Below are 72,089 nucleotides of genomic sequence, written 5' to 3' on the forward strand. Positions count from 1 at the left end.
CTCAGAAGAAACCCAAATGGGGACACAATTCAAAATGGAAAATATTTCTTTACAAGACTGAATCTTTTTTTTTTAATAACCCTTACCTTGCTTCTTAGAGTCAATACTGTGTATTGGCTCCAAGGAAGAAGAGTGGTAAGGGCTAGGCAATGGGGGTCAAGTGACTTGCCCAGGGTCACACAGCTGGAAAGTGTCTGAGGTCACATTTGAACCCAGAACCTACCATCTCTAGGCCTGGCTCTCAATCCACTGGGCTACCCAGCTGCCCCCAAGACTGAATCTTCTTAATTAAATCTGCATCCAGAGCTTAAGGTTTTGATGGGTCATGGCTATGATGCTAATCCCTCCTGGAAAAATGGTAAAGGAGTTTGAAGAATACCAGGTTATCTGACAGAATGAAGTATTATTTTTTAAAAAAAGAAATTTTTTTAAAAGAGAGAAATGATCTTAGGTGGTCATGACACTAGAATGTAGAAGAATGTGACAAGTCAGAGAATAGGGACTACTGAATAATTGTAATTATCAAATATAATGCTCCTTTAGTAAATGAGGGAAATTTCTTAAAGAAGTTTGCTTATGATCAAAGGGATAAGGATAGGGATCAATAGATGTCAGAGCAAGAAAAGACAAGTAGTAGTGGTGACTCAGCTGAAGGGAGCTTGTCAACCTGACACTAGCAATAGAGCTCATTTGTATTCCTAAGGCATGTATCCTAGATATGATGGCGAGCCTACTAAGAATTATCAAACTTAATGGCAACTACAAATTTCTATTGATTCACCTAGGGACAAATACTGCCAAAGACATCCAGAAAGACCAAGGCAAAATAATAAGGGCCTAGCCAGCACAGGTGTTTTAATCACTGTCTGAGAAGTAAAGAGATAGTTAAGAAGATGGTATCTAATAAAAAGTTTTGTATTTCTGGTATTTGTATTGACAGTCACTTCCAAGAATGGAATGCACCTAAAAAGGTCTGGTAAAAAAAAAATCCAAATAATTGATAAGCCACATAGAGCCAAGTACATATTCCTCAGACTATTTTCAGGTCTGGAGTCTTGCTGATCTAATTAAAAAAAAAAAAGATTTTGAAATGAAAAGGAGAAATGTGCCTATTTATAACTACCAAACTAGACAACACAGTTTTGCAACAAAATAGACAAAAGGGAAGCAAGGAGACAGTAACTGGCCAAATTTCAAGAAAATAATGTCAGATTTGTGTATATAAATGCATATGTACACATGTGATCTAAATTGAAGTAAGCAAATTTAATCTGACAGATATCATTGAGACTAGTTGGGATGATTCACATACATCTTATGTAAAAGACTAAAAAGGTGACTGAAAAAGAATAGCTAAGAAAATATATTTGCTTGAGAAAACCTAGGAGTCAGAAGGGGAAACATGGTAAAAAAGCACTTTCAACAAAAATCAGCTGAAAGAGAAAGATAATGTTGTTGTGGGAGTATACTATGGAGCACACATACAAAAGGAAATAGACATGGTCTTGGGAAATTGAACTTTTAAAAAACCTTAGCAAGGAGGAATGATATAGTAATGACAGCAAACTACAATTATCCAGCATCCACTATAGCTTTCTCTGTCAAAAACAGAGCAGCCAATAATTTTCTGGCTTGCCTTTTTAACTTTACCCTTCAAAAGGAAGCAGCAAAGGAAGTTAAGATTCTAAACCTGCTTCTCACCAACAAAGAGAAACTGACTACAGAAGTAGAAATGATAGCAACTTAAAAGTGACCATTTTACCCTAAAGTTCCTAAAAGATTAGCATTAACTCTGAGACGTGAAGAACAGATTTCAGAGTTCAGAGAGAGCTGTAAAATTGTGCAAATAAGTCAGCCCAGAAGGGTTAGAAGGCTCTCAAAAAGTAAATTGTGAAGATATGAAGAGAATCAATGCTGAGAAGAAGAAATTTGTCTAAAAAAGTCTCATATAGATGCACAAAGAACTCATTAACCAACTTAGATTTTTAAAAGTAGATCAAAGAAAGAACAGATAATTAAGGGCAAATTCAAAAGCATGATGTGGTACTTAAGAACAATGTAAAAAGCATTAAAATTCTGAATAAGCTCACTGTCCAGGAATGTAAAGGCAACAAAAAAGGTGTAGTTAGCTTATATTGGTGAAAAGAGGTAAAAGGGATGATGCTACTGCCTAGAATGTTTACAGCTATGATAACAAGTAAAAATAACAATAATAAAATATAGCACTTTAATGTTTACAAAGTGCTTTATATAAACTTATTTGATCCGTGGCAAAATTACTCAATTTTTTATTTCTCTTTCAAATGGGATAATTCTGGGGATAGAAAGGACAGAACAAAACTTATAAAAAACAAAAACATAAGGTAAGCAAGAATATATTGAGAACTCATGTCTGAATAATCTCAAGTGACTAAGCTCCCATGAACTTACTTCCAGGGTACTTCCCTTCACTTAAAGACTTGGAAGATAAGATTGGTAAACCACTATCAGTGATATTTGAAATCATAATAGTTGATAATTATATATTTCTTTTAAGGTTTACAAAGCACTTTACATGCATTATCTCATTTGAACCTCATAACAACTCTGTGAGGGAAATACAAATATATCTTAATGATGAGGAAACAAATTCAGAGATTACATGACTTTGCCCATGGTCACATAACTAGTGTCAGAGGTAGGACTTGAAACCAGGTTTCTTCAACATCTAGAACTCTTTCCAGAATTAGGAGAGTGTTTCACACTTGGAGAAGGGTGGCAATATACTGATTTTCAACAAACAGAACTATATAGGCCAGAGAGATTAACTTTTATACCTATCAAAATAGAATGTATTAACAAATAAATCAATCATGAATATCCAGAAAAGGCTGCATTGATCACAGAAAACCATCAATGACATCTTCAAGAACAGGTCATACCAAACTACCTCATTTCCTTGTTGATACATTTGCTATGCTGACAGATAAAAGGAATGCTGAGAATATAGTTTATCTAGATTTTATTTACTTGTTGATACCTAAAAATTAACTTTTTTATTAGTTGAGTGACCAGAAATTAAGATTATAGATTTTAGTGACACCAAGGCCTAGACTCTGAGGTTTTGCTCAGCCTCTCCCAGCCCTTAATAGGGTTTTATGGGAGAAGCATCATAAACAGAGACAAGGCTTGTGGTTAGCAGAATGGCTTCAGGTCATTACTTCCCAACCTTTGGACAAGCTGCTCACTTCTTGGCCAGGGTGGGAAAGAGCCAACACTTCAAAGGGAAAAAAAAAATCCAATAAATAATTCCAGATAACACCATCCTATCATTACAAGTTTGAAAGTTATCCTTCCAGGCTTATTTGCTTATGATCTAAGTTCTTTCCAATTTGTCCTTCACCTTCAATAAATAATCTAATTTCCTATGTATGAATATAATCAACCAAGCAATCTCTCTAATCATATAGTTCAAGAAATACTCTCAAACTCTAACAGCTTCATCTTGCTGCTGGAAGGGGAAATAAAATTATTCTGCTTCCCTCCTATAGAAGAGGTTAAACCCATCCAGATAGTAAAACATCTAAAATATAATTTATGACATTGAAATAAGCACAAAAGCAGCTGTTTTCCTTAACTGGCTCATTAAAAAAGTCACCCAAAGAAGGCAACTTTTTACCATTCAAACAGATTTCTTTGGAAATTTCCCCTTCCCCAAAATAATAAGTAGTCATTTTAAACGATCCATGATTGTGTCCAAAAGTCTATAAGGTCCAAATGATTGCTGCTTTACCATCTCATGAACCAGGCTCAAGGCTAGCATGGGAATTATTGGGATGAAGGGGTACAGTGGCTCCACGAGGTGTGACTTCGATAATCCCTGGTTTGTCGATGATGCGGGCTGTCTGGTTTCCTTTTTCCACGATGCCAATAATCCATGCTTGGTGACCCTCTCCATATTTGGGAGACTTAATTTCAGCACAAAAGCGAGCTGCATGTTCTCGGGGCAGACAAATCAGTAGACCCCCAGAGGTTTCCGCTGATGTTCCCTGGAGAAGACCAAAACGCCCACTGGCCTTACTAATAGCAGCCATCTTGGCAATGATTGGTAGATTATGAATGACAAAGGATACTTGACTTCTTTGTTGCTTTGCAAGATTCTGAGCATGTCCCAAGATTCCAAAGCCAGTGACATCAGTGGCAGCATGAGCATTAAAGGTGTGCATTAATCCAGCAGCAGTTCTATTCAGCATGGCCATACTAAACATAGCTTCCTGATAGGCCAACTCTACATCTTCTCTGGTTACCACTAATTTTATTTTATTCCACTTTTCTGGATTATCCAGCCACTGGTGGGCATTGACTGCCACTTGAGTTCCTAAGGGTTTGGTCAATACCAGCACGTCCCCAGGAACCGCACTGTCTGGCATGATGAATTCATTAGGTTGACAGACCACAGTAGCAACACCTCCAATTATGATCCAGGGATTTACCACGGTCTGTCCCCCGGTCACAGAGGTTCCTCCTTCCTCAGCAGCATCTCTAAAGCCTTTGATCATGAGAGGCATTACTTTTTCTCTCTCCTCCTCATTCATCTTTTGGCTGACACTAAGTAACATCAGCATGTTATCACATTCGGTAATGCCCATGGCATAAAGATCACTTAGCACATTGGCGCAGGCAATTCGTCCCATCATGTAGGGGTCTTCAACCAAAGGGTAAAAGAAGTCAGTGGTCTGCACAAGCGAAAGTCCTCCATGTCTCAAGGGGATCACGCAGGAGTCCATTCCTATGCCGAGGGTGGGGGAGGGGAGGCTGGGGCCCGCCGCGGAGGGCAGGAAGGGCCCGGCATCCGGTCCGGGTTCCAGGACCGCCGGCCCGGCAGCCTCTTCCGCAACAACGTCCCCGAAGCCAAGGTTTAGGCCGGGGGCCCGCGGGGGCCGCTCCTCCGGCCGCGTCAGTCCCGCCAGGAGAGTGAGCAGCGTCTCCTGGGGGACCTTGCAGCCTCATCCCTTCATGTCGGAGAAGCTCGTCAGGCGCCAGTTCGGACTCAACCCAAGCGCCTGGGGCTCAAAGGGGCGATAGGAGCCGGCCAGAGAGCCACCGGTAGCCGGGGTGCAGGCTCCATTCCCAACGGTCGCTGCCGCCGCCGCAGCCATAGCGCCTGCTCAGTCCTGGGCGCGCCCGGCTCTCGCGAGGGTATGGGTAACTAACTGCCTCCTCCCAAGAGTTCCTTCCGCCGAGCCTATGACGAGTAGAGTGAGCGAACGAGCGGCTCGTCTCAGGCTAACTGAGGCGCGAGTTGCCGGGCTGCCCCCTAGAGTGTCTCTTACCGCATTAGGGCGCGAGTTCCTGGGCTGCAGCTAAGTGGGTCTCGTGCTGCGCTGGGGCGGGAGCTCCCGGGCTGCTGCCGCTGAGCGTCTCGTGCCGTGGTAGGGCGCGAGCTTCTGGGCTGCTGCCGCAGAGCGCGCAACGAGTGGGAGGAGAGGCTGGGGAACGCAACGAATGGCCCCACGTAAAGATCCCGGTTTGGGGTGGCTCCGAGCCTCCTAGCGAAGAGATTGTCGGGCAAATGCGCTAGGGGGAGGGACTGTGTTCGTGCGCGGCGGGGGCGGGGGAAGGAAGGGGAGGAGAACCGCAATGGTTTTATCTACGGTAAAGGCAGGCCTGGTAGTTAATAATCAGCTTATGTATGTAGCTGCTGGATGTAGCGGCTAGGATGCTGCCCCTTGAGGCCAGAAGACCTTGGTTCCGATATCGCCTCGGAAACTTTTCGACTAGTCGTTTAATCCCTCTGTGCCCCACACAAAGTACTGCAGAATAGATTCCCTGCGGCTTGTAGGGAGGGTGCTTGTTAACTCTTTGAGAATTCCTTCTTGTGTCCTAAAATAAGATAGGGTTGCCATTTGATAGTTTCTATCGTCTGCCTCCTCTTGACCTTTTCTGAGGTTGTAAGGCAAAGATGCCTAGGATAGTGAGGAAACTGAAGTAAACGGTGTCACAAGGATGGTTTGGGAGGGAGAATTCAAACCCAAGACCCTCACTGCAGGTTGTCTGCAGATGAAACCAAGCTAAACAGTAAAGGTCCAAAAAGCTCTTGATAGACCATAGAAGATGAGTCTGTTTAAAAAGATGAAATTTAGTAGAGCTGCTTTGTGTTTAAAATGTCAAATTTACAGATAATGGCAGTTTCCTCCAAAAAGATCTGAGGCTTTACTAAGTAGACTACAAATTCTTTATGAATAGGCAGTGTGATTTGGAAGCCACATATGATCTTCACTTGTATTGAGGGTGAAAGTGTCCAGGACTAAAGCCTGAAGTCAGGAAGACCTAAATTCAAATCTGGCCCCAGATACTTACTAATTGTGTGATTTCTTTAGTAAGTCACTTACCCTGTTTGCCTTAGTTTCCCATCTGTAAAATGAGCTGGAGAAGGAAATGGCAAACACTCTAGTATTTTTGCCAAGAAAAACCCAAATAGGGTCAAAGACTTAGATACCACTGAAAGAATTGACCCCATATCTAGAGTATTGTGTTTAGTTCTAGACAGCATATTTTATTAAAGATATTGATAAACTAAAGAGGATTTAAAGGAAGGGAAACTTAAGTATTTGGAATTCACAACAGTATGAAGTCCAAAGGAACCAGGTGGCCCAGTAAAGAGAATACTGGGGGTCAAGAACTGAGTTCATAATCCAGCCATAGGCACTTCTAGCCATGCACCTTAGGTAAATCACTAAATAATCTATCTGCCTCAGTTTCCTAAATTATATAAAATTTGGGAAACTACCTCATAACCGGGAGGATCAAATGAGATATTTGTAAACCGCTTAGCACAGTGCTAGAAAGTATCAGGCACTTACAAAGTGCTTGTTTACTACAATTTACTTCCTTACCCAATTCCCCTAACTCCTAAAGGAATTATTAATAATTTGGCTAAAGAACAGAGAACTACAACAGAGAGGGCATGATATTGTCAGCAAGTATTTATAGTTTGTTCATCAAGAACAGACTCCATTTGTTTTGCTTGACATCAGAGTATAGAAAGGCTATATTTTATTATTTTCTTTATAGAAATTGCAATAGTAATTTCAAGTAGGATCACAGAAATGTAATTTAATTCCATTTAGATAGTACCAGTCTTAGGTTTGATTGAGCAGGTCACTGAGCTGCTATTCTGATTTCTTACCAACATCAGCTGTTTTCATTCATTTGGGACCTCTGATGACTTTGATGGATATGCCAGTCACCAGTTCCCTGGACACTCTTCTCTAATACTAGTTCTCTGATGATCAAGAAATAATAAACACCGAAGAAATAGAGGGACCAGGTATTCAGGGACACATGGCAGCCAGGGGAGAGACAGGGAAGCCACTACCCTTCACTACCCTGCAACACACAGCAGTTTTTTAGGGTTTTTTTTTTTATGATTCATTTTATTTTTTTTATCAATTACATGTAATAACAAATTTCCACACTAGTTTTCCTAAATTATATGATCGAACTTATCTTCATTCCCTTCTGCCTCCCAGTCCTGGCAGGCAATCTGATCTGAGTTATAGTATTATCATGCAGAACGTATTTCCACATTATTCATTTTTCAAGTGAGTAATCTTATAAACCCAAACCTCAAAACATAAACCCAAATAAACAATCACATAGCAGTTCCTGAACCAAAAGAGCTAGAGGAGAGCCACACAGACTCATTTTTGGCTTCATACCTCCTAGACCACTGGGCTATTCTAGCTCCTCAACCAATCAGAATACTCCTTAGCAATATACAACATCACTCTGATCACCAGTGACCAAAAATGGTCTCTCCAAATCTTCATATGTGGTTGAATTGGAAGCAGATCAGGAAATCCTTGTGTATGTTCTGTTTGACCCACCAGGAAAGGCAAAATTTGTGTGTTCTGAATACTGGATCCCATTAGTCATTACTCCTCTCCATTTCAGTAGATCATAGAGCTAGAATGGACCTCAAAACCAGCTGGCCCACAACCCCCTCAGTTCAGAAATAGGTCATTCCACAGATTTCACTTATAGGAAATTAAAGCCAAAAGAGCTTAAGTGGCTTGATCAAAGCCAAAACAAGTAGTAAGCACCAGGGATAAAATGTTAACCTAGTTCATCTATCTCTAGAGCTCATGCTCTTTCCATTGTACTGTCACACTGCTTAAAAATCTTCAGTCACTCCCTATGGCCTTCCAAAAATAGTTCAGATATTCTTCTTGGCATTCAGGGCCTTCTGCAACATGGAACCTCAACCATACCACCTTCTATACATATACTACTTCCCCTCCTGAGAAGTCATTGCTGTAACCAAACAATTGTATTCTGAGTTATGGACACACACACACACACACACACACACTTTGCTTTTTTAACTTGGAAGAATAACTTGGAGCAGGTAAGAAAATTATTTTATATAGGTTATAGTTTAAAATACGTGGTAGGGAAGGTTATGGCTAGTTTTAAGTATTCTTTGTGTAACTCTTTAACCTAAACCATCCTATGAAACACAAATGTCCACACTTCTAATAATACTTATTATTATTTTAAATTATTATTATTATTAATATAATACTTTTTATAAATGAATTATCATATAGTCAGAAAATGTGTCAAAAAGTACAAACAGAGGGCAGCTGGGTAGCTCAGTGGATTGAGAGCCAGGCCTAGAGACAGGAGGTCCTAGGTTCAAATCTGACCTCAGGCACTTCCCAGCTGTATGACCCTGGGCAAGTCTTTTAACCCCCATTGCCTAACCTTACCATACTTCTGCCTTGGAACCAATGCACAGTATTGATTCCAAGACAGAAGTTAAGGGTTTAAAAAAAAAGAAAAGAAAAAGTACAAACAGTTCCAGAGAAAGAACTGTTGGAATCAGAATGCAGATCAAAGCATACATTTTTTAGTTTGAGTTTTGATTTTATATGATTATTCCCTTATAAAAATGAAAAATATGGAAATATGTTTTGTATGATAATACATTTATAACCCATATCAAATTGTTTGCCAGCTCCAGGACAGAGGAGGGAAGGGAAGGAGCGAGACAATTTGAATCATATAACTTTGGAAAACCTATATGGAAATGTAATTGGTAAAATGTAATTTTACATGTAATTGGTAAAATTGGGGTGTATGGGGTGCTCAGGGAGGGGTAGTATCTCTGGTATGGAGGGCTTGTCGTACCCTCCTAGGGCAGCTCTCCAGCCTCTGATCCCCACCTGACACCCAGCTCTCACTTGTGGCTCCCAGTAGCTGCTAGCATGTGGCAGCGGCCACACCCCCAGCAACAGCTTCGACAGGCTGGCTAAACCTTGTGAGGGTAGCCATCGGGTCATCGATCCCTGGTGAGCCAGGGCTTTGCTCACCCAGCATGTGAAGACTGCTTTGGCTGAACAGGCCAAAGAAACCAATAAGGTTCAACGGCTGAGATGGCAACGCAGCAAAGCACTGTGGAGTGCTTAGGGCGTGTTGAAGCACAGAAGACAACACGGCCATCCAATGCAGCTGAGGAAGTCTCCAGGTGCAATGACTTTTCGTGCCACTAGACCCAGGCTTCCAACGCCGAGAGAGTGGGACTATCTCTGTGCATCGACTTTTCCACTTAAATCTCCTTTACGCACAAGTGTCTTTGTGCACACTCATCTATACACCATAGATGAAAATGCACAAAGACAATCGTCATCCTCTGTTTCTGAAAGACTACTACTATAATTGGTAAAATAAAATATCATAATAAAAAATAAATCTACCCATAACAACATTGAAGAATGTAAAAAAATAAAAGTACAAACATTGCCACCACTTGTCTTATTTAGTATCTAGCAAATTTTGCCTGGTAGGATTTTTTTTTATATTATATAAATAAATAGCCCCAATGGAAATTGTTTTGAACTTTTGACAGTGTAACAACTTTAACCACCACTCCTCCCTAGGGTAACTAGAATTGAATTTAGCAATTCCATGTACTAGAGACCTCTCTTTTATACCCTTCTTTAATACTTAGCTGTTTGACCCTGGGCAAGTCAGTTAACTGCAATGTAACTCAGTTTCCTCAAACTGTAAAATGAGCATCATAATAGCACCTACTTTCTAGTGTTATTGTAAGGATTAAATGAGATATTATTTGTAAACCACTTAGCACAATGCCAATGCGTAGCATCTAGTAGGCACTTAATAAATACTTATTTCTTCCTTTCCTATCTTAACTATTTAAATAACAAAGGCTATACAGATTGTAGTTCATATCTTTATTGTTTTGTTTAGTAAAAAAAGGCTTTAATTATTTAGCAACTTGATTTGGACATTTTAGTTAGCAGTCAGTATCTTTGTTTACTTAAGATGAACATTTTAAATCAATACAGATGATACGTTAGCAAGGAAGACAGAATAGAAAGGTTAACTCTTCCCCCTTCCCCAAGATTCATCAGGATACAGATGTGAGGGTTTTATTTCTCAGCATTTATAGTAGACAAAACATGACATTTCCATAACTCAAATCCTAAGAAATCTCACCTTCCTTTTCCCTACAAAGGATGCATAGTTAATATATACCTGTTCACAAAGGAGAGGATAAGCCTAATCTGGTTTATAATCACAAATGATTTTCAGCCTATGGTAAATATTAACCTAGGTACATTTGATTTATTTTCCTACTTTAAGGTTTGTGTGGACTTGAGCCTTATTTAAGTTCCTATGGTAGTTACTTAAATGTTTATTGAATGGAATTAGCACAGTGCCTGCCACAAAATAAATACTTGTGGATAAATTAGTTGATGATAGAGAGCAATCTTCCTTGCCACAGAAGAGGATGGAAGAAAGACAGTGCATTTTTCCTGCTGATATGCCCTGATGCCTTTCCCCCAGGACTCTTGTCTCCACTGCAGAGGCAGATATGACTTACAGAAAACACCCAGGCTTCAATTTTTTTTTCTTAGGTTGTTCACTAATGGAACCAGTCTCTTTTCTGAGTAATCTAGGGTTCTCATGATTCATTAGCAACAGAGAAAAACAAATAAATAAACATTTTTCTGAACTTTATTGATGTGGAAATCTAGGAGTCAGTGAAGACAAGTGGACCTGGGAGCTGGCAGAGGAATTGTCAGGAAAGAGAAAAATAGTATCAGCTAATTGATGTGTTGAGTAAGCCCCCAGGAGAGGAACAGGAAGTGGCACTGGGTGATAGCTGGGAGTTGGGGCTAGTGGGGATGGGTGACTAATAAGCTCTAATGCAGGCCATGTTATAACAAAGAGGCTATGGTACCATTTTCTTGCTGCTCCAAAAAATGGAGGGAAATAGATCCATTCTCAAGGAGAGCAGACTTTGCCATAGAAAAGGATGGTGTTTGTTTTGTTGTCTTTGATGAAAAACAGAAATGGGTGATTGGTATAAAATGGCACATAAGGTGATGCAGACTTTGTTGAAACCACAGCTCCAGTGGCAGCTGCTGCTTCGGTACCATCCTCACTAACTTCCACAAACGTCTTGTGGATAGCTTTTGACAAGTACAGGTTAGGGCTTGAAGATATTCCACTAAGATCAGCCTTGGCTTCATCAAAGATATCTACAATCCCCATTTTTTGGAGAATAAAATTCAGATCCAAGTTGCTTTCCATGGTGAATTGGGGGAAGGAGACATCCACCTTTTCTTCACACATAATAGTGGGACTGGTCCATTCTGTTATTTTTTCATGAGTCATATTTCTTTCAAGCTATCAGAATGAAAAAGGATAACCAGTGTTAGTAATGAGTGGGCTGTTTCCAAAAAACTAGAGTAACATCCATAGCTGCTGAGTGCTGCAAGAGTTTCTTCCAAACATATTTCATTTTAAAGCTCTCCCATGTTTGTCCCTTTTTGTTTTAAAAATCTGCTGTAATATTTCCACCCTCATTTGGAGTAGTGGCACACTACCTGATTCTTAGCTATCTCTTTGGAGTCTGATCCACTCTATTAGTAATCTCTTGTGAGATAGCTCCATTTCCACATTAAAAAAAAAAAACAATAAACAACCTCATGTACCCAAAACAGATGCCTCTTAAGAGTCTGATGCTGAAACTGAAGCACACTTTTTCTCTGAGACAAAGGTCTAGGCCAGAGAACTAGCCCTTTCCAAACTTGGTGTCCACCTTCCTTGATTTGTAATAGAAAGAGGTAAGATTTGAGAAGATATAAATTTTCCCTTTAGCTGTGGAGATGAAAAAAAGAGAAAACCAATTTAGTTTGAAAAGATTCTTGTTCATTCAAGAATGTGTTGGACAGATATTTAAGGATAAATATCTGTTTAGTTAATGGGTGATTTTCCAAGTATTTCAGATAGCTAAGGTGCATCAGGCCTTCAGAAACTGAAGTTATTAGATAGTCTCTTCTATCTATGTAATCCCACAAAATGAAAGAATTTCCATTAGAAGGAACCTCAGGGGCCAGCCCATTTGATGCCTACCCACTATAGTGTCCCAGATAAGTGACCATCTAGCCTCTGTTTAAAAACCTACAAGGAAGGAGATATTACTACCTCTTGAATCATTACATTCCACTTTTTCAGTTTCATTGTTAACAAGTTTTTCTTTACATTAAGCCTAAATTTGCTTTTTTGAAACTCCCACTCATCGTTACTGGATTTTCCCTCTAGTGCCAAGAAGAACAAATCTAATTTCTCTTCCACATGACAGTCCTTCACATTCTTGAATACAGTAGTTATCATGATGTCCCCGAGTCTTCTTTTCTTAAGGTTAAGCTCCCCCCTCCAGCATAAACTCAAGACTATTCACCATCCTAGTTACCCCATCTCTGAAACTCCTCTGTTTATCAGAACCTACATTTAGCTAATTTATTTTTATTTTCCAAGCCTAGAAGTTCATTGGAATAGAGAATACCAAATGGAGAGACAATAACATTTTACCTCTTCCAGTCCAGTGGAGTCCTCATCAGGGAAAGGGGGCAGCAACACAAACATGCTGAGTTTTCCTTTAGTATAGTTCATCTCAAGAATCTGTGTATTTAATTCTTCTATGTAACCAATTCTAAAAGTATTCTGCTGTCTCATCATCTTCACATTTTTCTGCTCATTCTGTCAACAAAGACAGGACAGGTTAAGAGAGAGTTAGTCTTTCTCATAGACATGCAATCTTACTCATAACTGCTTTAGGCAATAGGTTATATTTTCCAGGAATTCAGGAACTTGCTGAATTTAAGATGGTTAGCAGATCTAAATTACACCGAATCTTTTGATGCTTCATTCTCTGTGAGTTACTACCTCCATAGTAGATGGGAATAACCATATTATACTAAACATTAGTAAGGGATGCTAAGGATAATGACAAATTAAGACTCAAATATACATCCCATTCTCCCCACTTACACTGATATTTACAATAATAATCCATGGGAAATTAAACAAGTAAAACGAATACCCTCTATATTTCATTCTCCATTGAATTAGCAATATCAATATATTAAGAAACAAAAATACTTAATAGATCTTGTTTGCAAGTACATGGCATGGAAAAAAGTATGTTTAACCATAGTTTAATATATCAAAGATTCATTCATGCCAAAAATCTCTCCACTAACACAAAACACCTACAGCTTAGTAGGTAGGTTTTTTTGGTCATGGTCATGATTAAGCAGTGTCAGACACAAGACTTGAACCCAGATCTTCTTTGCTCCTAAGTTCAATACTCTATCCATTAGGCCATGGTGCCTGTGGCTAGCCATAGAGATGGAGGCAGAACCTGTGATTTCATTGACTTTGGGAACTCACAGGTGAAAAATTTCACTTTACCAATGTAGATCAGCAGTTACTCTACAATTTATATTCTTAGAAAGTTATCTCAAGCAAGGATGTCAAACTCAAATAGAAATGGATCTGTTAGCTGCATATTGACTTAGAAAACCACAAATATAGCGTTATCTATTTAGCATTGTATTTTTATTTATTTCATTGAGATTTCCCAATAACATTTAAATCTGCAAGGCTGTGAGTTTGTTAGTTTTGGACCAGAGGACTGTAAACCTTGAAATTTCTTAGACTTATGAATGTTGGAAATTTCACCATTGGGAAATTTCATACTTGGAAAAAATTTCCTACTGATAGTAAGAACTCTATTGGAATGTGAAAACCCTTGGCATGGGAGGGTCCTTCTCCTCCCTACTTAAGACTACTTTAGGACAGAAACCTTTTGCTAAACAATGGAAAGGGCTTTGACCTATGCTTAAGCATAGAACAGGAAGTTCTTTGAGTCATGATTGATTTTAGAATTGATACAATAGAGATACTTGGAATGACAGAACCAGGTCTTGGAACTTACAATCTCCACCCTACTCAGAGTAACAGGATTTAGGAAGGGCTGCAGCATAGATCAAGATTTAATTATTTGAGAATATGACCTACAACAGACATGTGCAAAGGAAACAGACCTCTGGGCGGTCCTGGGTTAAACTAGAACCACCATTGGCACAGGGGAGACATCGACAGTGATTGGTAGATGTGAGAACTGAGGGGAGGGGACTTAGATGGTTTCCTTAAAGATAGCGGGGTCTGAGGAGAGAGGGTTCCAGAGTTTTTTGCTCTGAGGTTTTCTGCTTGGAGGAGGTTTTACTCTGAGCGAGGTGGCTCCGAAGGAGGACTGAGGAGGTTGCTCGGTGGGAGAACCAGGAGAGAAGCCTGGCTCTGAAGGAGGAGAATTCTCTGGAAACATTTCTTGAAAGGAAGCTCTCTTGAAGGTGGAGCCTGAGGTTGGCATGAGAAGCCTTACCTAGAGAGATCTTGGGTGAGTGATAAAACCAACTGACTGATTTATTCATTCTTATTCCTTTCTTACTTTCTCTCTTTTTCTATTGATTAATCAGTGTATTATGAATTAAATTTCTCTATAAAACCCAGTTTGCTTGGGTATATTCATAAATTGGGAATATATTCCCTGGCGACCATCTTATATTTATATAAAACCAAGACACAGTAGAAAACATATTTCAGCGGTCATAATTGATATATATATTTCCCTTGCTCCCAAACATTTTAATTATCACAGTTTATGGCTCCCACTCTCTTATCTACAACTATTTAACACTCAAAACTATTTTAAATCTAACAGGACTGAGAAATTGTGACTTATCAGGGTCACACAACTAGTATGTACAAGAGATAGAACTCGATCCCAGTTCTTCTTTGTTTTAAGGTAGTCTCTTTATACAATACTCCATGCTGTGTCTATATAAGATTATTCTCAAAATAATGATTGGTATCCATAGAATAACATGTATATAGAGGTTGCTACCTTGTTTAGCCAGAAAGCTGAATCTTCTGTCTTTTCATGATCAAAACTTTTTTCCCATTTGGCCTTGAAGTAGACAGCATTCACCAGCACCAGCACTGTAGAATCAGTAATGCTGTCTCTGCCAAAGAGTTCCTTGATTTTACCTGAAGGAAACATCCCAGAGCACATTCTAAGTTTAAAATATTTTGTTATTGTTCATTTCAATCTTTGTGAGTTTGGAGTTTTCTTGGCAAAGGTACTGGAGTGGTTTGTCATTTCCTTCTCCAGCACATTTATATATGGGGAAATTGAGGCAAACAAGGGTAAGTGACTTGCCTAGGGTCACACAGCAAGTATCTAAGGCCAAATCTGAACTCAGGAAGATTGAGTTTTCCTGACTTGAAGCCTGGTGTTTTCTATCTACTACTCCACTTAGCTGCCAAAGTGTGAAATATAGCAGCCAAGATAAAAATTATGAAAACTTAGTTTTTTAACACCTAAAAGTAGTCATTTATTTATTCTTATTTCCATTTTAAAGATGAGGAAACTGGGACTCATAGAGGTTAAATGATTTGCCAAGGGTCACACAGATAATAAGTATCTGAGGAAGGATTCAAGCCTAAGTCCTTACTCTGAATCCAACTAAGTCATGTAGCTTCAACCAATCATGAGCCAGGGTTCCATGATGTTTCTTTCTTTTTTGTTTGTTTGTTTGTTTCTAAATTTTTAGGCTGTTTTAATTATTGACATGAAAATTATATACCTTGATACACTTTGTGGGTACTATCCTCTCTCCATAATGGACCTTAGGCTTGCTCTTAAAGATCTATTATGATAGCAATACTATAGAATCATGGGATCTAGGAGGGACATTAGAGGCTATTTCATCTATACTAAACCCAATAAAGAAGTCATCAATCCATCAAATGATGAAAAATCTACTTCCTCCCAAGCCAGCTAAAGACACTCTGCATTGGCTATAATGGTTGGGAAGATTTCCCTACATACGACTTGTACCTAATATTTGTTCAGCCTTCTAAGGACAAACAAAATAAATTTAATGCTTTTCCACTTGATATCCCTTTAAATCCTTAACAGACAACTAGCATATCCTTTCAAAGTCTTCTCTTCTCCAGCTAAAACACCCCCATTTTCTTCAGTCAATGCCCCTGTGGCATGTTTTCTAGTCCTTTCACAATTCTCTGGACATTTCTTCTCTTTTTTTTCTCAAAGGGTATAGTCCAGATCTGAACACAGTACTTAAGATGTGGTATAAGCAGGACAGTAGAGAGTGGTACTATTACCTTCCCTGTTCTAGACAATTTTGTTCAATCATTTTTCAGTTGTGTCTAACTCCTGGTGACAGAAATGTCTTTTCTTGACAGAAACACATGATTAGTTTGCCATTTCCTTCTCCAACTCATTTTATAGATGAGGAAACTGGGGCACATGGGTTTAAGTGACTTGCCAAGGGTCACACAGCTAGTGCCAGTGGCCATAAATCTTCCTGACCCCAGGCTTGGTGCTCTATCCATTGTATAACTTAGCTGCCCTTACTTTTCTAGATGCAATAACTTCCTTAATATGGCATAAGATATATTTCTAAATCACACTATTGCCTCATATTATTAAGATTGCAGCTCACAAAAACACTCCAATCCCTTTCACATAAGCTGATTTCTCATCATGCCTGCCTTAACCGATACATATTCTATATTTGACTTTAAGCATAGAACTTTGCATTTATTCCTATTAAATTTCATCTTATTAGACTGAGCTTAAAATTCTAGCTTGTTGAGGTCTTTGAGTCCTATCTCTTATATAACACACTACCTCCCCCTCCTAGCTTTGTGTCAGATTCCTCTACTAATGCTACAAATTTGACCAGCATGCTAATAACTATGCTATTATTTAGTCACTAATAAATATGTCAGACAGTATAGGTTCACTTCTTTTTCTAAATGTTCACTACTTTTAATATTAAGTAGGCTTTTTTTTTTGCCAAGCTTTGAAGTCAAAATCATAATTTGCAGACTCCACATTTGTCTGTTTCTGGTCTGATCCCTTACCATTCTCCATAATCTGTCAAAGGTTATTAACAGTAGTTTGGAATTCCCATCTTCAGATCTTTCAGCACTCTCTGGGCCAAATGACCAAACTCATAAAAATTTAATGTCTCCCCTGCAGCCATAATTAAATGTACTATTTAATTGGTTCTTCGTATACTCTGCCCTACATTGCCATTGACCTTTTTTATTTAAAATAGGCAACATAATCAAATTGAAAGAGCATTGACTTTGGAGTCAGAGGGCCTGTCTTCCTATTCCAGCTGTACTCTTTATTATTTGGGAGTCCTCTGTCAAGTCTTTTAACCTTTCTGAGTCTTGATTTTTTCATTTTCACATAAGCAGGTGGATTAGATTACCACTATAGTGTCCTCCAGCTTTAAATCCTGTCATGTTAGGTATACATACTATCTTCCCAAATGAATTCTAAAATCCCTGGATTCCATAAGCATCCTTGTATTCTACACAGAGTCTTAAGCAGTAATATGCTTATGTCAAGATCTCAGTAACTATTTGTGGATAAATAAGACAATATTCATAGCTCCATTATTAGAAATTCCATTAAGGTGGCTGATGTTCAGTAAGAGGGCTTGCTACCATATTGATTCTTCCATCCCTAGCACACAAATGTGGTTAACCTATCTAACCTGGCTTGTGGCATCAGCAAGGAGTAGACCTGTAAGGTAAATATACCTTTTTAATCATAAAATGCCATGGACTCTCATCCCTGTACCAAATAATTGGGCGTTAGGAGGTTAGGGGGGAGGTATAGAACTTACCAAATAACAAAGTCAATGGCCTTAGCACTGAGTCCAAATCCAACAAAGGCAATGCAAATTAAGCCAAACAGGTTGAGAAATACCACTCCACTACTGTTCCATCATATGGAAAGCCTAAACTGTAACGTAGTTATATGATGAAAACGCACAAAGACAATTGTCATCCTCCGTTACTGAGAGACTACTACTATAATCCTGAGGGAAATTAGAGCTTAACTGAGCATCAAAGTGACACATAAGGTAGAGCCCTGGTTCTGGAATCAGGAAAGCTACTCAGATACTTACTAGCTATGTGACCTTAGGCAAGTCACTTAATTCTGCCTCAGGTTTCTCATACATAAAATAAGCTGGAAAAGGAAATGGCAAACGATTCCAATAACTTCCAAGAAAACTCAAAATAGGGTCATGAAGAATTAGACATGACAAGCAAATGAAAAAGAACAAGGGAATTCATATAACTAGACAGTAGAGGAAAGTGGGCAGGAACTGAAGAACAACATTTATATCATAACAGCAATACCAGAAAGAGAGCTTCAAAAGGCTTAAAAACCCTGATCAAATGTCCAACCATTATTCCAAGGGACTGATGTTGAAGCATATTATCCACCTCCTGACAGAGAAGTGATGGACTTAGGGTACAGAACTGGAATTCTTCTAGTCTAGAAGAATAACCTTGTTCCTCACTGATCCAGAACCAATACTTTATTTCCTCAACCTCAAGCCTTGCCTCCTATTATACACATTCTTTCCCTTGTGTATACTCGTATTATACTTTTTACCTGGCTTCCTCTTCAGATGTATAGATACATAAAACACTACCACTTCTGGTCCATGAAATTCTATTATTGACAACCCCAGCTACTGACTGTAGCAGATATTATACTTTTGGATAGGAACAGTATGGAAATCTGTTTTGTTTGCTATTTGTTAAGAGTTTTGTCCTTTTTTTTCCCTTTCAATTTGTCGGGAATAAGAGAAATTAAATATTTGTTCATTAAAAAGTGAAGAAAATAAATAGATGCATTAATATATACACATTCACGCATAAGACCCAACAGCCTCCACAGAGTTAAGCTTCTTAATCTTGCAACTTAAATGCAAACACAATGTTAGTATATCACAAAGACAGCATCTTATCCCCAATTTGGATACTAGAGCTAGTGGAAAGAGTACTAGTCTTGAAACAGGAAGACCAGAATGGGTATGAAGACAAATCACTAGCACTCCAGGGCTCCTTTTGCTTATCTGTAAAATGAAAGGACTGGGCTCAATTACTTCAAATGTCCCTTCTAAGCATGACAATCTATAACCTGCTTATTAAGGATAATTATAAAAATATATAATTATGAGAGAGTGAATAAATTGGCAAGAGGATCATAGGGAGAGTCATAGCTCACAAAATCACAGTAATTAACCCTGAGGAAAATGGGGATGGTACTCTAGGCTGTATAGGTGAGCAACCTAGAACCTATATTTAAATGTGACATTTAACTGTGATTGGAGTTGAATAGCCACTTTTTGAGGTCTCATCCTTAAAAGGTCCTGTCCAGTGACTTCTTAATTTAGACATGTCAAAATTTAAAGTAGTTTGATCCTACCCACTAATAACCTAGTCAAAGTCAAATCTGTGCCAAGAAAGGGAGAGGTCCTATTTTTAATGAGCAGTCCTGCTGCCTCTTCAAAATCAAGGACTGGGTGTTCTTTAAAGGGTGATGTGTATTGATGTGACTTCCCTTTTTCAATAGACATGAAAATATATTCATATTGCATTCAAATGTCTACCTTTCCCCCATCTCTCCTGTACCCTCTTCACTCAGAACAAAAGAAAGGATGAGGAAAGGCATTAATTACTTCAGTTATTTTGGCAGACCTATCTCTACAGAACCTAAATTCTGTGTGGTAACTGCTTTATACTTGATAGAAATAAAAATTCTGAATTTTTTACTAGTGTGTTTCCTCACTATGCAAATAGCAATTTTAAAGAAAAAATCTAGGTTTTATTGCTAACCATATTGGCACAAGCAAAGCAATATTTAAGCACCACCAAACACCTGAAAGAACCACTCTCTTGGTGGTTGGCATTGTGATGTAGCAGACTGAGGACAGGTTCTGGAATCCCAGGAACTAGGCTGAAATCTTAGATAGGACATTGGCTACATGACCCTAGGCAAGACACTTAACCTTTCATCAGTATTCCTTTTCTCACATGTAAAATGAGACTGATAACATCTATCCTACTAACCTCAAAGGAAAAATCAGTAAGATAATTATGTAAAAGACTTTTCAAACCATAAAGTACCATTTAAATGTCAGTTTTTATTGTCATTATTATTATTATTTACTTCCTTGTGACTTAGCAGTCATTTATTCTCTCTAGACCTAAGCTATTTCATCTTTAAAATGAAGAAGTTGAATTAAATGGATACCAAGATTCTCTCCCACGGAAATCTGGAAATCTTTAGCTTTCCCACCCTTACTATTGAATCCCACTTTCTTACCTTGGGATTGACATTCAACCCAGAAATTAATTTGTTGTCTGGATTTTTCTGTGTCTTTTTGGAAATCCAAGCTTTCAATGGTCGTATGGTAAAATTCCATCACATTATCTGAATATTCCTGTGAGATTAGGGAAGTATAAGACATTACAATAAAGTCATATGCAGTTATTAAGTCAACAAAGTTATTCTGATAGTAGAAAGAATTCAATTTTAAAATATTCATCATCGTTGAATATGCTAGAAAGGGCTATTTCCATTTTTCCCTATACCCAGACTAAATCAAGCAGGACCATTTGAGCAATTGCATGGAATTAGTATGGTCATGAATTAGGTCAAAGTTAGAATGACATGACATGGGCACTGTACCCCAGAAATGCAGGTGGACTATTATCAGGGAAACTCCCTTGCTCCCTTCCATCCTCCTGACTCTGAACCTGGAAACACCCAATGACCCCCCCCCCCCAGGGTCTTGAAATGACTATCTACCCTTGAACATCCTTAAGATGTCTTAAGAGACTTAAGATGGACAAAGAGATGAATCTTTATGCCTCCAGGCAGACCCCAGTCAGATGACCACCTCACCCCACCAAATGCCTGAGGGCTTGCCACTCTAAGTCACGTCCCCACCAGGGCATAGGTTCTGTTGTAAAAAGGTATAAAAACCTCAGAACTGTTGTCGTTCTGAGGAACAGCCTTTCCTTTCATGCTGTCCTCCCAAGGAACTGCTCCCCATCTTGCTATTCCACCTTGCTATCCTCCTGGCCACTCTCAACATTACTTTCTAAATTAATAAATCTCTTTTTTGTTTTTAAGCTAAGTTTTGGAGTCTTGCATGCTTGCAAAAGGTATCCTTCCCGAACCCCAAAAAGGTATCCTTCCAGAGCCCATAACATATATTCCTTTCCAAACCAATATCCTCATAATTTCATGTTCCATTTATGACCTGTATATAAGTTAGATATTTTTCAAGTGACAGATTACATCATCATCATTATAATTATTACTATTGTTATTATTACTTCTGGAGAATCAAAACCCAATGCCTAAAATCTCATTTCATTTATTATATGGAAATCTGATTCTTCTCTAATCTGAGAAATTCTTAGAATGCTAGTCCTTTCCAATTCTATTTCATTTTAGTATCCTTCCACAAATTTAATTTTGATCTTTAAGAATTGTGACACTCCTGAATAGCAAAAGGCATATTTCTCTGTTCTAGGAGTTGTTAGAGCTGCATAAGACTTTATCTTAGTATCATTGATTTGAAGTTGAAAGAAATATTAGAGGCCATATAATCTAATCTCATTTTCCAGATGAAGAAATAAGGTCCAGGGAAGTTAAGTGACTTGACCAGCATCATAGAGCTAGTAAATATCTGAGTTGGAATTTGAGCCCAGGTCTTCCTAATTCTAATTATAGTATGAGATCTGCTCTATCAGATTATCTCTCTCTACTTGTTTAGAATGTGTCATCATCAATTGAAATGGAGCAAATAGAATCCTGGTGGAGTCCACTACTACAGTTGCTAGGGAAGATAGTTGCTAGGGTGAGACCAAAATTGGGTTTGGCAAATTGGAATTCTTCTGCTCTAGCCCAACATCTTTTCTCTCCTATCCTTTCAGTTCTAAGAACTGTATCTCTGGCCACTGACCTGCTTCCCATGCTGACCCCCATCTTCCCCCCACAGAAAAGATGTATGGTACCATTGATTGAAGCCTTTTCCCCACTCACAGTATAGGAACACATCAGGGTTGACCTTGCAGCCTATAGAACCACAACCCATGCTAGGTGGTTAGGTCATTGTAAACAGATCAATGAGCAGAAGGAATTCTTAGGGACTTTAACTAGAGTTTAACTAGAGTTTAAATTGGACCCATTTCAGTGAAACAGCAGGGCTAGTTGTGGACTTCTTCCAAACAAAGGTTCATCAAGAATGACCTAGTATGCAGTATGATACCCTTCTCAGAACTAGCAAGAACATGATTCCCAGTGACAAAGCTACAGACAGAAAACAGGATCCACAAAGAGTAACCCACTGTTTGGGAGAAACAATCCCAAAGTAATGTTCAGACACACAGGCACAAATGGTTTTCAGTCATCATCTCTACCATGCTCTTCTGTCCATCTGTTGCTTTGCCCTCAAGAGGGGCATTGTAAAAAAAAAAAAACTGGCCCAGAGGGAAAAGAACTTCAAAACTTACTTGCTAGCTGTATTTTACTTACAGCATAAATGGGAAATTCCTGATCTCCATACAATCTATTGGCCATACTCAGGGTACAATCAGATTTTATCCTGGCCACCTTCTGGAGAAGCTTCCCAAAGTAGAAGTTGAAATCTCTATTCCCATCACTCAATGATCTTGTAATCTTGATAGGAGACAATAAAAATGGATAAAGTATCATTAATCTGTCCTTCAGAGACACACTCTCCATCCGAAACCTAATTGTCATTATTCATCTAATTTCATCAAGTGTAGCAGTATTTCTATGTAGTTTTAAATTTTTCATCATATCATGGAATACTTAAGAAACAATCAATACTTTAGTGAGAGTTCTATCCATGGCATCTGAATTTCAAAACCTACTGTCCATCTCCCCTGAATTCTATAAAATGGCCCCAAAAGAATTTCTTAATTACTGTAGCAGACACATTTCTGAGAAAGGATAAAGAAAAACTCTTTGCATTTATTGGGTGAGAATCACTATGCATACCCCACCAAGCCTTCCCTGTCCTAAGTCACAGCATCATCTAGGGTCATGTCATCCTTACAGCTGTACAGCTCTGAGTGGAATAGAAATTCCCATCTTTCTAGCAACTAGTTGTCATTCAAGCAGTCTCAGAAAAAAAACAACTAAAGTTATTAACCAAGGCCTGGTTGGTGAGAATCTCTAGTCTCGGGAATCACAAAGATATGTTAGGTCTCATATTGGGTTTTTGTTGTTGCTTTCGATGCATGGGGCCTAATGCTATCCTGAATTTTTATCTTCAAAGAAAATCCAACCAGAAACAAATGACTGTCTTTATTGAGAAGGGAGGTCAATTTATTAAAATAAGATAGATACCTGTGAATTTGGAGGTTCTGTCTTCTCTTTCTGATCCACTAGATTGTGATGATCCCCTTGGACTTCTTGACTTGTTCCTTTTGAAGAAACTTCACACCCTGTGCTTTTACTTTGTGAAATTTCATTAAAGTGTAGCACCTGTAGAGATTAACATGGAGTGAGAGTGGGAATATAATGCAAAAAAGAGGAAAAGAAAGAAAGAAAAAACTAGGCCAAGAGCCAGAAACCTTCATTTCTAATCCTGGCTCACTGCTTAATAGTCCATGACTTTAAGAAAATCATTTAACCTCTTGAAGACTCAGTTTCCCTATCTAAAAAGTAAGAACTCTCTACATTCCCCTCCTCTATTTTCAGGGTTGTCATTAGAATCAAAGGAGTTTGATGTAAGTGAAGGAACTTTCACAGAATCTAAGAGTTGGAAGAAACATCAGAGGTAATGTAATCTCTTCCAATTCATACTTGAATATGATTGATCCTTTATTTAATATTCTAACATGGTCATCCAACTTTCCTGGGAAGACCTCTAGGGACATAAAACCCACTATAAGGCAATCTATCCACTCTTGGTTAGCTCTAATAATTAGAAGATAGTCCTTAAATAGAGACTCCAATCTGCCACTGTGTGACTTCCCACCTCTGTTCCCTATTCTGCCCTCTAGACCCAGGAACTAGTTTAATTTTACCTTCTATGTGTCATCCATTTACATACTTGATTACAAATCAATCAGATCCTTTCAGAGTCTTCTCCATGGCTAAACATAAATGCATCCTTATAAAGGACGGTTTCCAGCCCTCTCATCAGCTTTGCTACTGTCTTCTGGGAGCATTCCAATTTGTTTATGTCCTTGCACAGAACTCAACACAAGAGTCTGGATGTAGCCTGATTGTGGCAACAGATAGCAGGCCTATTATCCTCATGCTAGATCCTACTCCTTTGTTAATAAGACTTGCTAAGTGACTTCCCCAAGGTCACATCTATGGTAACTGATAAAGTTGTGACTTGAATCCAGTTTGCTTCTAATTTGAACTTTTTAAATGTTAGAATTATTAGTTAAATGGTCATTGCATTGGTTTTCTGCTTCTAAAGCCCTTTTAAAGTGTTAGGCTTATTAGATAAATGGCTATAATATTACAAATGTTATGGGAAGTGTAGTACTGTTCTTCAGAAAGGCTTTTGTAATCAATCAATTCACAAGCATGTATTAAGCTCTTAGTATGTGCCAAGTGCTGTGACAACACAAAGATGAAAACAGTCTCTAAGGGGCTTACAGTCTCTTGGGAATTGCTATAGATTTTGTAGTTTTCTTTAACCACAAATTCTTTCCTTTAATTAAATGACCGCATTTAGGGATAGCTAGGTTGTACAGTGAGTAGAGAGCCAGGTCTGGGGAAAGGTGGTCTAGGGTTCAAATCTAGCCCCAGATACTTCTTAGCTGTGTGATCCTGAGCAAGTCACTTAACCCCAGTTGCCTAGTCCTTACTGCTGTTCTGCCTTGGAACCAATACCTATTATTGACTTTAAGACAGAAGGTAAGGGATTTTTTTTTTAAAATAAGCAACCACTTTTTAAAAATTTCTTAGCAGAAAAAGCTTCTTTTATTTGTCATCTACTGAAGACACTATCACAAGAAAGAAAAACTAAAAGTTGTAGAAAAAAGCATAGAGAGAAGCCCAGAACAGAAGTGAGGAGACAGGAGTGTTTATCTCCACTCTGCCACTTTGATGGACTTACATTCCCTCAATGAGCCTTAGTATTCTTGACTATCAATGAAGGCATTGGACTAGAGGTTTGTTCTCTAAGGCCCATTTCAGCTCTTAACCTTTTGCAATTTAGACTTGTTTTGAAAGCTGCTCTGAAAGTAAATGAAAGTTTCCAATGGTGATGTTTTGCAGTAAGCAAACAGTATTATTTAGAACCTTATGAAAAGGCACTATTTTTTCTAAGATCAAGGTAGCAGCAAGGTGGTGCAGTAGATGGAGTATTAGCCCTAGAGTCAAGAAAGCCTGATCTCCCTTTTGCATATTGTAAGAATTAAAAATTAAGAGACTGGCTGTAGCTTAATATTTTTATTAAATCTAAGTAATAGTAGGAAGAAGAGGAGAAAAATAGGAGAGGTAAAGAGGTACTTAGCTTTTCCAATCTGTGACTGCCATTTGGGCCCTCTACTACCCCAACACTGAGGAGCAGTCACCAGCAAATATGAAGTCCAGAGTCCTGAGACTCTCAGGGCTATCTCAATTTATCCAATATAATCTCCACCCACTAACACGTGACATCCCAGGAGCCAATCATAGTTTTCTAATTTGCCTGGGCTACCCATGGGGCAACTGAAGGGGCAGTCTAGGAGGTTATTGCAGGGAAGATCATCCTGTCATACTGGTCTTGTGATATTCTTGACTCCATTGCTCCCTTTTCCAGTGGCTGGTCTATCCTCAATTTACTCAGTGGTATCTGGCCTCCAGGTGACAGGAGATGAAGTCACAAGAGCGACACAGGAAAGAGAGAAATTTACTTCAGACAATATGTTTTTGTTTATATCTATAGATATATATACTGTCTCTTCCATTCAAAAGTAAATTCCTTTAGGGTAGGAACTGTATCACTTCATCTTTGTATACCCAACATCTAACACAATGCCAGGCACATGGTAAATTCTTAATAAATGCTCTGATTGATTAATCAATTCCACAGTCAATGGGGCAAATAGGTGGAGCAGTAGATAGATAGAGCAACAGATCTGAAGTCAGGGAGACTCATCTTCCTGCTTTCAAATCTGGCCTCAGGAAAGTTCATCTTCCTGACTTTAGATCTGACCTCAGACATTATGTGACCCTGAACAAGTCACTTAACTCTGTTTGCCTCAGTTTCCTCATCTGTAAAACGAGCTAGAGAAGGAAATGGCAAACCACAACAAAATCTCTTCCAAGAAAACCTAAAAATGGGATCATGAAGAGATGGACATGACTGAAACGACTGAACAATAGTCAATACTAAATCACTAGAATAAGAAACTAAATAATTACAAAACCAATAATGGTAAAGACATCATGGAGTAATGGATGGAGATCCAGACTCAGAATCAGGAAGATCTGAAGGTCCACTTCTGCCACATATAAGCCATGAGAGCCTGAGAAAATCACTTAATAGTTCAAGTCTCATAAGACTGTAAGTTTCAGTATAGGTGCTGATTTGCATTAATAGAGGGAGATTAAACCAATGAAATCCCAAGTCTGGTTCACCAAAAGAAGGAGGGAGGGAAGGAAGGAATGGAGAGAAAGAAAGAAAAAGAGAGAGGAGAAAGGAGGAAGCATGAAAAGAAAAGAAAAAAAGGAGGGAAAATAGAAAAACTAGAAATAGTCACAGAAAATGAAACATTTTCTCTTTCTCACAGCAGAGAGATAGAATACTGCTACTCTGGCAGAATATTATATGTGTTGTCAGCAGAAGTCACTTCATCAAATGTTTTTCCTTAACGGATTTGTTTTAAATTGGGAATGGGAAGATGGGATATTTCCAGAAATGACTGTAATGTAAAAACAAAAGACATCAACAAAACTTATTTCAAAAAGGGCAAGAAGGAGCCTCAGCATATCACATGTAAGTAAAAAACATAGTACCTAGAACAGTTAGGGCTGAATAAATGCTCATCAACTGACCTCTTACAAATCACCTCCTTTGAGATATGTTCATATATAGACTTTCTCCTGGTCTAGTCATTTGATTCTTTATAAAGCATAGCACTATTTACTGGATGACAGCTCTGTATATAATCCTAATCTCTGAGGGTTCCAGTTGTTGCAAGGATCAAGTGACATCTTGTAAAGCACTTCCTAAACATTAACTATAAGTGTTTCCTTCTCCCTCCTCCCCTCTCTCACTCCTTCCCCCAATGAAAAATTACCCTGTGTTTGAATCCTTACTAATTCTGGCACTTACTAGTTGTGAGGCCTCTGGCAAATCTCTTAACATCCCTGTACCTAATTTTCTCATCTATAAAATGGAGATAATAATACTTGTCCACTTTCTCACAGGGTTATTTTGAGAATCAAATGAAATAATATATGTTAAACACTATCTAAATGAAAGCTGTTATTATTATTTGGCCCTGAAGAGCTGTCTTCAAGGAACTAACCATAGTTGAAGAGACAACATAAAGAACACGAAGAGGCAGTAAACCTGGGGTTTCAGTCTCAGCCCACCTATAAACCGTCTATATGACCTTGGATGTGATATGTTTGAGCCTCAGTTTTCTCATCTATAAACAATAGGGTTAGTCTGGCCCTTCCCAGTTCTAAAGGACTGAGTCTGAATCTACAAAATATGCAAACAGATAAATTGTGTGCAATAACAAACGGGGTCTCATTGGTGCCACATGAATGGTACAGGCCATCAGGGCTCCTCCTAGGAATTCAGAGAAGAAAGATCGCCATGGCTTTACAGGACTTTGTGGAAGAGGTAGGAGTACAAGTGGAACTTAGAGGAGAAGAATGAAAGGCATTGCAACATACAGAGACAATACGAGCAAGGTGCAGAAGGAAGCAGTAGGACATGGTGAGGTCAGTGCTTGGTGTCGAAGTCTAGGTGCAGCAGTGGATAGCCTGCTGTCCTCACTTGAAATCTGGCCTCAGACACTATGTGACCCTGGACAAGTCACTTTTTACCTCAGTTTCCTCATCTGTAAAATGAGCTGGAGAAGGAAATGGCAAACCACTCCAGCATCTTTTTTCAGGAAACCAGAAACAGGATCACGAAGTGCTGGACATGACTGAAATGACTGAACAACAATGTGAGTGAAGGATTCAAGTTCTCACACTAGGCTCTTAGAGTAAAAAAAGGAAAAACATTTATGAAGTACCTACTATGTATCAGGCATTGTGCTAAGAGCTTTGCAAATATTATCTCTTGATCTGCTAACAATCCTGGGAGATAGGTGCTATTATAACCTCCATTTTACAGTTGAGGAAACTGGTGCAGGCAGAAGTTAAGTGACTTGTCCAGGATCACACAGCTAGCAAAAGACCGAGACAGAATTTTAATTTAGGGCTTCCTGATTGCACCCAGTGTCCAAGCCACAGTACCACCTATCCACTCAGGGAATAACTCCATATGAATGCTTGCAGTTAGCACATAGGTTGGTCAAGCATGCTAACAAGCACTTACTTACTTGATTGATCTGACCTGCAGTAGAGCTTTTAGCCCCTAGACTAATCATGCCAAAGGCAGCTGAAATGCTCAGAGGACAAATGAAGATGTTTGCTCCATCATCTTTGCTTAGCTCTTTGAAAAGGTCCAAGCAAAACTTGGTATTGGCTGTCACGAGGGAGTCCATTGTGAAGTTCAAGGTAGGCTAAAAAAGAAAAGAAAGAGTTCTTGGATTAAAACATGTCATTCTAAATTCTACAGCATATTGTTAGGAACACTTGTTCATTAAGATTGGAAAATATGAAATATAACATTCATAGTCCTCCTGATTTCTGGCCTCCTCTGCTGCTGATGGAAGGGTCTCATTTGCTCTATGGGAACTGAAGTGAATTGTTGTTCTCCCCAGCTAACTGCCCACTCTGGTCAGCAGCCAAGCCAGCCTCTGTCACTCTTCTTTATGTTCCCCTTCCCAAAATGCAGTGCCTGGCTCTGCCTAAATGAACTGTCTATTTCAGTTCAATTTGCCAAATGACCATTAAGACCCTTCTGCCTCCCATGCTTTGCCTTAGGCTGTGGGGATGCAATTTTTCATTATCCAAGCCCATGAAGTTTTCAGCCTTAGGAGGGGAGATGAGAAATATTCATAAATGACAAAGGAATATTAGGATGTATGTACTATGTTGAATAGTGATCAGAAAGCCAAGAAAAGCTAGTTCAAGTCTCACATCTGGCACATACTATGTAACCATATTCAAGTCACTTGAGCTTTCAGTGTTCCAGACAAATCTTTAGGAGAATAAGTTGCAGAGAAGATACCCATCTTGCATTGCTACTAGGAAGCTCCTAACAGTAATGCAGTTACTATTTCAGTGGGAAAAATGGAAAATAGAAGAAAGAAAATAGGAAATGATTAAATATATGAAAGTCAAATGGAATGAATTGAATGACTGATAGTTGTAGGGATCATTTTTTTGCTAGGGAGATCAGGAAAAGTGACAACTGAGCTGGACTTCTTTGAAGAAGGAGAAATATGTCAATAGCTAAAGATTGGGGAGGTATGAAGAGAAGAGTCCGGTACAGGAAAATAAACACAGATGCATGGAAGTAGAACAGGATAAGTTTAGGGAATGACAATCCAGTCATACTAATATGTGAAAAGCTATGATGTGAAAAGAATTAAAAAAGGTTGATTAGAATGAGATTTAAAATTAAAGAGGTCCTAAAAATAGAGTAGTGTTGATGAGAGTTGTCCCAACCTAGGATGGGATACCTGGGGAGAGAGAGAGAAGACCTATCACTGAAGGTCTTCAAGTGAAAACTAAGATGACCATTTGCTAGAAACATTGCAAAGGGGATTTCTGGCCAGATAGGGATCAAATGACTACCAGGTCTATGATTCTATGGAACAGGAATTAAAAATACTGCAGAAATACAACAAAAAGGACTAGATGATTGATTTGATGCAGGCAATGAAAGCAGAATCAAGAATGACTCTATGTGACTATGCCCAAAGTCATTTCACTCTCTTCCATTTCTAATACTATGATCCTAAGATTCTGTGGGGGTTTTTTTTTTGTTTGTTTTGGGGGGTTTTTTTACAAGTAAGCTAGGGTTTTTTAAATGAGTCAGCAATATAGATTTTTTTGAAGCACAAACACAAAGCAGAGCTATAAAACAGCCTGAAAGTGGCAAAATCAGGATAAGATTTTAGCAGGGTATTTATTTTTTAAAAAGGGGGAGGGGCTTCTTAGTAATGTTGGAATGGAGGTTTGCTACTACATTTCCACTTTTACCTAGTAGCTGGTTATGGCACCCCACTAGCTTGAGCTAGTGTCTTATCCAGAGGTCTGATATCTTCAGCTGAGAGTCGACCTAGGCGAACTCCAGCTAGGCTCAGCAATGGTGAATGATGCTGAACCTTCCCCAGGATGTAGCATAACTGCTGTACAAGGAACCAGCCTTCCCAGGCGATGGTCACAAATGGATAAGCTGCCAGGAAAGCTCCGAAAAAAGCTTCCAACAGGAAGAGGGGGGATGGATGGAATATTCATCCTCTTCTCTTAGGCTGGAAACCAACTTCTCCAACTTCACTTTCAAGTAGGGAAGGAGGACCAGGAATAAAAGGGACTTCCAAAGTTGCTTCTTTGGGAGGCCAACACTGGCCAATCTTTGGACCCCTTGAGGGTCTCCCATCATGATTCTCTTTAAGCCATAAAAGTTTTCAGAGAAGGAGGCACTAGCTTTAGACAAGTAGTGCTGCTGTAGCAAAAGATCCAGAAAAGTGAAGATTTCGTCAAACCATCTCCAGAGGAAGCCATCATGGGCAGGGTTGGATTCTGCAAGAACTTTGGCCACATGCTGAAGGGCAGGCCTCACGGCTGTCATCAAACTGTCCTGAGCAACCACTTCGAAGGTGGAGGGCCGGTCATTGGCCAGAGGCGGCTGTGATGTGAGCTTCTTGCTCCTCCATGGCCTCTCTGTGCCAGCCCTACTGGGTCTCAGATGGCCAGAGGTGAGGTGCTCCAGGGCTGCCCATGAGAGCCTGGCTCTGCTGAACTTGGGGTGGGGGTGGGGAGTGGAAGTGCTGAAGAAAGGGCTCAAAGCGGCCGCTCAGTTGGAGGGTCACATAGCCATATCTGAGGTAAAGGAAGGAGGCCTACTTGGCCGCATCAAGGGGACCTGACGTGGGGAGGCTGTGCCCCAGAGCAAGAACTAGATTCTTTGGTTTTAAGCCTTGGTGACAGGGAAGAAATTGGTGCTACTGATAAAAATGTGGGGAGGAGGTTAAGAAGGAAGGGTATAGTTTAGAAGGAAGGTAATGTTAGTCCTCTGCTGGACACATTGAGTTTGAAGTGTCAGCTTGTCTTCTAGGTGTAGATGCCCAGCATGCAGGTAGAGATGAGGAAATGATGCTTATGGGAGAGGTTGGGGTTAACATTACAAAATTTAGGGTTTGGGGAGTCCTATTTACAGAGACGATAATGGAACCCGTGGGAACAGAAAACACTGCTGAGAGAGTGTGTAAAGAGAAAAGGGTAGGATAGATCTTTGACAGTCATTCATATTTAACAGATAGGAAGAGGAACCAAGATTGAATAAAGATCAGGAAAGAGCCGTCTGTTTATTCTTGTCACTCTTCATCTTCTGCAACTGGATTATATGATTTGAGTTTTTCCCAGGAAATTGTTTTAGCTTTTGTGTTGGCTTTATCTTATTCACTATATATGTAATCTGTAGGACCTGCCTGTAATACTTTAAACATTCCCATTTCAAAAAACTATAGAATATTAGAACTGAAGTGGACCTTAAAAATCATCTCAGTTTGCTTCTACATTTTTCAAGTTGGGAAGACACTGAGACCCTGATAGGTTAAGTGACTTTCCAGGAGAAGGATTGTGAAACTTTCCCCCCATAATCCATTTCCAATGTTCAATCCTTTAAAGACCCCTAAATACTTCCTTATGTAGTATTATTATAATTTTCTCATATTATTTCCTTTTGTTTTTTATAAACTTGAAAAATAATTGATCAACATCCTCTTTCTTTGTGATTAACAAATAATTTGTGTTTAATAAATATAAATGCCCCATTTTAAAGAACTCTGTGTGCATGTGTGTGTGTGTGTGTGTGAGAGAGAGAGAGAGAGAGAGAGACAGAGAGAGAGAGAGAGAGAGAGAGAGGAGAGAGAGAATGAGGGAGTGTGTTCTGAAAGTATAATCAATTAGCAATAAATCAACAAGGTATTGGAGATACAAAGACGAAAATGAAATTGTTCTCAGGAAGCTCTCATTCTATTAGAGGGGGCAATATGAACATGAATGCGTATATTTTTAAAAAAACACATGAAGTAAATTGGTGGGAGCAAGCTGGTGCTCAGAGCATAAGGGAAGGCTTCATTTAGAAGGTGGAGTCTTCTGATCAGAGTTCCAAAGCAAACAAGCATTTCTAAAAGATAAACATGAAGTCAGGGTGCATCCAGGTATGAAGAATAGTCAGTCTACAGGTTCAGAGATGGGAAACGACATGTCATGTATGAGGGAAGCTATTTGGGCCAAATTGTACAGTACAAAAAGAGAAGTAATATATAATATCATTGAAAACATAGGTTGGGAAAAGGTTATGAAAGGCTTTTAAAAGCCAGAGGAACTTATATTTTACGCTAAAGGCAATGAGAAATCAATGAAGTTTAGTCAATCAATCAACAAGCATTCCTTGAGTATATTTAGTAAGTGAATTACATGACCCAGTTTGGCACTTCAGGAAATATAAAGGACATTATCACCAAAATCAACAGTGTTGATTGATTAACAACAAATTATCTGAGTTTAGAAGGCTAGTGCTCTGGAAGATTGTGTGAAGCAGTCTCATTTAAAAATTGCATTGTTTCATGAGTCCTATCTTGTAGATGAAATGTTTGGTTTAGGCTCCTGACATTATTGCAGTGCTTAATCCTTTATAAAAAAAAACATTTAATTGCTTGGCAATTATAGTTTTTATTTTGTAACAACAATTACTTCCCAAAATGAGGGTTTTCCAATTTTTTATACATGTATATACACATGCAGCCTGAGTACATTTAGCAATTCAATGATGTTTCATAGTTCAACAATGCAATTTTATATACATTCTATAATGTCTGCATACCCACTATGTTTTCCTCCTCCCAGTTAACAATTTAGCATAATTCATTTCAAAGGTAAGCAGGAGCAAAAAGAGAAGAGGACCAAAATCACACACACAAAAAAACAACCTAGTGTTATTTTCTTTCTAAATAATTTAAATTCTATATAAGAGAAAACTAACCATGACTGCCAAATCCATTCATGAAACCACTGAACCATAGAATGTCAAAGCTGAGAAGAACTTTATGTGGCCCAATACTCTCATGTCCATTTCACCTAGATTGCTAAATTTATTGGCATATAATTGGGCAAAATAGATCCTAATGATTGCTTTAATTTCTTCTTCCTTGGTGGTAAGTTCAACCTTTTCATTTTTTATATTGATTTTCTTTCCTTTTTTAAATCAAATTAATCAAGTATATATTTTATCTGTGTGTGTTTTTCACAAAACCAATTCCTAGTCTTATTTGTTAGTTCAATGATTCTCTAACTTTCAATTTTATTAATTTCTCCCATTTTTTTTAGGATTTCCAATTTAGTCTTTCAATGAGGATTTTTAATTTGTTCTTTTTCTAGTTCTTTTTTTAGTTACATGCCAAATTCATAGATCTGCATTCTCTATTTTATCAATGTAAGCATGTAAAGATATAAGTTTTCTCCTAAGTACTGCTTTGACTGTATCCCATGAATTTTGATATGTCATCTCCTTGTTGTCATTATCATTAATGAAATTATTGATTGTTTCTAGAATTTGTTCTTTGACCCAGCCCTTTTTAGTACTTGATTATTTAGTTTCCAATTAATTTTATTTATATTTCCATAGAACCTTATTAATTATGATTTTTATTGCTTTATGATCTGAAAAACATACATTTATTATTTCTGCCTTTCTGCATTTGGCTGTGAAATTTTTATGCCCTGATACATGGTCAGTTTTTGTGTAGGAATAATATACTGATGAAAAGAAGGTATATTCCTTTCTATTTCCAATCAATTCTCTCCAGAAATCTATTAGTTATAACTTTTCTAAAATTTCATTCACTTCCTTTGTTTCTTCTTATTAATTTTTAAATTTCATTTATCTATATCTAAAAGGGGGAAGTTGAGGTTCCCCATTAGTATAGTTTTACTGTCTATTTCCTCTTGAAACATTTAATTTCTCCTTTAAAAAACTGGAAGCTATACCATTTGGTGCCTATATGTTTAGTATTGATATTACTTCATTTTTTATAGTACCTTTTAGCAAGATTTCATTTCCTTCCTAATCTTTTTTAATCAGATCTATTTTTACTTTAGCTTTGTCTGAGATCATGATTTCTACTCCTGTGTTTTCTTATTTCAGATGAAGCACAATAAATTCTGCTCTAGCCCCTCCTTACCTTTGTTTTGTAATACTATCATGTTTTAAAAATAGCATTATGCATTATTTAGTTTTGTAGTTCACTCAGACTACTGTCTTTTTCTACCATACTCTGCCTCATTCATATTTTTCCACTGTTGACATCATACTTTGTCAGATAAAAAGAAAGATTTGCTCCAGCATATTTATAATCAAACTAAGAGATGACAATTAGATGTGATTTCTTCAGACAAAAAAAAACAAGGAGGTTTTGAGGCATTTGTCTAGATAATTTAGGTTTTAAAAACAAACTATATTTGGGAAAAGATGATTGTCACAAATGACTGACCTGTATTGTATGACTCAAAGTTTTTCTTTGCCTTTTGGGGAGTAAGCAGTCTATCTAAAAGAAAGAATCTATAACTAGTATCTCATTTGGAAGGAAGTATTTTTAAATGTCATAAGCAAACAAAACAACCAATTAAGAAATCATAGAATTATATGCATTTTGAATTTAATCCTTACAACAGTCCTATGGGTAGGTGCTATTATTATGCCATTTTATGGTTATATGATTCATGTTATCTCCCTCCTCTCTTACCCTCTCCTTCCCCCAGAGCTGACAAGCTATTTCACTTGGTTATACATATATTATTACTCAAATCTTATTTCTATATGATTCATTTTTGTAATAGAGTAATCTTTAAAAACAAAACCCCAAATCCTATGCCCATATAAACAAGTGATAAATCATATTTTCTTCTGGATTTCTTCTCCTACAGTTATTTATCCAGATGCGGATATCATTATTTCTCATAAGTCCCTCAGAGTTGTCCTAGATAATTTTTTAATAGCAAAGTCAATTACATTTTATCGTCCCACAATTTTTTGGTACAATGTTCTCCTGGTTCTGCTTATTTCACTCTGCATCAGTTCATGTAAATCTTTCCAGTTCTTATAGAAATCAAGCAGTTCATCATTTCTCATAGCACAATAATATTCCATCACCATCATATTTACAATTTATGTGGTATATGTTGGTGATGGAATACTATTGTGTTCAAAGGAATAATGAACTGTAGGAATTCTGTGCAAACTGGAATGACCTCCAGGAAGTGATGCAGACTGAAAGGAGATGAGAGATAAGGCAAAGAGGATGAAAGATGACCTTCAAAGAAAATCAGACCAGAAGGAAAAGGATGGCCAAAAATCCAGGGATGAAATCCAGTCTTTAAGAACCAGAATACAACTAGAATTAAGTGACCTCACAAGGCAGCAGGCCACTATAAAACAAAATGAAAAGAATGAAAAAATTGAGGAAAATATGAAGCATCTTATTCACAAAACAGATGATTTAGAAAATCATTCGAGAAGAGACAATTTAAGAATAATTGGTCTACCAGAAGACCATGACAAAAGAAAAAGCCTGGACATAATAGTACAGGAAATTATTCAAGAAAACTGTCCTGATATCCTAGAACAAGAGGGGAAAGTGTAGATTGAAAGAATCCACAGATCACTTCCTGTACTTAATCCCCAACTGACAACATGCAGGAATGTTATAGCCAAATTCAAAAACTATCAGACCAAAGAAAAGATATTACAAGCTGCCAAGAAGAAGCCATTCAGATACCATGGAACCACAGTGAGGATAACACAGATCTGGCTGCATCCACACTGAAGGACCAAAAGGCATGGAATATGATATTCCGGAAAGCAAGGGAACTAGGTCTACAACCAAGAATAAAATACCCATCAAAACTGACTATATTCTTACAGGAGAAAGTATGGTCATTCAACACAATAGAAGAATTCCAAGCATTCGTAAAGAAAAGACCAGACCTGAACAGAAACAGAACTCAAGAGAATTATCAAAAGGTAATTTAAAAATGAGTAGTTATTAGAAAGGCAACTTTCCCAGCACGGTAAATTAAAATGAGGAGACATTATATCTTTCAATAGAGGTTGTATGTGACAATTGTTCCCTGGCCCTGAGGCTGGCAAGCTAAACTGCTAACAGGCATGGCTTCCATTTTTAATTGCTTGGGAAAGGTTAGGTCTTCAATCACAATTGGCTTTTTAATTAGAGTCTAAATCATGAATCATTTGTATAAAACAATTTACATTTAGAGCTTTTCTGGTTCAATTATAGTTGTAATTTTATCTTGCTTTAACTTTTTGTCCTTAGGAGCCAGTATTTCTTGTCTCTGTTAATGTGTTTGCATTTTCATTTAACATTTGATTTTCATATGTGAAGAACATTTATTCAGCACTATTTGGGAATGTCTGTAGAGATCAACTGGACCTTGAAGGAAGTGAAGAAATTTCATAGATTGAGATGTGGGCTAAACCAATGCTATAAAATTGAAATTGAAATAGAGCCCACTAAACTCTACATAAAGATCTTCATGGGTCATATGTTGACTTAGAAAACCACATATTAATACCATCTGTGTTTTTTTTAACTTATTTTGTTAAATATTTCCCAATTATATTTTAATCTGATTTGGGCCACCCTAGGGAGTGTTGGGGGTTGAATGGAGCCACATGATTTGATACCTTTGGGTTAGACCATCCTCAGCACATGGGTCTCACTTCTAGACTTCATCTTTACTTAGAAGCATAAGATTTCCAAAGCTAGAAGGAAACAAAGAGATCATCTAATCCAGCTCCACCCCCTTCCCATTTTACAGATAAATAAGTCAAGGCACAGGAAGATTGTGATTTGTCCAAATCCACAAAGATAGTAACCATCAGAGGAGAGATTTGAATCCTTGTTCATTCACTTTAGAACCAGGACCTTGTACTTTGCATCATTGTTCACAGTGGTTCATGCTGGTTCACATCTCAGATGTGCCTCTGAGACCATAGATTTAAAACTAAATGTTATTAGAAAGAGGTCATCTAACCCTAATCAAAGGGAACTATTTTTTCAGTTGTTTTCAGTCATTTCTGACTCTTTATTGACCCCATTCAGGGTTTTCTTAGCAAAAATACTGGAATGATTTGCCATTTCATTCTCCAGCTCATTTTACAGATGAGAAACCTGAGATAGGGTTTAGTGACTTGCTCCCCATGATCATGTAGTTAGTAAGTATCTGAGGCCAGATTTGAACTCAGGAAGATATCTTCCTGTATTTGTATTAATACCAGGCAATACCAACCAACTACCAACAGACTTCCAGAAATAGGACAGACAAGCCAGCACCCTGAGGGAGAGACAAAAGGCTGTATGTGTGAGAGAAAAGTGAAAAGCCTGTTTCCACATCCAGAGACCCCAGTGGAAATAGCCCAAAACACTGAATCAAGAGCTCCAAGATTAGCACTACCTCCCTGATCACTAGGGTCACTTCTAGACTGGCCGCCACAGCTAAGAAGAGAGCAGCACCCATGGAAAGATCATTCAGTAACTGCCTTCATAAGGGTTCCAGCCCCTAATTCCTTAGAAGTCACAACTACTCAAGACCCAGGAGAGAATGTTCTCATTCCAGAGCCCTTAGTGTTGTCAAATGACACCACATCAAGAACAAATGGGGTTTTTATCAATGGAATGGAAACTAAAGATGTCTTAACCATCAGATCTATTGATGCAATTTGTCCTTTCCATTTGACTTGCATTTGAAATCTCTCATATGTTGTCTTTCCCAATTAGAACGTGAGCTCTTTGAGAGCATGAGCTATCCATGATATAGATCCTACCATTTAGACATTTAAAGGACCACAGGCACAATGTAGTCCAACCCTCTCCTTTTACAGTTGAAGAAGCTACAGCCCAAGGAGGATGCCCCAGAAGCAGAATGTGAACACCATTCCTCTGATTCCAGACTGTTTTTACTTTGTTTAAAAAAAAAAAAGATATCCTTTGCTTGGGAAAGGAAAGCTGAGTCTGAGCTGCACAGAGTCAGTAATATTACCTTTCCTCGATGGTTTCCTCCCTGATATATGAGACTATAAAAGCCTCTTCTGGAATATAATTTTCCCACTAATTTTTGGTAGATGTTCACCTGTAAGTACTGGCAAATTGCTTTACCTCTCAGGACCCTACTTGTTATCTCTGTAAATGTAGAAACTGGGCTGGATGGCCTCTGAGGTACCTTCTAACTCTAAATCTGTGCACCTCCTTTGAGCAGGCTGAGGCTTTGGCAATTTTTTTTTTAAGACATCATTCAACCCTTAGCTGTGTGGCAAGTCATTTCACTTTTATGGACCTTGGTCTATTCTTGGGCAATATAGGAGGGATGAACTAAGTGATTTTTAAGATCTCTTCCAAGTCTACCATTCTTTGCCTAATTAACTCTTATACTCTTTGGACCTTTCTTATCTGAGAAAATTGTCCCTCCAGGTCAGCACTGGGGCTTTTTCACAAATCTCCTACCCAACCTAACACAAAACAATTCTTATTTCTCAATAGCAAAAGTGACAAGACAGCCCCCACCTCCCACTCCTTCCAGATGGCCTGTGCTAGATGGTATGCTTGCTGCACCAATTTAGAATGCTGTACTGCAGTTTCCTTGACAGCAATCTGGGGACCAGAACACTGTTCTGTGGGCACCTGCACCCTTGCCAAGGTGGCAGAGTGATCTGAAAGCCAGGAGAAAAGCCTTCATCATGGCTTTGACTACTAGTGGCATGGCACAAGTCAGTGCAAACCTTTATCCATCATCACAAGGAAAATATGTACTTGTCTTCCATGGAAATCTTACTCTTGGATGCAATTCAAGTCTGTAACTACTTGCCAGCAGCATCTTTTGGTATTTAGCTGGTGAGTTTTTTTTTAATTTTGTTCTCTTTTTTTTATTAGCAGCTAAAGAAATCTGATCTCAATGAGCTCTTAGATGAAAAAGAAATTAAAAAGAGACATATAAAAATATTGGTCCCACAGTAGTCTTTATCTGTATTCCAAAAGCAACTGCCATTTCTAGGAGAAACTTGTACAACAAATAAAAGACTTCCAATTGGCTTCATCAGAAGAAAATGGTTGTGTTCATAAATAGCTATGTGGACCCTGGGTAAGTCATTTTTACTGTCATAGTCTCAGTTTCCTTACGTGTAAATAGGTGAATTAGACTGTCCATGTGATCACTTTCAGCAGGAAAAGTCAGCAAGAATAATAACTTATAATCACATGGCAATTTAAAGATTTCAAAGTGCTTTATGTATATTATCATATATTTTGAATGTATATTATGTATATTTATGTATATATTGGGAGACTATAGGTCTCCCAATAATCTTATGGAGCAGTTAATAAAGTTATTAGTATGCCCATTATACATATGAGAAAACAGAGGCCCAAAGACTTTATGTGACTTGCTCACAATTAAAAAATCATTAAGTATCAAAGGCAGATTTAAATTCAGGTCTTTTGTCACTCCAGGGCTATATCACTCTATGCACTCACTCTCCCCTACCTTTCCTATAATAGCTTACATCCATAGGAACAAAATGCATTGTATAGCCTAGCTTATTTGACTCTTCAGACAACTCTAAGAAGTAAACAGTAATACTTCACATTTATATCACATATTACAATTTATTAATTCAATTTAGCTTAAGTAGTGCTACCGAGGTACCATGAGCCTTTATTTCATTGTAAATTAGTACAAAAGAGTTTTGAGCTCTTATTATGGGCCAGACATTGTGATAAGCAACAGGAATACAAATACAACCAAAAAAAGGCACAAGATAATACCTGCCTTCATGGAGCTTATATTCTAAAAGGGGAAGGCAGCACATAAAGGTGACAAAAGTGAGTATAATTGAGATAAGACAAAGACACAAATTACTTGAAGCTATAGTGTAATAGATGCATAGGAGAACAAATGAAATAGGGCAGTGAGGAAAGATTTGTCTTCTCAAGCTCAAATCTGGCCTCAAATACTTACTAGCTGTTTGACTCTGGGCAAATCACTTAACCCTGTTTGCCTCTGTTTCCTCAATGGTAAAACGAGTTGGAGAAGGAAATGGCAAACCACTCCAGTAACTTTGCCCCAAAAAGCTCCACATGGGATTAGGAAGAGTCAGACACAACTGAAAAACAACCCCAAAACAAAAATGAAATGTTATAAGAGAATCCAAAAGAAACAACTGCTGTCCAGGTAGGGAGAGGAAGGGGAAAGAAATCAGGGAAGACTTTGTGGAAAAGGTGGGACCCCAGGCTGGACCTTAAAGAACAAGAAGGATTTCGATGAGCAGGGATGTGTAGGGCAAACCCTTTCAAGCAAGAAGGTCAGCATATGCAAAGACACAAAAGCAAAAAAATATGGGAACAGTGAGTAGTCTGGTTGGGCTAGAACATGCAAGAATGAAGGAGAGAAGTTTGTGATGAGTTGAGAAGAAAGCTTCAAGCCAGATTATGAAGGGCCCTTACCTGCTAGACTAAGGACTGTACAGAGAATCATTAAAAGGTGAATAAGAACATGACCCTGTCAGACCTACGAATTGGGAAAATGACTCTCTGGCAATGGTATGATCTTTGAAATAAAAAGGGGGCAGAGAATTAAACTGAATTAAAAAGAAGTAGAAAGACCAGTTAGGAGGCCACTGCAATAGGTCAGGTGGGTGGTAATGAGGGCCTATATTTAGGGTGATAGCAGTGGGAGGAGAAATGAAAGGGTGGATACAAGAGGTGTTGTAAAGATGCAATCCACAGGAGTTAGCAACTGATGAAATGTGGAGACTGAGGAAGAGGCAGAGTCAAGGATAACACCAAGGTCTCAAGGTTAAGTGGGAAGAAAAGTGGTATCTTCAACAGAAATAGGGAAGTTGGGAGGAGGAACAGGTTTGAAAGGATAGTTCCGTTGGGGACATGTTTAATTCATGATGACAATAGGTCATTGGTTTGCAAATGTCACATCGGCAGTTGAAAATGCAAAACTGTAGTCCGGAGTAAGTCAACCCTAAAGATATTTAGATATAGTCCCTCACTAAAACCGGAGAGGATCAAGTTGGTCACTGAGACTGTGGAGAAAGGAGGTACCAAGAACAAAACCCTAAAGAACCCACATTCAAGGAACAGGAAGAATTAGAGAAATAAAAAGAGAATGAACTTTTAGAATGGTAGAGGGGGATCAAGAGGGCAGAAGACACAGGAGAAAAATAAAAGATTCTGGAGAATGAAGACTTTTTTTTTTAAGTTACTAGATTTGGTTATAAAGGTCTGAAGATGGGAGCCAAATTTCAAGAAGTCACAACAACTCTGTGAAATAAGAAATATCAATATTAGTCTCATTTTACAAACAAGAAAATTAAAACTCAGGGAGGTTGATGTACCCAAGTTCACAAGAGCTAGTAGTTATGCCAAGCATTGTTTACTCTGTTCTACAGAGTTGAGATTTAGAGATAATACATGACTTGCCTAAAGCCACATGGCTAGCAGGTTAGACACAAAGCTAAGATTCAAACAGAGGTCTTCTATCTCCAAATTTACCATGCTGCCAATGATAAACCAGATCAAATAAGATAAATTTAATAAGGATAAATGTCAAGTTCTTCATTTGGTTTCAAAAAGATCAACTTTACAAATCTAGCGTGGGGGAAGGTATTGCTAGACAAAAATCATTTGCAAAAGATCTGAGGGTTTTAGTTGACTACAAACTCCATGTGAGTTAACAGTGTGATATGACAGCCAGAAAAGTCAATACTTTCCCAGGATGTATTAAAAATAATATAGCATTGAGAACAAAGGAAATAATTATTCTGTACTTCTCTGTGAGGAAATTGAAGGGATTAGGACATCAAGTGGTTAATTATGTGAACTGAGTAAACCACACTGACTCCATTTTGTGATTCAAATCTAGAGGTAGCTTAGTTTCTCTTCACTTATGGATCTCATCCCAAGTCTGTCTTTTGAAGAAAAAAAAAGGCTATTCAATTGTATTAATTGGAAGAAAACCTTATTGCATTATTTAAACCTGACCCTGTGTGTCTGGGAAATTGTACCACTTGTACCTGCTTTACCAAAGATTTAGGTTTGTGTTGGCAAACCTAAAGTTCACCTGCCAGAGTGTTGGAGGGAGATGCTCCAGTCCTCCTCTCCTAGTGCCTGAGGACATTCCTCGATGGGGGCCATCAGGCTACTATCTGGTGACTCTGTCAAGGGGTGGTGGACTGATGGCCCCCAAAAATTCCTCACAGGATCTGCCCCCCTACCCAGCAGCCCAATGGGAGTGCTTCCTCCATCCCCTGTCTGGGGCAAGGGGGGAGGGGGGCCTCACATGTGGCAGAAAGATTGCAGATTGGGCACAAGTTCTCTAAAAGGTTCTCTATCACTGATCTAGGTTATATAGACCATAAATGCAGTCAGATCCTAAGATTGATGCAAGGAATGTCTCTTATCATTGTACATCTCAAATATCCTCTATGTCTTATCTGAAAACTGTCCCCATTGTTTTCATTTTCCTTTGATTGTTTACTGATATTTGGAGAGGAGTGGAATACCTCTTTTCCTGAATCTAGGCAATTGTGTCTGTTTCCAGTTTGGAAATTCCCTAATCTTCTGTCAATTAGAAATCGGATTACCTAATGATGTATTGTGCCCTTTTAATTAATTGACCTTATTTTATTAATTGTTTTTAATGTATAAAAGTCTTTCTCTGTGTTGGAAATCCAACCCTAAGCTGAGGCAAGGGCCTGGTTCTGATTTATTGGCCAGTTGCCACATATTGATTAATAAATTGATATGCTCAGAAGATTGAATCTTTGTTTCCTCAGTCATTTTATCTTCCACTCACCATATCTGTCCTGGTCCATTATGTCAGAAATATTGTGACTGTCCCATTATAGAAATGATGTAGACAAGTTAGAACATGTCTAGGAGATGATAACCACTATAGTATTTGTGCTGGCTATCTTGCCATGTGATGAGTGGTTCACAGAACTAGGAATATTACTTAGAAAAGAATAAACTTAGAGGGTGTATTATTGTTATCTCAGGATATCTGAAGGTGAATTTTTTTGGTATAATCCCCAGAGCTCAGATCTAGAAACAATGTGTCAAAGATTTTGAGGCACAAATTTGATTAAACATAAAGAAAATTTTCCTAAAATGGCTGTCCAAAAGCTGAGTAGGCTGTTTCTAAAGGTAGTTCCTCCTTTTCCCTACTCATGAAAATCTTTAAGCAATAGCTGAATAACCACTTGTTGGAGATCTTATGGATTCTTATTCAATTTGAGATTGAGTTATAATATATTCAAAGTCCCTACCAATGCTTATAATTCATGATTTATGAAAACTTCCAATAGATTTTATCAGCATTTCCCCCCAGTCTATGATATATTTATCTAACCAGTGATTTGTGAACTATATATTATTGCCATAGGGTAGGGTGTGTGTGTGTGTGTGTGTGTGTGTGTGTGTGTGTGTGTGTGAGTGTGTGTGTGTGTGTGTGTGTGTGTGTGTGTGTGTGTGTGTGTGTGTGTAGGGGGGGAAGATATCTAAGAAAAGCAATAACATTTGAAGTTATTAGTAGTTTGCCTTTCCATCTGAACTACTTATCAAATCACCAACTCCATGGTCACTTTGTTTACAACTAAGAACCACCATGGGAATAAATAAAAGAACCAGATATCAGAGCATAACAATACTAATAGGTTATTATATGGGAAACTCCTCAAGTATATTTAAAGTATATTTATTTAAATAACTTTTGTATTAAGAAAATAGAGTTGTTAGCATTATTACTGGGTGAACTGAATTTAATAAAAGAAATAATTATGGAAAATTGAAAATTACCCTTTTAATATATTTCAATTAAATGAGTGGTCACTTAACTCAGGTATAAATAGGCAATTTGAGAAAAATCCACCACACCAAGAAGTTATTATATAACTGGGTGTGATGCCGGCTGTCTCAATAAGGAACAACTTGAAAAACTTGTACAGTATTTTAATTTAGTCATCATTAAGTTAGCAAAGATTTGAAATAATTTTCTAAAATAATTAGGGCCTGAAAAGTATATCCATTCCTTGAAATTGTCACTGTCCCTTTGCACAATAACCTGATGTCTCTCCTTCCATATCCAAATGGTCATCATTTACTTCTCCCAAACCACATAGCACCAAGACAAAAGATTAGAAAACATACTTTAAAAAAATAAAAGGAATCTTAAAGAAGATGATACTAACAAGACAGTCATATCATGTCATATTAAGAACTTTCATGAACTGTAGACATACCATGATGTACTAGAAAATATGATGGATTTGGTGTCAGAGGGATTGGGGTAGATTTAAATTACTTAGCCTCTCTGGGCCTCAGTTTCCTCATCTGTAAAATATGAAGATTGGACTAAATGACCTCTGAATTTTTTTCCATTTCTAAAACTATGATCCTTTGTGCCTGCCCTATTTATAAACTTAAATACAGAATCATTTCCAAATATGACATACCCCTATGATTCATATTCAGAAGTAAACTTATATAGACGCTTTGTAAATTAGCATATAGAGTCAAAACAGAACTTATTTATGGATCACAGGATAGCAGCACTTTCTCTTAAAAACAACTTCTGATTTCTCTATTTCTGACAATAGGGCTATTCTTTACTTGGTCTCAAAATCTTCATTTTCTTTATCTTTAACACTTCTTTGTCTCTCACTACCCCCATCTAATCAATTACCAAACCCTGCCAATTCTACCACAATAATAGTTCTTGGGGCAACTTTCTATTCTCATTGCTACCATGTCAATACATTTTCACCATCTTGAAATGATGGAACTTTGTCCAATTCCAAAAGCTTCCTTCCTTCAAACCATCCATTGTATTACCATAAGACTAATCTTTCTTATTTGTGGATCTGATGTTCTCACTCCACTGCCCCAAACCTTTCAATGGCTTCTTGTTACATACCAAGAAAAAATAAACTGTATACTTAGCATGGGATTCAAGGTCCTTTACAACCTGACACCCTTTTTACCTTCCAAATATTATTTCACATTCTCCCCTCTATGTGTACTAAGCTTTAATTAAATTGGACCCCAAGCCCTGTTTCATGTACTTAGAATGTTCTCCCTTCATCTCCATTGAAATTCTATCTAATTCTTCAAGTCTCAGCTCAAATGCTATTTCCTCCATAAAGACATCCTTAATCTTTTTCACAGGAACTGTCTCAGACACATGGCATAGTTTTTTGGCCCTCCCCTGCTATTATATTCTATTCTGCATTTTGTTTTGTCATGTTACTATATAGTGATTGCAAATTTTTGTATTGCATCCCTCCCTTCCTACTAGATTACACATAAATTCTATAAGAGCAAGCTTAATTAGCCTTGTATTTTCCCTAGCACCTAATAATTATAATAATGATAATTGTAACTTACTTGGTACTTTAAGGATTACCATGTATCTATTTTGATTTGACATGTCATCATAGTACTTTGCACATAGTAGGCACCTCATTAATTTCTGATTAAGGGATGAGCGAGTGAATGAATGAATTTATCACAGCAAAACAAGACCCTAATACTTTTAAAGTTAAAAACTATCTATAGAATTAAATTAATTCATATATAAGCACCATCTTCCACATTTAGCCTCTTTTGGTACCCCAACTGCTCCCTCCCTAATTACCTTGTATTTTACCACTTCGTTTATATTTGTACTTGTTCTATACATACTTCCACACATCTTTATTGTTTCCCATGTTTGAATAAATATTTATTCATTGAATCACTGCTCCTTGCAAGTAGAGATTGTTTTTGGCCTTTGCTCTTGTATACCAAGCACCAAGGACTGTTGTTATTGTTATTCAATCATATCTGACTCTTCAAGACCCTATGGGGCACAGCTAGCCAAGCCCTTCTGTGCTGCACTATCTTTTGAAGTCTGTCCAAGAACACATTCATTGTTTCCATGCTATCTATTCCTATCATCCTCTGCAAACCCCTTCTCTTTTTCCCTTCAATCTTTCCCAATATCAGAGACTTTTCTAATGAGTCTTGTCCTTTCATTATGTAGCCATTATACAGATTTTAACTTCAGCTTCAGTATTTGCTTTCCCAGTGAATAGTCTGTAATAATTTCTTTGACTGATTTGAACCCCTTGTTGTCCAAGAGACTCTCAAAAAGTCTTCTCCAGCTCCACAATTTACCTGGTGCTTAATTAGTACATGATTGATTAATAAGAGGTATATTTTAGCCATTTGTGTAATATTTCTGAGTGGGGGAACAAGATTTAAATAATTTTTACTTAAAATTTCAACTCTTTCATCTACTTACAGAAATTCAATGAAGTTCCACAAGAATCTCATTTCTCTCAAGTAAAATAAGAATGATTGCCACAGTAGAGACCAACATGGTATGGTGAAAAGATCTCTGGGTTTTGAGGTTGAAATCCTAGGTTTGAATCCCATTGACAAGCCATGCTTATCATTTTCAGCTTTCTTCATTGGCAAAATGAGGAGGTTGGGCTTGATAATGTCTCAGGCCCTTTCTACTATTCTTGACAGTGAAATGGAAAAAGATTTAGCTCATATTGCTATTCACTTGTTTATTCAACAAAGAGTTATGGTTGAGGCAGCAGTGAAGCACTGAGGGCCAGTGGCCTCAAACACTGTGCTTTTTAACCCTTTATCACGAATCATATGATCAACACTTAAATTTTTTGTTCTCTTCACAGACTTAGAAACACAGAAAGTCTGAACTAAAAGGAACTTTAGCAGTTATCTAATCTAAATACTTGTGGGTTGTTCTGGTCTGGGGGTTCTTAACTCTGTGTGTGTGTGTGTGTGTGTGTGTGTGTGAGAGAGAGAGAGAGAGAGAGAGAGAGAGAGAGAGAGAGAGAGAAAGAGAGAGAGAGAGAGAGAGAGAGAGAGAGAGAGAGAGAGAGAGAGAAAGAGAGAGAGAGAGAGAGAGAGAGAGAGAGAGAGAGAGAGAGAGAGAGAGAGAGAGAGAGAGAGAGAGAGAGAGAGAGAGAGAGAGAGAGAGAGAGAGAGCCTTCCAACATTCTGGTGAAGCCTATGGACCCCTTCTCAGAATAATGTTTTTAAATTAAAAAAAAATAATAAAACACATAGAAGTGCAAAGGAGGTTCAAATCTGGCCTCAGACACTTCCAGCTGTGTGACCCTGGGCAAGTCACTTGCCCCCCATTGCCTAGCCCTTACCACTCTTCTGCCTTGGAGCCAATAGCACAATATTGACTGCAAGACAGAAGGTAAGGGTTTTTTAAAAAAAAAAAAGTGCAAAGGAGTATTTGATTAATAAGGGGCCAAATCAGTGATTTAAGCTGGCTCTCCTGACCCCTTGTTCAATGTGCTTTCCATTAGGCCACCTAGCCTCCTTTGTTAGAACCATTAAATGTTGTGTCTGTGTATGTGAACAAAGAGACAAGGGGAAGTAACATAGTACAGTGAAAAGTACATTGCTTCTAGAACCAGAGCACCTGGGCACAAACTGCACCCCCAATATTTATAATTTAAATTGAGAATGTCACTTAAAATTCTCTGGCCTCAGTTTCCTCTTCTGTAAAGGAGAGGAAGATGAGATGGCCTCTGAGTTTCCTTTTAGACATTTAGCCTAAGGTTATCCAATAAGCAATTCATCAAGCATCTACTATGTATCAGGCATTGTGATACATGCTAGATACAAAGACAAAAGAAACTGCCCCTGTCCTCCATGAGTTTACATTCTAGTGGGAGAGGAGGAGATAACATGTACACATGTATGTACTAAGGCAATGGAGTGGGGTGTCCCAGAGAGTTTAAAGAAATCAGGAAAGGTCTTATGGAGAAAATAGTGCTTGAGCTGTTTTAATAGTAGAGTTCATGAAGGGAAATGATTTAGAATGAAACTGGAAAGGTAGGTTGAAATCAGTTGTGAAGGACTCCAAATGCAAAAGAGTTTGTAGTTGATCCAGGAGTAAAAGAGAGCCTCTAGTGTTTATCAAATAGGAAAAAAGTTCAATGATCAGACCTATATTTTAGCATCTGATTGGAAGGAGGATTGAAGAATAGAAAGATTTGAACCAGGAGACCAATCGGGAAGTTATACTAGTCCAGGTAAAAAATGAGGATAGTCTAACCAGAGTAGCTGTAGCACAAGTGGAGAAGAATGGAATGGATTAAGAGCTTTTGTAGAGATAGAGCCCATATATTAAGGGAGATAAGGAACCAAATTTGAGGCTGAGGTTGCAAACCTAAGTCACTGGAAGGATGTAGATTTGAAAAATATAGGGAGTTAAAAAAGGGATGAACTTAGGAGAAAAGATCATGAGTTCAATTTTAGACCTGTGTTCAAAGTGTTTATGGTACATATATTTCAAAATCTCTAATTTTGAAATCAGAATGGAGATCAGTGAAATTAACCCTTCACCAGGGCCTCTAGCTAGTGTGTGGATGAGAGCACCAGACCTGGAGATGAGAGGTCCTGGGTTCAACTGTGACCTCAGACACTTCCTGACTGTGTGACCCTGGGCACTAACTAACACTAGTTGCCTAGCCCTTGCCACTGTTATGCCTTAGAAATGATACTTGGTTTTGATTCTAATACAGAAGGTAAGGTCTAACAGGTCTAAAAAAGAAAGAAAGAAATAATCCTATACTCACGCATATTCATTCAAAGAATAATAAAATAAAACTTTATGTTGATTGATTTATAACTGACATTGAATGATAATTGGCATATTTACAATGATTGGTCTTATCAAGCTTATACTGTTGAGTATAATTATAGTATAGTATAACTGTATAGTACAACTATAGTCTATAGTTATATAACAAGAGAAGTTCAGTATGCTATGATGGATCAATTTTAATAATGTCCTTCTAAAAACCTTTCTAAAGTACTCTCTGTCCTCTAGTTCATGTTTTCCTAAAAATCTGTATCACTTATTGTTACAATTCTCATATTTGAAAATAATTTTTGCTTTTGCAACTGTTTCCAAAAAAATAAGTAATTGGGGTCAGTATCCATTTTAGAATCAGCCTTCTACTATATTTCTGGTAGCATGCAAGTATTTAACTTATGAAGTACTTTCTTTGCCAATATGGGTCAGTTTAGAGAAATTTCCAGCAAACTCAACCCTACAAATATCTATTTTCCTTTCTTTGAAGTAAGAAGAGAAAATATGAAAATAACTATTTATATCCTCAATGTATTTTTTTTCCCAAACTGAATCATCCATATATTCTCCTGAAACTGTATTCAACAAGAATTCATTTGCATCTATGGTAACAGTAGTAGGGTTTCTCTGAGTACTGAGCAAAAGTAGTTGCTAAATAATTCTATATAACAGATGAATTTTTGTCACTATTACAGCCACAAAATTTTCCAAATCCCAGATTTTGTATTAATTGTCCAAATTATAGATGCTCTAGAAATGTAGTTGCTCATTTTCCTACTTCAGTTACATTGTACCAAAAGATAAAACATACTTTTTATTCCTTCTGTTAAGTTCCTAAATTAATCAGCCATCCCCCAAAATGGTCAAATGGTTATTACAGACTTCCTTTTCCCAGGTTGGAATGTGGGAGGCTAGAGTTTAGAGGACAAGCACTGAAAATGTCAAAATTCTTTCATTAAGTTGTCATTCTGTCCCCAAAGGAAAGCAACTTTCTTCTTTAAAATCCTATCTTTTACTGAATTCAAAGATCACACCCCTCAATTTAAGCTATAATTTCTTTAAAATCCTGTGATTTGAAATCACTTCATCAATTACAAACATTCATTGGAAAGAATAGAATTTAAACCATGCAGATAGTTACCTTCTTGCCTTCTGAGTTGAAGCTAACAGCTGGTCAGGTGAGTTTGAACCTGAGCTGTCAGCGATTAAATACATGAAGTCTGTGCCACTCCCACTTGGTAATGTTCCATTTTGAAGCACAAGCTAAAATTATCTTTGATTAACTTAAGAAGGGAAGTTTACAAAGGCGAAGCTGTTTTTGAGATGCCTTTCTTATAGATGCTTGTCTCTTTTAAAATTTTCTAAAACCTGATAGTTTTGATAAACTGTCATCCAGAAGAACTGCTGGTTAGCTTTTAATAGTTGTTATAATTACAACTAAGTCAGAATTAAACTTAATTTTCCTACTATCAAGTATGCTTAAACTTGAAATTCAAATGGAAAATTTCAGTTTTCACCAACTATTTCACCAAGGAAATTTCAGTGGCTAGCTCACCAACCTCTACTTTGTTTTCTTCCAATTTAGTTGGTCAAGAAATTAACTGGGATTTATCACATGTTGATTGTAGAGATTTCACAGTAATCAGTATGTATTAAGCACAGTTGCAAAGAAATAAAAGAGAAACAAACTATTACTCTTTTCCTCAAGGAGGAGAAGCACAACAAAAGTGAAGGCCACTGTCAACAAATGCATAGGAGAGTCACTGAATATTGGGACTAAGGGGTTCGATATCCTCTAACTGAGATGACATTGATGAGAAACTCAGGACCTAAAAGTTCTCTTTCCTAATCTCATGATATGTCCAGCACACCAAGCTGCCCTCCGTTTTAGTGCAGGACCCTCAAACTGAATCCTTGGGGGCTGAGAGAATCTATAAAACAAGTAAGCTATAACTTTGGAAAACAGCCAAGGAACCCGGAGAATAGCTACTAACCTTATACTTCACCATTATTTGAAACCAAGTTTTCTCTCTAATCTTCCCTTGACCAGATTCTGGCATCACTTTTTTTAAACATTTTTTTTAACTGTGTATTTATTGGTTCTAAGGCAAGAGAGTGGTCAGGGCTAAACAATGGGGGTTAAGTGACTTGCCCAGGGTCACACAGCTAGGAAGTGTCTGAGATGGCATCATTTTGATAATTACCCTAGAGATCTTCTGTGATGTGTAGAAGACTAGGGAACCAGGCTCTGTCTACCCGTGCTTTTGTGGCCGTCTGTTCCAGGGACATAGCCGTGGGATTGCTATCAAAACATTGTTGCTGCTGAAATGAGCCGTTATTCAAAGGAGAAAACCATACCAATTCTGTCTAGTTTTGTGGTTGACATTATTACTATGACTGGCTGTCTGAGCCCGATTCTTATTCAGCCTCTAGGTACATGTGGTGATTCAAAATAATATTTGCATATCTATAATCTAGGCTTGTGTTTGTTTATTTTTATAAATAAGCAGGCACAGATTTGACAATACAGATTGAGGTGCCAAGTCCCAGAACCTGGTATGCTAATTGTTAAATCAACTCTGATGAATTAATTCAATAAGTCATTCAATCCAGAGGCCCCTTGTGTAGCTTGGTGTGCTGGGAGCTTGGTAAAGGACCAAGAAAGAATGTCCCTTGTCTGGCAGTGATTTGAAGAGAGCCCATCATGCAACACACACAGTCTTACAAAGGCAAACTGTAAGATACTATACAGAGTTAAATATAAGAATAACATCTGTTCATATGGCAGCTAGATGACAGAATAGATAGAATTATGAATTTAAGAGTCAGGAATACTTGAGTTCGAATCCTATCTCAGACACTTATTAGCTGTGGGATCCTAGCTGAGTCACTAAACCTCTCTCTGTCTCAAATTTCTTTCTCTATAAAATAGGGATAAAAATTACAACTACCTCAAAGGGATGTTGTAAGGATCAAATGAGTAACACATGTAAAGTGCTTTGTAAAGCTAAAGCCCTTTAAAAATGTTACCTATTAAGGTTTATGTATAGCTATTATCATTACAGGGTTGTTGCAATGATCAAATGAGATAATGCATCTAACGTGTTTTACAAATCTTAAAGTGTTCTATAAAGATAAGTTAATCTTAGGATTTATTCTGTACGTGTATCTATAAGTTTGCTTTTGCAAAGTAGTTTCCTCAGAATTCTGTGAGGCAGGTAGTCCAGGTATTTCTTAGCCTCATTTATCAAAAAAGGTAACCAAGATCACACACCCAGTATGTATCCGGGGCAAGATTCAAACCTGTCTCCTGACTATAATTTTTCTCCTTCAGTTACCTTTCACTGGTCTGTTTGCTTCCAGAGGGAGTTTGATAGGACTGTGATGATAAGGTGTAGCTCAGAAATAGGATAAGTGCCTATTGCCTGGTTTCTTAATATTCATCAAGAATTATTTGGGGGAGGGGGGTTGCAGCTGGGTGGCTCAATGAGAGCCAAGTCTGGAGACAAGATCCTGGGTTCAAATGTAACCTCAGACACTTGCTAGCTGTGTGACCCTGGGCAAGTCACTTAACCCCCATTGTTTAGCCCTGACCACTCTTCTGTATTAGAACTGATACTAAGAGGGAAGGGAGGGAAGGTGATTGTGATTCTTGTAACCAAGGAATAATGTTCTAAACTGATTCAATAAATAAATTAATTAATTTTTAAAAAAGAACTGATATTAAGTCATAAAGTAAGGTTTGAGGTTTTTAAAATAAAATTGAAAGAACATTTTTTAAAAGTTACTATGGGCCAAACATTGTGCCAAGCACTAGATGTAGAAAATGGAGGAAATAGTCCTTGCTTCAAGGAGCTACCATTCTCATGGAGGGATGGACAATATATAAATATCTAAAATGCAACAAGACACATATAGACCATGTGAAGAGAACGGAGATGGCATTAACAGCCAAGGGGACTTGGGGGTCTCCTACAGATAGTTGGGTTTGAGGTGAGGCTTAATGGAAGCCAGGAAAACTAAGAGAGAGGGGCTGACTTGCCCAGACACAAGGCATTCTTAAATTAGGCCTATGGACAGGCCAAGTTAAAGGCAAAGGCTGGTCAGAGGATAAGTCTTCCCCTAGGTTTGTGCAGTCAGGAAGAAAGCACAGCTAAGTGATTTGCTCCCCTCCACCTCCATAGGTTTACCTACTTTATTTCAACCATCCTCAGGGTCCTGAAGGCAGAAGGAACCCACCATTATTAGAAACCAAACAATGAACTCAACACCATTTTCCCACCTCAGCTCTAGCTGGGGGGAAACCCTTCCTATATCCTTCAAGATCTCATTTCGGTGCTACCTTCTCCATGAAATCTTCTCCAATGACAGTAATTATTTCTTCCTCTGGTTTTCCTAGAACACTTTGTCCAAATCTCTCTTTAACCCAATTACATTCTACCTTTATTGCATATATATCTGGGTATATGACACCTCCTAGAAGACTGTATACTCCATAAGGACAAATCTCTTTGTATCATTTGCTCCTGGTATTGTGCCTTGCATCCAGGAGGTGCTTAATATTTCATTAAATTGAATCCAAAGTTATAAATTCTTCATACAAAAGGAATTGATTGAAGGAGCACAAAGCCATGTAGATCCGAATTGATGCTACACAGGTATAATATAGCTTCTGAAGAAAAGAGAGTAGTGTTTATATAAGCATTTTGACTTTATACTAAACATAGTATTATATACCTTAATTGGCAAACAGTAAATCATTGTTGGATGTCTGGATGAATAAATAGCCTAGATTCAACTGCACTTATTATTATTATTTTTAAATCCTTATTTCCCTAACGTATTGGTTCCAATGCAGAAGAGCAGTAAGGGCTAGGCAGTTGAAGTTAAAAGACTTGCCCAGAGTCACACAGCCATGAATGACCAAAGCAAAATTTTAAATCAGGACCTCCCATCTCCAGGTCTAGCTCTCTAATCCGCTGAGCCACCTAGCTGCCCTTAACCAGCACATGAACTTAAGAATGAGTCCCCCACTCCTTGAAGTATTCAAGTAAAGGCTGAATGACCACCTGTCTAGGCCTTCCAGCTCTAAATCTATGATCCTCTGATTCTCATACCCTGAGTCACCTATTTTCATAAAAAAAAAAAGAAAGAAAAATATTCTAACTCTTGTGAGTTACTGTGAAGTAGAATCCATAAATAAGCCTGAATTTTTCCATAGGCACAATAGAATTCTACCCTAAAGAGATGAAAAATTAAGGTTACCAGAAGGACCTCCCTAACCCTTGAAATACTCCCCTTTATTCTCATTAATAACTGAACCTAAAAAAATTTAAAAATAAAACAAAAAGACTGTGCTTTAGTAGGAAAAAAGCCTTCCTTTTATAGTTAGATAAATGTCTATATCAAGGATCTGTGATTACACAACACCTCATAAACAACACTTTCAGAACTTAGATTAGTCCTAGAGAGAAGCTTATCTGAGAGCCTAAGAGGTTAGGATGAATTTGCTATGGCCACGAAGGCTAGGACCATAAGAGATAAGATGATACCTGAGTTTTCTTACAATTAAAGATGTACTCAAATACATCTATGATCTGATCAGTTTGGAGTTCCTTCTCATAATAGAGATCACAAGGTTGTCACTCAACATGTTGGAGGCCTCCCTTGCTTTCTCTGGACATCATGTAGGCTTTCAGGGGAACACTCTGGCTCTCCACAACACCATCCCTTGTTCCTCACCATCTGGCCACCCTATTTTCTCTTGCTCCATATTCATTCATCAGTAACATCCCAGAATTCCTGACTGGTTACAACTTATGAACCCTTCCATTGCTTTTTTGATATAACACATCATGCTTTGTTCTCTGGAGGCACTGATATCTCTATCTCACTGCCATATGGTCACATAAGTAAAATGTGTGTATTGAAAAGTTGGGCTGGTATGGGAAGCTTGGAGTCAATAAAAGTAGAAATTAAAGATGATATTTAAGCAGTAAAAATTATATGTCCTAAAATCCCACATGTTTAAAAGATAACTTCGACCATTGGATATAACTGGATTTGCCCTGGTTAAATGGCAGGTACCAGTTCTTAAGAATGATTTTCATTGAATGGTATGGGGAGGAAGAAAGCAATACAACTGTACTGGGAAAAATAAAAAAGGGACACAAAGAAGTTAAATACCCACATGATCTCTAAGATTTCATTTAGCCTATGGTTTTCTTAGCCACAATTTCACTTGGACACTGTCACATCTGTATTTTAGGAACCTGAATTTGACCTTGAACAAGCAAGTCAATGAGAGCTTTCTGGACTTTAATACAAACTAATTTCTTTTATTCACTGAATGTCCATTAGGTCTCCATCTTAAGGAGCTGCCTTATCAGGAGTTGCAGTACAAAAGTTCTGATACTGTTTGGTGGAGTTGGGAACTGACCAAACATTTTAAGAGTGATTTGCATTGGAAAACGAGGGGATGCCCATCAATTGGGAATGGCTTGAAACAAATTGTGGTATATGTTGGTTGATGGAATACTATTGTGCTGAAGGAATAATAAAGTGGAGAAGTTCCATGGAGACTGGAACGACCTCCAGGAAGTGATGCAGAGTGAGAGGAGCAGAACCAGGAGAACATTGTACACAGACACTGACATATTGTGGTACAAGAGAACGTAATGGACTTCTCCATAATGGCTTTACAATGTCCCCTGAACAACCTGCAGCGATCTATGAGAAAAAAAAAAACCTATCCTTAAGCAGAGGACAAATTGAGGGAGTAAAAACACGGAGGAAAAGCAACTGGCTTGACTACAGAGGTTGAGGGGACATGATCAAGGAGAGATGCTAAAATGAGTTGCCCTAATGCAAATACCAACAACAAGGAAATGGGTTCAGAGCAAGGACACGTGTGATACCCACACGAATGGCACCTCAGCTAGGGAAGGGTGGCGGGGGGTTGGGGGGAAGAAAAGAAAATGATCTGTTTCCAATGAACAATGTATGAAATGACAAAATAAAATAATGTTTTAAAAACTAAAAAAAAAAAAAGAGTGATTTGGAACTAGGCCCAAAGGTCTATAAAACTGTACACTTTGACCAACAATACTCTTATTAGGGCTATATCCCAAAGAGATCAAAGATGGAGGAAAGGGATCTATTTGTACAAAAATATTTATAGCAGCTCTTTTTGTGATGACAAAGAATTTGAATTGAGGGGATACTCATCAATTGGGGAATTATTGGACATGTTGTTATATGTGATGGTGATGAAATACTTTTGTGCTATGAGAAATGAGGAGCAGGATGATTTCGGAAGAACCTAGTAAGCTACGTGATCTGATGCAGAGGTGAAGTGAGCAGACAGAACCAGGAGAATACTGTACACAGTAACAGCAATACTGTATGATGATCAACTGGGAATGACCTAGCTATTCTCAGCAATACAAAGATCAAAGGACAATTCTGAAGGCCATGAAAAAAAATGATATCTGCCTCCAGAGAAATAACTGGTGGAGTCTGAGAGCAGATTGAAGCATACTATTTTTACTTTTTTAGAATTTAAAAAAATTTTAAAAATCTGTTTTCTTTCCGACATGGCTAATATGGAAACATGCTTTGCATGACTAAATAAGTATAATATATCAAATTGTTTGTCTTCTCATTTAAGGGAAGGGAAAAGGGAGGGAGGAAGAGAAATTGCAACTCAAAATTTTTTTAAAAACATGTTAAATTGTTTTTACTTATAATTGGAAAAAATAAAAAAAATATTTTTAAAAGTTTTTTGTGGTGACAAAGAACTGACAATAAAAGGATACCCTATCAATTATACTATGTGATTGTAAAGGAATACTGTCATGCCATAAGAAATGGCAACCAAGATAATTACAAAAAAAACCTGGAAAGAAATGTGAAATGATGCAAAGTGAAGTGAGCGAGGGACAAGGAGAAAGTTGTACACAGTAACAACAATCATATATGATAATAAACTGTGAATGACTATTGTCAACAAGGCACAGATCCAAGACAGTTATGAGGAACTCATAACAAAAAGGCTATCCACTGTCATAGACGGAACAGATTGAATCTGAATGCAGATTGAAACATATCATACTTCACTTTCTTTCTTATGTGAATTTTCTCTTCTTTCCTTCCCTATTTCGTGAGACTGCACACTTTGAAAGGACACAATGACAATTTTTATTTAGGAGATGTAAGAGATAATTCCAACTAATTAAAAGGCCATTGAGTTAATTATATGCTGATTGATGATCATAAACCTTACTTAGCCTTTTGTTTTGTTCCTACACTTTGGAAAATAAATGTGATACTCATTCTGATTCATAACTAGAACAAAGATGTGGCAGTATTTGGCGAATTGCTCAACAATTCCATACTTATTGCCTTCATAGGCAAACTAAGGACAAAGGGTGTTTTCCACATGGAATACTTTAAGGGAAAAATGCATAACTTAATATTTTTTTCTCCTGCATAAGGCTGTTTTCTAGAGAAGCCAGATGCATAGGAAGCAGTGTGATACAGAGTACTAAATTTGGTTCAAATCCCACCACCTCTGCCTTATTACTCTTATGTTTTGGACACATTACTTAAAACCTTTCTGTAAAATAAGAGGATAACATTATATGGCCTCCAAACTTCTTTCTGTTTCTAAATCTATGATCCTATCTTAAGTGAAGATGAAATTAAATTAATTCTCACAATATCCTCTTGATTACAACAAAGTTGGATTGCTTCCACAGAGTCAGACAACAAACCAATGTCTAGGTTGCCAAACTAGGTAAAGTGACAGGTTGTTGCTACCTCTTCCCTTGGTCACAAAAAAGCAAGATGCCTCTTGTTCCTCCAGGCATGGTCCACTGACCCAGTTTGCCAATGGTTATCAAGCAGGCAGAGAGGTCACTTGCTAACAGATCTAACTTTATAAAAGTGAGACTTGGCTTGTCCTTTAGCTGTTTTGCTAATGTGGTCTTGTCATAAAATAGAAGGATTGAGAGGGGAACAGAGGTAATGGAAGGAGAAAGGGAAATGGGGAAAGAGAGGGCAAAGAGATTCTCCTTCCCCTCTCTTTTCTGGGAGAGAGGTAGCTAAGTCTTGTCTCCCTGACAGAGGGAACATGTCTCCTCAGAGAATAGTTTTGGGAAATGGAGGGCAAGAACTAGAAAGATTAGCTTTGGTAAGATGACCCACTGCCTCCCCTTTGGTACCAGCTATTATTGAGAGGCAAGAGGGATTCTTCTGCCTCTGGTCTCCTTAAGGACACCCACTGTCACTTCCCTTCAGAAACCTGGAGTCCACCCTACTATCGAGGAGAGATGTTGTTCCTTGGGTTAGGAAGTTTGGATCACTGGGATCCTGAGCTATCCTACCCCTTTTGGGGAGAGATGTGATCATCCCCAAATTTTCTGTCCCCTTTCCTAGTGTCAGAAACCAGCCAGACCTAATTCTAAAGAAGTAAACAATTTATTTGAGTTCACACAGGGAAGGAGAGGTAGGGGTATCAGGCAAGGAAAGTGGGGAGTAGGAAACCCTAATGCTTGTCCCCTCTGGCAGACTGGCCCCCCAAGTTCTGAGGGTTCAAGCCTGAGTGCTTTGAACCCTCTTCCAGCCAGCTACTGGTTGATCCCTATCCCTCAGCTAACTAGCTTTTAATTCAGGAGACCAGCAACAGGCCAGGGAGAGAGAGAAATCTCAGGGAAAGATCTGAATGGCTCTGGCCAGAGTGAAACCAAATCCAAAACCCCCTTGAGAATTCAGAGAGCTGACTTCCAGGTAATCATGGCTGCAATCTAGACACCACACACTTCCCCTCCCCGGCATCGAACGAAATAGACTACATCAAAGGAGCATAAAAATCACCTTTGGAGGAACAGAAGGACTCCCCAGTACTCCCCAGTACCCCACAGAGGTGAAGGTACATGGGGTTTGAACATTTCCACACTATAATAAGAAGGAGGAAAAGCTTGCACAGAAACGTGAACTGAGCCACCCTCCCCCCTCCCCAAACCAGAGTGAGCTACCAGAGCGCTCACTGGGAACAGCGAGTGAGTGGGGAATGTGTCTGGGGGGGCACTCCAGGGTCCTTGGGATCTGGGGACTGCCAGGAAAAAATGTCTCAGGGAGGTTTCATGGGAGAACCCGGCCCTGATCACAGGGGGTCTGCGGAGCTATACTCGGGGCAGTTGCACTGAGCATCTGGGCGGAGTTAAACACCAGGGGGGGACCACATGTTGATTATCTGGGCGGAGCTGAACACCTGGGCAGTTTGGCTGTGATCAGGGGCCCAGCGCTCTAAGAAACCTTGGAGGCTGGGAAGAACTAGTCTGAGGCAACCTAAATTCACAGAAAACCCGCCCATATTACCCAGACCCCAGACCAAAAAGGAAAGGGGAATAAAACTACCAAAGGGATGGCTCACATGGCCCAAAATCAAGCCTCCAGGAAGAAAGGGAAAAAGGTGACTATTGAAAACTTTTATGGTGGAAGTACCCAAGGAAAAAAAGAGAATGAGGATGAAATCCAAAAAAAATCAGAACATGCCTCCCAAAATGGAAACTATCAACAAGCTCTGGAAGATCTCAAACTGGAACTTATCCAAAAGATGGAAACCTGGAAAGAAAAATGGGAGAAAGAGATCAGCTGTCTGACAGATAAGAATGCTCAATTGGAAAAAGAGCTTGAAGCATCCAGTAGAAGGGCAGACAAAGCTGAAAAGCAAAACCAGTCCCTAATGACCAGAATTAAGCAACTCGAAGAAAGTAAGATCATAAAACAGCAAGAATCAATAAAGCAAACCCCAAAAATTAATGAATTAGAAGAAAACATAAAATATCTCACTGAGGTCACAGACTTGGAAAACAGAGGGAGAAGAGACAACCTCTGAATTATCGGTCTCCCAAAAGAAAGAAAGAAAGAAAGAAAGAGAGAGAGAGAGAGAGAGAGAGAGAGAGAGAGAGAGAGAGAGAGAGAGAGAGAGAGAGAGAGAGAGAGAGAGAAAGAAAGAAAGAAGAAAGAAAGAAAGAAAGAAAGAAAGAAAGAAAGAAAGAAAGAAAGAAAGAAAGAAAGAAAGAAAGAAAGAAAGAAAGAAAGAAAGAAAGAAAGAAAGAAAGAAAGAAAGAAAGAAAGAAAGAAAGAAAAAGAGAGAGAGAGAGAAAGATTCCTACCTGATATTTGCTAAGCTGGAAGGTCTTGAAAATTTGTGAAGAATGAAAGAATGAAATGATATTTATATCATTCCAAGAATAACTAATAACATCCCAGAAAATCTTTGCCCATTTAGTATCTGTTCAGAAATCTAAGAAGAGAGCCATTTGCAAAACCAAATGCATTGGAAGAACTTTTCCTAGAAGCAAGGTAGGTACCTGAGTTGAAACCTCCTACAAATGTGTATTTACTAACCCTGCAACCAGGGGCAAGTCACAACTTGACTTTCCTTGGCATCAGTTTCCATATCTATAAAATAAGTATATAAAAATATCTTTTTACAGGGATATTGTAAGAGTCAAATGAGATGAAACTTATAAAGCTCTTTGTGAAACTTAGTGTCATATTAAATTGATCTATTAGTGGTAACTGGTGGCAGAGTGGGTTTGGAGTCAAGAAGACATGAGTTCAAATATGGCCTCAGACATTTTACTGTGTGGCAAATTACAACTTTAGTTTGTCTCAATTTCCTCATCTAAATGGAAAGATAATAATATCTATTTACTTAATAATATTATAAATAAATTATAACATGGCTATAATAATAGCACCTGCTTCTCAAGTTCTTATAAGGATCATATTAATATAGTAATATTAGTATGATAATAATATTAGATAGAGATAATATTAATAAAAATAAATAAAGAGCACTAGCTACAGTGCCTGGAACATAGTAGATGCTCTATAAATACTTATTCTCTTCTACCAATATTAGTAGAAGTGTCAGTGGATCCAATATTTAAATGGATACTGCTTTTTATTACCGCCATTAAACCATTTACAAAGCATCTGGGGAATTGTGTGGAGTATTCAGTAATTATACTTCATCTATAATTCATGAAACACGTTACCAGATCCAAGAAGAATCATTCTATCACTTGAATGATGATCAAGTCATTGTTTACAGAGCAGAAAATTTTAGGCCAAGGAAAAGAAGATGAGGTCAATTCATAAATTATAAATTATTTTCAATTTGTATCTAGTACTATTTCAGAGGAACTAGAAGCCAACTAGTTTAATCCCCTCATTTTACAGATGAGGATGCCATGGCTCAGAGATGATGAGTGATTTGTTCACGGTTAGACAGCTAATAGGTATAAGAGCTCTAGAACTTCCTGACTCTAAGCCCAAGATTATATCCATTACACCATTTTGACATTAGCATATTTCACTGGATTAAATATATAGTATCATAAAATTTAAGAGAACTCATCATTTTCTTTTTCCTTAAGCTGACATGAGGCAATTCTCTCTTCTCCCCTCATGTCCCCAACTCTGTGTATGTGTGTGTGTGTGTCTTTCTCTCTCTCTCTCTCTCTCTCTCTCTCTCTCTCTCTCTCTCTCTCTCTCTCTCTCTCTCTCTCTCTTTCTCTCTCTCTCCTCTCTCTCTCTCTCTCTCTCTCTCCTCTCTCTCTCTCTCTCTCTCTCTCTCCTTTCCCTCTCCTACTCTCTCTTGCTCTCTCACTCTCTTTCTGTTCTCAACTCCTTCTTTGCTGAAGAGAACAAGGTACATCCATCCATGAGTACATCTCTTTCCTCTACATCTGAAACCTTTCAGATTTTTCTCCTTAACCTATCACCTAAAAAGATGACATGTCCCTCCCTATCAAAGCTAAGCCCTCTACTTAGGTCCCCTCCCTTATCTCCTTTCCTTCTGTATACCAAGATGATTTAGGCTCCCAGTACTCTAGTACTTACATGGGTCCATGATTTCAATACTGTTGCCTACAAATGGATTAGACTTTCTCTCTCTGACTTTCTCATCCTATCTTTGCCCCTGGCTTCCTCTATGTATTTTAGGAACAAAGGAAGGAAGAAAAGAGTGAAGGAAGGGAGGAAGGAAACCTGTGATGTAGGTGCTATTATTACAGATGTAGAAACTGAGACTGAGAGAGGTCAAGGGTTTTGCCTAGAGTCATATAGCTAGTAAGTGTATGAAGAAGAATTTGAACTTAGGTCTTCCTAACTCCAAATTCAACACTCCAGAAGGAAGGGAGGAAGGAAGGAACACATTTTTTTAAAAATATTTTAATTTTCAAATGTTTTCCATGGTTACATGATTCATGTTTTCTCCCTTCCCTCATTCCTCCCCTATCCCAGAGTTGACAAGCAATTCCACTGGAATATATATGATCACTCAAACCCATTTCCATATTATTCATTTTTGTATAAGAGCAATCCTTTACAAACAAAATCCCAAATCACATGCCCATATAAACAAGTAATAAATCACATATTTTCTTCTGGATTTCTACTCCCACAGTTCTTTCTCTAGATGTGGTAGCATTCTTTCAAGGAACACTTATTTAGCATCTGTTATGTTCCAGACATTTTGCTATGGGCTTTATAGATATTATCTCATTTGATTCTCACAAAAACCCTGGGAGATTGGTGTTATTACCATCTCCATTTTAAAGTTAAAGAAACTAAGGCAGAAGTTAAATGATTTGTCCAGGGTCATACAGCTAATAAGTGTCTGAATCCAGATTTGAACTCAAGTCTCCCCAACACTAAGCCCAGAACTCTATCAACTGTATGACCTAGCTGTGAATATATCACATTATCTTCAATAATATGAGTTTTAGGGCTTTTCCCAAACAATTTGTCATTATTAATGCTCTATAATCTTATGCATACTGAGTTCTTACATTGTTTTTTGAACAATTTATAATATTGATCCTCTCAATATTGTAGGATCTCAAGATTTATAATCATATAGCATCAGCAAGAAAATATTAGTGTTCAAGAAAAAGGAACTTTTAGCATCATATTGTTGAGGTCAATTAAGTAAAGTGCAAATACAATCCAGTTGCAACCAGGGGGAGTGGGGTGAATAGAATTTCAGTATTTGTCAGAAGGTGTCTGGTACTCCAACAATTCATGAAGATTTAATTTAATGTTCTCAGAATAGTAGAGTAAAAGAAGTCAGTATTCTTGACCACTTACCCCACACAAATTATTGCTGACCACACCTAAAGGAATGGCTACATTCAAGGCCTCCTTTCCTGCCTCATTGCAGGAAATATGCAATCAAAATGCTTCCAGATTCATTTGTCAGAACACCCAGAAAAATAATGGTCATTAAAACCATCATCCTCACCTCACAATAAATTGTAGTGAACAAGACTGATCACCACAATGTGTCCTGACGCATCAATTTTGGAGTAGAAGGGGGCAGCTGGGTAGCTCAGTGGATTGAGAGCCAGGCCTAGAGATAGGAGGTCCTGGGTTCAAATCTGGCCTCAGACACTTCCCAGCTGTGTGACCCTGGGCAAGTCACTTAACCCCCATTGCCTAGCCCTTACCACTCTTCTGCCTTGGAGCCAATACACAGTATTGACTCCAAGATGGAAGGTAAGGGTTTTATAAAAATAAAAAAAATTTTTTTTTTAAATTTGGAGTAGAAGCAAGAAATAACACCTTATCTCCCCAACAATTATTGGCCTTAAAATCCCTTGTAAGTGAAAAAATTAGTGATGTGTCAAACATCCACATCAAAGTTACTCTAAAAGAAGAAATCTGAGAAGGTATTTTAGTTCTCCTAGCATACACATAGTAAATGAATCTGGGATTGCTGACATTCAGTGGTCCACATCTCTGGCATGAGATTTGATCTACACACCTAAAGCTAGACACATTCTTACCAGAATAATAGTTAACATTTATATAGCACTTTAAGGTTTACAAAGAGCCTTACAAATCCTATCTTATTTTACCTTCCCAACAACTTTGTGATGTGGGTGCTATTTTTTCAAATGAGGGAAAGGAGACTGAGAGATGTTATTTGTACAAGGTCACATAGCTAGCAAGTGTTTAAGGAAGGATTTAAAATTAGATTTTCCTAACTACAACACTCTTCTCTGAGCCATTTCGCTACCCAGAAGAAAATCAAAAGTATTGATATCTTCAACCTTATATTCTTTACTGTAGACCTGAGTTGTCTATGAAATGTTCTTCAACAAATTTCATTAGGATATATCAATTTTGAATGGGGTCTGTCTTTCATTTTTCTGGTTGGCTAGGAAATTTATATAACTATCCATACAACCAGGCTACTAAATGATGGGAGACAGACAGGTGAGACTGATTAGCTCCCCATTGTCTAAAATTGAGCTTTCCAGGACTTCCACAAACACCTCTGTATACTCTTAATGTGATTAAGGAATGCAAATTCATTCATTTTAATATTTCCCTAAGTCAGGCAGCAGGAGGACACAGCAGGGCTATGAAAGGCAGTCCATGAGACAGTTTTCAGTAACTACAGGGCAACCGCTGCCAGAGTGGACCAGAGCAAAATCACCATGTAGGGGAAATTTGTCTTTGATAATCTCCCAAACTACCAGAGTCCTCTTTTCTTTTAAGATAAACTTAGACAAGTAGAGATTGTTTTGTTTTTCATATTTGTATCTCTAGTACCTAGAACAGTGCCTGGTGCATAGTAGGTGCCTAATAAATACTTCTTGACTGGTTGATTGGTAACTTCAAATGGATGTATATTTATTTTTTAAGAATTAGAGATAAAGCATTTTTATAGGCAGAAGGAATGAAACAGTAGTAAAGGAGAGATTAAAGAAGAGAAAGAAGAGATGAATGAAAGAGGAAGATTCTAGAGGAAAGGAGCAAGAACACAAGTGGAGAGATATTAGCCCTAGCCAAGAGGACAATTTTTGTCTCTCAAATATTAAAACAAGGAAGAAGAGGAAGAATAAAACTATAGAAGGTATTGAGTAGGTGAGATGAAGGAGCTCACAATAAATGACCAAAAATTTCTCAGTAAAGTAGGAGGTTGGGCCACCTACTAAGGAAGGGGATGAGGTTTGGAATAGCTTCTATGGGAATCAGACTAAGTGGTCAGTCAAGGAAGAAAAGAACACTTGCCATGAAGCAGTGTGACCTACATGAGATCAAATAATATGAATCTGTTTTAAACCTCAGGGCTGCAGAACTTGTTCCATCATCATTAATCATTAGCAGTAGAAGTTAGGGAAGCATAAAGTCAAGATGACCCATGGTTGAGGCCTGACAAGACAGGAATGATAATAGCACAGGGGTCAAGGGATTCAAGGGTGGAGATCAATGCATAGCTGAGCTTATTAACTATAGAATCACAACCATAAAGTGATCAAAGAGAAGTCAGAACAGGAGGAACATCTATTCTAGAAGAACAAGGAGGTGTAGAGGATTAGGGGTCAGGTGAAAATGAAGAATAGGATTAGAAGGAGTGAGGAGAAATTGAAGGACAAGAGAACATGATCAGAGAGGAAATTTTCAGAGTTCAAGACCATATATGTGGTACAATATTAGTTGACAGTAAGATCTAAAAGGTAAACACTTCCTGTGGTTGGTAGGTATGATGAGCTGAGATGTCCAACTGAGAGGCTATTTGATGGAATATACAAGTTAAAACTAAAGTCCAAAAGTATGGAGGCAGATTTTGAGATGGGCATTGCTATTCTCCAGTCTATTGATCTTGGAATAATTATAATTAAATAATTTCAAGGCAAAGTCAGAAAACTTAAAGATGTCTTCAATGTGACCTAAGTCTTCAAGTTCTCTCCTCTGTGACGAGCAATTTTCAAATGTAGTTCAAAAGATTGTGACCTATTTATTTATGTTAACCTTTTTTGGAAATGAAGTTAGTATCCTTTTTTTTTTAATCAAGATTTTAAAGTCTTTAATCACAACTGATTGGAAGGAAATATCCACCCCACATTCTCTACTTATTTAGAAAAATGGGTGTGGGACTAATTTGTCATTACATTTTTAAATACCTTACTCAGTGGTTTCTGTGATTGCTCCATTGTCATTAGTCACTAATATCTCTCAGGGAAATGATTGTGCCTTTATGTAATGCACCCAAGAATATATCAGAACATAGCACATTCAGTCATGTTGAGTTGGATATCAAAGAAATAAAATGGAATGTATTTAACAAGGTTTTTGTTTAAGTCAGAGCTTAAATTGTATGCATTGTCACAGGGCAGAGCTGAAAGGAACCTCAGAGGGTGGAAGTTCATACATCTAGAGCCAAAGATTTTAAATGCAAAATAGTCCAAACTTTTCATTTCACAGATGAGGAAACTGTCTTTAAAAAATCACTGAGTTTTACTCAAGAAACAGAAATCCTAGATGCCAACTAATAATATTATGATATGATTTGTATATCATAATTTAAAGCCTGAATATCTTCTCATCAGCACCAAGTGATATACTTAGATCAAGGATACAGAAGCCTGACAAAGTGGTCAGTAAAATTCAAAGACTTGTTTGTTCATGATCCCATAGCTTGAGAGGCAGAATCTGAATCTAGGTTCTCTGACTTTACAAATCAATGAGCATTTATTAAGCACCAGCTATGTATTTGGGATTGGGAGAATAAAGAAAAAGTAAAACAGGACCTCAAGGAGCTTAAAGTGTAAATAGAGTAGACAGAGTCTCCATATAGACATATATACAAACTAGATATAAGGTGATTTTGAGGAAGAGGTGCTAACAGCTCTCTTGCCACTATCCATCTTCATAGCAGTTAAAGCATTCTGTATCATTCATCCCACTTTGTTTCTCCAATATGTATGGTTAGATCAATTTCTCACATTATTGTTTATTCCACTAAAGACTGTTACAGAAACCAATATAATTATTACAATTCCCAATTCAACTTATGAGCCTTTAAGGGAAAAAATTTTCAATCACTAATGCCATATCTCCAAAATCATTAATGTTGGCAATGTATTTATATGGAGAAGAGAAAGAGAAAAGAAGAGGAGAAAAGGGAAGGGGATGGGAGAAGAGGGAAGAAAGACTCTGGCATCATATTTTAAGATGGTGGAGAAATATATTTCCTTCTCTTTTTAGGGATGTGAAGATTTGGGGAAATTGTGATGCCAATACACACTTTAAGAGATGTTGAGTTTGAGGAACCAAACAATAGAAACTTGCCCTCCAAAACACACACACACATGTGCTCATGTGTACACACACACACACACACACACACACACACACACACACACACACACACACACACACGTCTATTGGCTCTGCCTTGCACATCCCCTATAACAAGAATGGAATCTAAGCATCCTGGTTCCCAGACCCTTTTTGGAGTAATGGAGGGGAAAAGGTAGGAAAGTAAGTAGAAACTAAGAGTTTACCTTAAGGATTTGAGAAGAAATTCTTATAAAAGCTTAACCTGGGTACCTCAAATCCAGCCCAGTCAATCTCAGACCTGCAGTACAAAATCATCTAAGGTATGATTTTCCATACTTAATTCTTCAGCATTTCAAAGCTCTGTGATCTACTTGACCTAGACATTCCTTCCCAAGACACAAATCTCAGTCCCTCTGGGACTAGGTTAGGATGGTCTTTCATCAAAATAGGGATAGGGTCTAAACCAGTGATTTCATTGATATAGATATCTTCAAAGTAAGGAAATTCCCTCTACAGATTATACAGATTACCTTTTCTGTAATTTGTAACAAAAAGCACTGAGAGAGTATACAACTTTCGTGTTCTCACATAACCAATAAGCATCAAGGGCAAGACCTGAACCCACATCTTTCTGATTTCAAAACTAGTTCTTTATCCATTGTGCTACATTGCCTTTATTTCATTAAAAACAAAAATTTAAATTGGTAAAATGTTACTGTGGCAATATGGAGGTGAATTAGTAAAATTGATTAATTTTAAAATTAGGAAACTTATTCATTAAAATTTTTAAATATGTAACTTGGCTATTGGTAAATTTTGGTAAATAACTGAAAATGTCCTCACTACCTTGAATGCATATAAATGGCTGTCCAAGTTGATTACATAGGAATGAGTTGTTAGTCAACAACAATCAAGGAGAATTTAGGGGATCCCTTGGGTGTATAGCAGTTCTCAGGAAGATGGAACACATTCCAGAATGAACTCAGACCTTATCCATAAGGCTGTCAGGTCAGACTGGTATGTATTGATTTAACAGAATTGCATGCACATGAATAAAATAATTCATAAAATAATATTTAATCTGAGGAGCAAGAGAAGGATGGATGAAGAGGATTAACTAGGGAAAGCTTTTGGAAGGAGATAGACATTGAATTATTTAGCAGGAAATAATAATTTTTATATCATTAGGACTCCATTGGGGCCCAAAGCCCTAATACATTAATTACTAAATGGTAAACTGATAGACAAAAAGAGACTCCTTGGCCATTGCTCTATTTTTTTTTTTGAACTTTACCTTCCTTCTTGGAGTCAATACTGTGTATTGGCCAAGAGTGGGAAGTGCTAGGCAATGGTGGTCAAGTGACTTGCCCAGGGCCACACAGCTAGGAAGTGTCTGAGGCCAGATTTGAATCTAGGACCTCCTGTCTATAGGCCTGACTCTCAATCCACTGAGCCATGTAGTTGCCCCCATTGCTCTATTTTTCTAATAGGGATTGGGGGCTGAGGTGGGGGAGCATGGCAAAAAAAAAAAAGATTTTGGTCTTTGACCCATTCATAGACCTAAAATTTAAAGGCCCCTTCCCTGATGTAGTTCCAATAAATCTTAAACTTTTAAATCCATCTAACAGAAAAGCACATTTCAAAGCACTTCTTCAAGATTGTGTGAGGATGAACAGTATAATTATTGATCTGATCATTCAATGGCAAAGCAGGAGTCCAGAAGACTAAAGATGAGTCATGATGCCTATCTCCTGTCAGAGTGGTGATGGACTTAAAATCAAGTATGAGGTAAGCATATTTGAACATGACCAATGTGGAATTATTTTTCTTTTTTATTGAACTATCACGATATATTTATTTTGAATATTTTGGGAGCTTTTCGGCAGCTAGGAGGTATAGTGGATAGAGTTCTAGACTTGGAGTCAGAGACCCAACTACATAATCCTGTCTTGGACATTTACTAGCTAGGTGATCCTGGGTAAAACATTAACCCCCACCCTTAACCCCAGTTTCTTCATATGTAAAGAATAATAGCATCTACAGGGTTGTTGTATCAAATGAGATAACATGCAGAATGTAAACTGTAGAGTATTTATAAATACTAACTATTCTTTTTTCTTTTATTGTTTTATGGTAGTACAAGAGCAATGAGAAGGAGAAAGTATGAATTTTTTTTAGTGTCTAGAGACTAAGATATGGTGACGGCCATGTGAATGGAGAGGAGAGGAGATACTGTAGAGGTAGAACTGAAAAGATTTGTTTGGATATGGGAGGTGAGAATAATACAAGAGAAGAACTCAGAAGAGAGAACACTATGAAAGCAGACAAGAGATGAGCTCTCTTGAGCTCATCTAATGAGGGTGTATTAGATTTGAGATTTGTAGGGGAAATTCAGGTAAAAATGTGCAACATACCATGGGGTACAGGGGGTACAGGACTAGAGTTCAATAGAAAGATTAGATTGGCCCTATAGATTTTGAGCTATACAAAAATGAAAAGGACTACTGATTGCTTGCCAGGTACATTGTTGTTGTCAGGATTCTTTTTCAGGTATAGGTTGGACTAGAAAAAGAAAAAAAGGGTAATTATTGATCCAGAGTCAACTAAAACTGTTCTGGTGATGCTACAGCTTTTGATTATGATCTGAATGAGAAAAGTAAATTCCAGTTGACTGTACATACAATTTTTGCTCCATTGAGCTCTTCAGATATGGAGATTATGTGGAAAAAAAGCAAATTTGATGGACTGATGGATTCCAAACTATATTTGCATTTGAAATGGTCAAAGAATACAATTAATAACAATGGAAGCAAGACTGAAGGCTTCAAAGCAAGATGGCCCCAGGGCAAAATCCCATAGTGTTTCACTCAACAATCCTGAAACAAGAGTACTAATGGAAGAGTATACAAGCATATACAACTTTGGGAAGAATGATGAAAATATCAGAAGAAAACTGATACCCAAGGGATAAAGGTTCAGAAAGGTAGCACACAGGAATCAATCTGTAACAAACCCAGCCTTGTCTTTCAGAAAGAATGTTACCAATCTTCCTTCTCTACTGCTTTGATATTTTCATTGCATTCTTTCTAGGGAAATTTATCTTGTGGAGTGAAGCATGAAGAGATTTTTGTTTATCTACCATTTCTTTGGGAGCATAGCCTATATTGACTCTGTGTGTGTGTGTGTGGTGTGTGTGCAATGTCAAATCAGCTTTGCCTTTAATGATCTCTTATAGCTAAAAAACACAATAAAAACAAATTCTTTAGCTATTGGGAGAAAAAAGTATGTTATCAGATCATGAAAAGCAGATTTCATATGCACATTTAGTCCTTTATGAAATTAAAAAAATAATAAATTTTAAAATATTTTTAAAAATAAAAATAGTGTTCTTAATGGTTTTCATAATAGTTCAAGACTTGTTCAGAGTCTCATAAATGTTATTTTAATAAACTCTACATTTGATCTGCTGCTGTTACCTCTTATATGATTTATTTAGATTACAAACCCACAAATTCAGGGATATGCTAGGGCTATTCTGTGGGGAGATAGAGCTTTTACCTTTATTAATATCATGCCATAATTTTCTTTATGAGATAACTGCTGAATGAGTTTTCCATCTAATAATCCTGTCACTTGGTTTTTAACATAAAATAATTGTCCACAGGTTTAAAAAGAGGCTAGTCACTACAAGGTCTATACCCCAAAGAGATCAAAGGAAAAAGATCTATAAGTACAAAATTATTTATAGCAGTTCTTTTTGTAGTGGCAAAGAATTGAAAAATCAAAGGATTGTTCACTAATTGAGGAATAGCTAAACAAGTTGTAACATATGATAGTGATGGAGTAGTATTGTGCAGTGGGAAAGGACTAGCAGTGCAGTTTCAGAAAAACATGGCAAGTCCTAGATGAACTAATGTAAAGTGAAATGAGAAGAACTGGAAGATCATTGTGCCCACTAACGGCAATGTAACAGTGATCATCTGTGAAAGATTTGGCTACTCTTATCAATACAATGATCCCAGATGATCCCAAAGGACTCATGATGAAAAAGTAAGAGAGAAAGAGACAGAGAAGAGACAGAGACAGACAGAGAGACAGAGCGACAGAGAGATGATAAATCCTGAGTACAAATTGAAGTATAATTTCCTCACTTAATTTTCTTGAATTTTTTTCAGTATGGAAATATGTCTTGCATAATCAAAATCATAGTGCTTCCCAGTGAGTGGAGGAGAGTGGGGATGGGATGGAGGGGAGGGGAAAGAGAATTTGGAACTCAAAATTAAAAAAGAAAAGAATGTTAAAAAATAACAAAAAAGGCTAATAGAAGCAATAGGTAATTTATTTAGAATTTACTTCTCCCAAATTACCAAATCACTAGAAAAATATGCCATAGAATCCTGTTATTGATGCAGAATTCATGTGTGATAAGTAAATAATGACAGATAAAATACATTTTTAGATGATTTTACTTAAATAGGTCTGGAAATATCTTTAGGTCCATTATTTTTCTTTCCTGCCACTGTTCTAGTGATCAATATTCTTTCCTGATAACTTATATCATTTGCTACAACCCTGCACTGGATTTCAGGATGGAGATATAGGGGTTGGAAATGGAGACATTCGA

At 37.8% G+C, this 72,089-nt stretch overlaps 2 protein-coding genes and 3 pseudogenes across 5 annotated transcripts; 2 read left to right on the forward strand and 3 right to left on the reverse strand.

The window, feature by feature from the left end:
- Positions 1–2,272: 2,272 nt before the first annotated feature.
- SEPHS2 (selenophosphate synthetase 2) lies at positions 2,273–5,730 on the reverse strand. Its single transcript, XM_016431441.2, has one exon. The coding sequence runs from the start codon at positions 5,136–5,138 to the stop codon at positions 3,777–3,779; it is 1,362 nt and encodes a 453-aa protein (XP_016286927.1). The 5' UTR covers positions 5,139–5,730; the 3' UTR covers positions 2,273–3,776.
- A 4,493-nt stretch (positions 5,731–10,223) lies between these two features.
- Positions 10,224–51,614, reverse strand: SERPINB12 (serpin family B member 12). Of its 4 annotated transcripts, none has more exons than XM_056824232.1 (8): positions 51,464–51,614; positions 28,816–28,998; positions 23,651–23,788; positions 22,811–22,954; positions 20,588–20,705; positions 15,266–15,408; positions 12,889–13,056; positions 10,224–11,700 (listed from the first exon to the last, which is right to left on the reverse strand). In XM_056824232.1, exons 2-8 carry the CDS (start codon positions 28,978–28,980, stop codon positions 11,296–11,298), a joined length of 1,281 nt encoding a protein of 426 aa, XP_056680210.1. In that variant the 5' UTR covers positions 28,981–28,998; positions 51,464–51,614; the 3' UTR covers positions 10,224–11,295. The 4 variants fall into 4 exon arrangements, with proteins under 4 accessions (XP_056680210.1, XP_007486926.2, XP_007486927.2 ...); XM_007486864.3 differs by lacking the exon at positions 51,464–51,614 and adding an exon at positions 50,457–50,559; XM_007486865.2 differs by lacking the exon at positions 51,464–51,614 and adding an exon at positions 40,640–40,766.
- Positions 30,598–31,263, reverse strand: LOC100619368 (peroxisome assembly protein 12-like; annotated as a pseudogene).
- Positions 51,615–69,205: 17,591 nt separating the features above from the next.
- On the forward strand, positions 69,206–70,584 carry LOC100619327 (vesicle-associated membrane protein-associated protein A-like; annotated as a pseudogene).
- A 1,065-nt stretch (positions 70,585–71,649) lies between these two features.
- Positions 71,650–72,089, forward strand: part of LOC130453557 (V-type proton ATPase catalytic subunit A-like) — a 4,474-nt pseudogene continuing 4,034 nt past the window's right edge.

Source organism: Monodelphis domestica, chromosome 3 (assembly GCF_027887165.1).
Source record: "Monodelphis domestica isolate mMonDom1 chromosome 3, mMonDom1.pri, whole genome shotgun sequence".
Lineage (NCBI taxonomy): Eukaryota > Metazoa > Chordata > Mammalia > Didelphimorphia > Didelphidae > Monodelphis > Monodelphis domestica.

Coding starts and splice junctions, on each gene's coding strand:
- SERPINB12 (XM_056824232.1), bottom strand. CDS start 28,980: ATGGACTCCCTCGTGACAGCCAATACCAAGTTTTGCTTGGACCTTTTC. Junction 15,409..20,587: donor GGTTGAATGTCAATCCCAAG/GTAAGAAAGTGG, acceptor TGTTTCCTTCAG/GTAAAATCAAGGAACTCTTT. Junction 13,057..15,265: donor CAGCTTTCTGGCTAAACAAG/GTAGCAACCTCT, acceptor CTTTGTTGACAG/AATGAGCAGAAAAATGTGAA.